Source organism: Sylvia atricapilla, chromosome 5, assembly GCF_009819655.1.
Source record: "Sylvia atricapilla isolate bSylAtr1 chromosome 5, bSylAtr1.pri, whole genome shotgun sequence".
Classification (NCBI taxonomy): Eukaryota; Metazoa; Chordata; class Aves; order Passeriformes; family Sylviidae; genus Sylvia; species Sylvia atricapilla.
The window spans coordinates 19,803,102-19,854,165 of NC_089144.1; the positions used below are offsets into that span (position 1 = coordinate 19,803,102).

Genomic DNA, 51,064 nt, shown 5'->3' on the forward strand with positions numbered 1-51,064 from the left:
GACCCTAGGATTCTACTCCCACACTGAAATGAGAGTTTAACCACAGACTTTAAATACAGTAGAATAGGACATGGGAAAAGAGTTTGTGCTCCTGCTGTCCCAAGAGCAAAGGCAGGTCATGGACTGTAAATCTTAATTTTTTTCAGCTCTGAAGCGGGCATCACACTTCCCTCTCTCACAAGGGTATATATGTTCAGGCTTGGTCCTCACAGCCCTTCATGCTGTCCCAGAGAGCTCCCAGGCCTCTATGCAATTATTGCAGTGAAGATTCATTTGTCCTCATCTCCAAGAGTGCCACAGAGCACTTGGACTCACAGGGATGACTCTAGTGATTGCACATTGCTCAGACAGCTCAGGAATGAGGCTGAGCAATTGCTCTGGGGTGCAATGGAAACAATTGCACAGCACCATTTCAGAGATGAGAAGGGAACAGAGCTGCTGGAACAGCACTGGCTGCACAAGGATTGAGAGAGAGAACCTTCCCCCACATCTTACTTGTCCTGCTATTGCTGACTGTGAACCTTCTCAGACAGCCTCAACTAAGGGCTAAAATGAAGGTCATGTCACTCACAATCCAGTTTAGGACAAAGACATTGCTTTGGCCAAATTTGCACTCTTCACCCACTGCAGGATTGCACTATACAGCCCCATAGCAAGAACAGAACTCCAAAATACCAGTACTCCTCAAAGCAGGGAGCAAGTTTCTAGCAGGGAAACTGTTTTAATCTATTTCCAGTCAAAACCTTACACAGTATAAGACTTACTCCAGCCCTTACCAGTGCAGAACTCCCCAGACAAGCAGAAGGAAACCAACTTTTGTGTTGTGAAACCAACTGCACTGAGAAATATAAATAATCTATTCAGAGCGCTGTGTGCCATGTGTTCCAAAAGCCTTTTGATGTGCCAGTAGAAGTAGGATTCTGACCCTTCATTAAGGAAGAAAAACAAAAAAGGACTTAATTTCCAGAAAAAGAGTTTAAAACTGCACAGCTGCAAGTGTAGCCAAGCGTGTCTAGTTCACTGAGGGGCATCCGAGACTTTGATTTGCATCTAAGACTTCAAACACTTTGAAGTCAGGAGAAAAACAACAAACCAAACCCCCAAAAAACTCCCGCCAAATATCTTCACATGCTCCAAGCTCAGCCTTTACATCTTAATCCATCCAAGTCAGAAAATCCAAATCCTTTAATTTTTACTCCTTAATAAGGGCTGTTTTCTTGGGAAAAAAATACAAGGGACAAAAGAAAATATCTTTCCCATCCATCATTAAAGGAGAGTTGTCTTGTAAGAAGCAAAGCCTGGCTATGGCTCCATTGGGGATACCAGCCCAGTGGATCCTTGGATCCCTGCTCCAAGGACTATTTCCCCCATGTGGACTCTGGATGGGTCTCTCCACAGCTGTGTCTCTGCTTCCAGCCTGGGAGTGGGGTGGTGCAGCTGCTCTGTGCTCACCCTCTCCCAGGACAGCTGCAAAGTGTTCTGCATTTTTGTGTTCATAGACAAATACAGTTTGCTAAGAGGAGAGCAAACAGGGCAAAGCCCTGCATTTCACACTTGGAGCAGAAAATGCCAGTCCTGGGCTGACCCAGGGTGTTTTCCAGCAGCAGTACTACCCCAGGTCCTTCGCTTACCCCCAAAACAGGGCTAGCTAATGGGGCTTGCAGGTTCAGTTTGAATCAGATCCTGCAGACATTCCAGTTGTTTATTTTAAACTAAGTAGAAGGAGAGTTGTTAGCTTCCAGTAAACACTCCCTTGTAAGGTGGTGACTGGGATCCATCTCTGAGCCTGCTCTGGAGCCCAGCAGAGGCTGATGCTGCAGCACCAGAGCTTTGCACTGAAGCAGCTCCTACACCTTAGCCACAGAAACCAAGCTCTGTGGCTCAAGCTCTTCATCTCTAGGTTTAGCAGAACAGCCCTCCTGCAGAAACAATCTTCCCCTGGTCAGGAAAGATTTCAACAGCTCCCCTTCCTCCCTTTCACAGCATTAGGGCTGTGTAGAACATTAAGCACATGAAGGTATTTAATCTGTGAAGCAATTTTAGGTCAAATATTTATTGGATTTCTTATAAAACAGTAAAAAGAATCAGATCCATTGGGACAATCTTCCCAATTCAAGACATTTAAATACAGATTGCAAACTAATTCTTTTGAGCATTGTGCATATAAAAGTGTCACAGTTCAGGTAGTACAGAATAGAGCCTTTTTTTTTTTTTCTTTTTCTGTTAAAAACCCAGACAATCTTTTTGTTTCAATCTCTAGCCCTGACCAAAAAAAAACCCAATAAACAAAAAACAGTCACACCCAGTTGTCCAGCCAGGGAAAATACATCCCTGTATCCCCAACCTCAACGTGCCTGCATGTGGGGGAGACAGGTAAAGCAGATACTGCTCAAGCCTGTACAGGATGCACAGACACCATCCACAAGACAACTGCAGGAGAGGTCTAAGATGAGGCAGGCAAAAGGATCTCTGTAGATCCACAAGGGTCACCCAGTATTCCCCACCCCTCCCTTCCTTGGCCAGCTCAAGGATCACAGTGCTGCTCTTTCCTCCACTTCCCTTGCCCCTCTGCTGTCAGATGACCACTTGATAGCTGGGCTGCTTCATCTTCTGGCTGGTTCCACGGAGTCCTGAAATATCCTGGTCGCTTTCAGACTGATCAAAATCCATGTCTGGGGAGAGCAATACCTAGGAAGGAGAACAGACAGATGCTGATGGAGTCAAAGGTCTCAGATCTTCTCAGTACTGCTTGCTGAACAAGCCAAGCATTCCCAGAGGGGTCTGCTGGAAGATCCAATCCTCTCTGGCAGGTGGGTAAGGCCTCAAGGTCATCTAGACCATCTCTGCCAAATGGATTTGGGCAGAGGCAGCACAACCATCTCTCTCCCAGCCCCCTTCCTTGGGAGCAGAATGGGCAGCTGAAGGCTCTGCTCCCCATGGGACAAGACTCACCCATGGATGTTCAGGCCTGGCTGAAGCCTCAGTGGAGATGTACAAAAACAAGGCTACATATTTCGTGAAGAGCTGTACCATGTGTAGACCTTTTCCCAGGCCCCAGCTGCTTGTTAACTCCACAGCTCAGCCAGAAGGGCAAGCAGAGCTACAGGCTCAGCTTCAGCCATGGCCAGCCAGCTCAGGAGTGGTGTCTTAGCCTGGCAGCACCTCACTTCTGCCTGGCACAGCAGCTCCTGGCGCAGTCTGAACTGTGGGAACCAAACCAGAGCAGTGATACCTCTCACTGGTGTTTGAGGTAAAAAAGTACCTTTTTTTTTTTTTTTTTTTTTTTCTGCAGGACCCAAAGGCTGCCCTTTGCCCCCAGGAACTCCTGCAATCTCAGTACATAACTCTACACCTGAGGCTACCATGGGCTGCTCTAAACTGGCTGCTATCAGCCTGGAGCATTTCCAAGGTGCAGATGGAGATACGTGTGGGCATCATCCAGCCACATCCTCTGGAAGAGGAAAAAGGTTGGATTTTATCCAGGATATGGCTGCACTCACTGCAGAAGAGCTGAAACCCAGTGCCAGCCAGCCAGCAGTGTGCATGGGTAATATTGACAGCTGGACAGATTAGAATCATTGAATCCTCAAGGTTGGGAAAGACTTCCTAGGCTGAGTCCAACCATTAGCCCAGCACTGCCAAGTTCATCTCTAATCCTGAATGTCCCTGAGCACCACACCTACATGTTTTTTGAACACTTCTAGGGATGGTGATTCCACCATTTCTCTGGGCAGCCTGTGCCAGTGCCTGACCACCCTTTCAGTAAAGAAATTTTTCCTAATATCCAATCTAAACCTTCTCTGGTGCAATTTGGGGCCATTCCCTCTTGTCCTGTTCTTGTTACCTGGGAGAAGAGACTGATCCCTACCTGGCTACAGCCTCCTTTCAGGGAGTTGTAGAAAGGAATAAGGTAACCCCTGAGCCTTCTTTTCTCCTGCATCCCCAGTTCCTCCTCATCAGAGCTGAGCTCCAGACCAGGCTGTAAGCTCAACCCTGTCCTACCCCCATCTTCTCAAACACCCACACTGGGGCAAGAGAAGCTGCAGGGTCACTATGAAGTCTCCCTGACTTCACAGTGTGCCTGACTCAGTAGCCTTTCAGCCCAAGGACCTAAGTCAAGGGATGGTTCATAGACTTTCATCCCAGTGCTCACACAGAACATTCCCAACAGTCCCACAGCCCAGAATCCCTTGGGCAAAAGCAGGAGCAGGGGAAATCACTCCTGTCTCTCCACACACAGTTGTGAATTCACGTGCCCTCCACTTGTCAGCACTCAGGCAGCACCACGGGGCCAGTCACCACAGCAACAAAATCACCAAACAGGAAAAACTGAACTCCAATGAGTCAGAGACTTCAAAGGAGCAGAAGAGCCACAGGGGAAGATTTCCTGCTCCCCACCCTCACACACACCCAGCCCCTCCATCCAGTGTTGTTCTCCTCACAGTTAGACACCAAAATGACAGCAGCAGACGGGATTAAGCTCTCTGGTTGTCCCCCTCATTGGTCTCAAGGAATTTTGGCTTTTTTTGGCTCAGGACACAAACTGGAAATTTTCCATCTCTCTCACGTGAAGATTTCCTCTGTTTAACACATTGATATTGTGATGCTGTTGAACCTGAAGAAATGTGTGGGTAATAATCACAGGCAGCTCACTGTGAACTCACTGAGCTCTGACAGGCTGTAACAGACTGGTTGTGGGGCCTGTTGAACTGAGGATTTGGGTGGGTTTCAGCTGAAAACTCAAATCCCTTTGCAGCCAAGCAGGGATGGTGCCACAGTGCTGTGCACGCAGACCCATCCAGGCTGCTATTTGCCCACCACACATTTCTAGGAAACAAACAAGAGTCCCCCAATAAACTTTCCACAATTCCCGAGGAAGCAGCACCGTGAGAGAGTACCTCATTGCCATGAGAGCCACAGGGCATATCCTCAGGTATCATTTTCAAGCCCAACTCCAATCTGGGAGTTTCCAGAACAGCTTGGACAAGGCTCTTCCCCTGCAGATGCATCGGGGTCAGGATCATAGCGGGTTGGTGACACACCTGGGAACGGGATGTGGTTTCCCAGTCCTGGGACAATGTGCTGCTGTATCACTCAGCAGTCCTCAAACACCTCACGCATTCCACAGCATGATTTGCCATGGGGCAGGAGGACTGTGAGGTGGGGCAGTTTCCTTCCAGAGGCACCTTCATTTATGCCCACCTTCATTTATCTTCCCTGTAAGGACCTGGCACCTGAATTCACCATGAGTTTGAGCTAATAATAAAAAAAAAAAAAAAAAAAAAAAAAAAAAAAAAAAAAAAATTGTTTCTCAGCTAAGCAACAGGCAAATCCAACCTGTTCTTGGACTTTCTGAGTGTTTCAGAAAAAGTACTTAAAAGTAAGCAGCTCTGTATCGGTGTCTATTAGCACCTTCATCTAATGAATGCCAAAATACAGAATTCGTTATGAAGGGAATTAGGACAGGTGCTAAACTCCATCCTGACCAAAGGCAGGCCCCCATGCTATATATTAACTTTCCTTCCAGCTTCAAAGTACCCTCTAATTTCACCTTAATTTTTCTCAAAAGTACCACTGTTACTGGACTTTTGCTTTAAGGGTTGTCTCTAAAAATGTAAGCCTTCAGGAAAGGAACAGAAACTCATCCACCTCCCTGGGGAAAAAAACAACAACTGAAAAAAGATCAAATAAAACATTATTAAAACTGACTTGTTTTCCTGAGTGGAGGAAACAAAGAAATCACTGATAAGATCTGAAGTTCATTGAGAGTTACAAGGGCAAGGGAAAAGAGCCTCGGGTCAAGGGCAGGACACATACAATGCAAAAATAAGAGCCTTGCAGATGAATTAATTTCCCCAGGCTGAAGAGCACTGGATGCAAACTGGCATTCAAGAGATCATTTCCTATCCCACAAGAAGGGAACAGAAATTACGCCATGAACATTTACAAGGCGGAGCAGGAGACTGAAACAACACAAAGCTGAAGACAGACATGGAAGGAAAGAAACGTGAAATTCTTCTAGCTGTAAGAGGGAGTTTGTCCCTTTCAGGGATTCAGTGTAAAAGATGAAGTAAGAACTCATCCTCTGGTTCACCAAAGGAGCTCTAAAGCCCACAAGAGGCTGCCCCTTCCTTGGCTGCAGCCACAGAGTCAGTAAATGATGCCAGAAGCAGGATTGCTATTGGGTTTCTTCTTGCTGCCCAGCTGCTCTACCAAGCCAACGTTTCCTGCTGCCCCTCCGAGAGTGGGCCTTTAACAGGTTAACTTCAGCCCACTCTTTCCCTTCTCCTTCCTATCTCCCTGCACCTTTTCCAAACACAAACTGCTGGTACATGTGAAAATAATGACACTCCATTGGAGAGATAGGCAGAGGGTTGAAATTCAAGCCGGCAGCGAGATGGGGAGCTGGTGGCGCCTGCAGTGAGACAACCCTGATGAGCCCTGATAAACCTGGGGGACACATTAGCTCTGCCCTACACCCCTCAGCCCCCCTTCCTCCTCCAATGGGCAGCAGGAAAACAAGAATTTCCCCCACTTGAACAGGTTATTAGCAGCAACAAGCCCAGCAAATGCTCATTTTCTGCTTTTGAGCCCAAATTCCAGTCAATCCAGCTGTAGGGCTCAGCCAGTCAACATGATCTTTAGTTCACAGCTTAAGAAGCTGACACCTGAAGCAGGAGCTTAAGGCTATTCCTCAAGGCCCAGTGCCAAGAAAGAGTTGGAAAACAGGTCACCCACTTCTGCATTTCTTCATAAGCTTCCTTCTCTGCCCAAAGTATTTGTCAGGCCAGAGGCACAGGAACGTGTCTGAGCATAAAGGAGGCAATCCCTGCAGACTGCTCTGAGGAGAAACCAGACCCCTTGAAAGCTCCACTGCAGTGATGGATCAAAGGGTTTCAGGATGAAGAGATGACCTGCACATTGTTGAATTTTTGCTGAAGTCTTCAGAAAAAAGCAGTCAGGTACTTGGAAGGCGAGAGAAACCTTTGACAGAAAGTGGCAGATTGTGGGAATTGCTTCCACTACTTGAAACTTCCTGTCTGTTGACCTGCCAGAAGAGGCTTTCTTAGCATCTGGAAATCAGCAGGTGCTGTTCCTTCAGATTATTCAAACCTGAGGGAGAGGTCACAAAACACTTGCACTGCTCCTGTGGAACCAGGCAGAGTTCATCACGGAGCTCCATCTCCATGGAGGAGCAGTACCTGTGACACCAGCTGTGAGCCCACATGCTGCAAGGTTTGGCTCCAAAAGCTGGGAAGGAGGTCCTGGTCTCAGACAGAGATGTCACCTCCTCAGCTCTGCTTCTGAGCTGGCGCAATCCTGACCTTGGGCCTTCAGGAACACACCCAGTGAGCAGGACAGGGCTAATTTACCACCAGTGACCTCACCAGAGCTGCTTATCCAGAGGCAGGGCCTGGAGGAGTGACTCTTGTCTCAACAGCTGCTCACATCTGTCTGCCCTCCCTGCCAGAGAGAGGATTCCTCTGACACTGCATGAGCGGTGGCCACTTCCCCACTGCACCCCTGGGACACAGAAGCCTTGGCTGCTGTGCAGACTGCCAAACACACACTGTTAGAACATTACTGTTAAAACATCACTGCCTCTGTGTGTGCTGCAATGGCACCACTGATGGGCCATCCCATCTATCAGCACAAGAGCTGAGTTACTCCTTATGAAAGAACTCTCAGAGAGCAAGAGCTATTTCTGTTCATCCCAAATGCCTCAGCAGAAGCTCCTGAAGGAGCCAGTCTGTGATTGCCAGAAATTATCTTATCTCAGTAAGTCTGGCCAGTGAGCTGCAGGGTATCAGCAGTTGTACACAGAACACACTGAAACCAGGCCTAGGTGCCAGGAGAAGAAAGGGAATTCCTCCCAGGGACCAAGGCTGTGGACACTGCTCAAAGGTCAGTAAGAAGCAGACACCACCTACCCAACAAACCACACGTGATTAAGGAGAACAAAGTCTGCTGGAATTGCAGCACTTCCTCCCCCAACATAACTTTAAACTGTTGGGCTCAGACTACACAGAACACAGCCTCCTCCAGCTAAGGGACAGTAATCTGGTTGAAAAAATACCAAATGCTGACAAAAATAGGATTCTCAGCTAAGTCTTGTCCTCTAAAAGGGATGTTAACAATTACAGAGAGGAAAGTAAGCTCTTCCCAGCCAAAATTAGTTACAATTAAATACAGCCAAGCTCAGAGTGACAGTTTTAGCCCGCACACATAGATCAGTGCAGAAGCCAGCTCATTCCCCCAAGATATTCAGTCATCATTAAGGGCCGTGTTTCAGCAACACTTCCTGGGCTGTGACACTGCTCATGGTTAGAGTGAATTTGACTTTGCAGGGTGATCACCCACACTCATGAAGCACCCCAGGTCCAGGCAATGTCATGTTCTGTTGCAGGGTTGTGGTAAAACACACACACCATCCCACAAGTTTGCAGCTTGGTCTTAAACACAAGTTTATATCCCTGGTCTTACCTGAGATTCCTCAGTCCTCCTGGCCCGAGGAGTTTCTATGGATCCATTGATGTCTAGGGTGTCCTTCTGCTTGTATTTCTTCATGATCAAGCTGTCCACAACCCAGAACATAATGGCCTTGGGGACAAAGAAGTTACATCAATAGATTGCAGAGACCAAGATACAGAGTCATTCGATCACAGATATTTCTTCTCCTCTTGGCTTCTCCAGACAACCAGACTTGATCAACCTCATATCTAAATCAGCCCTGCATCAGTTGTGTTCATGGGGATTGGATGAGTCAAATTCCTTAAGTCCCTTCTTACACAGGTCCTATTGTTTCCATAGTTGTTGAAGACCCAGATTAAATAAGACCACAATAGGCTGAGTTTCCACCAGAACATAACCACTGAACCTAGCTCCATCCAAAGTTCATCTGCCTGAATCAGTCCCTGGTCACTTCTCTGAGGACCAAATTTGCTTTCTAATGTGGAAATATGGCCTGGGATGGTGGAGAGAGGCAGATCAATCCAAGTTTGCCAGTGCTGCATCCATTGAAATGTGCATGGAATGAGCTGGAAGTGAGTTCAACTCCCTGCTTGTCCAGGGAGCATCTGAGTGTTAACACCTTGTTCCCACTTCCCACCTTAGCAGGAACTGAGCAGCAGCTCAAGGATTACCCAGAACCATGGGAACCAAGAAGGAGCTGAGCTTTCAAGAGGTTTTGTCAAACTAGTTTTGAGAAGAACAACAGTTCTGGGTAACCTTGAACACCTTGTAACACAATCTGACATCCAGCCAGATGACTGTATTGTCAAGGTCACAAGCCATCCTGTAAGACATTAAAGGGTTTTGAGCATCCCCATGCCCATAGCTTGCTGCTGAGATGAGCTCTCACCTAACATGACCCAGCTTTATTCCAAGAGGTGAAGAGTCCGCCCACAGCAGCTCAGAGAAAGGGACAGGAATTGGGAACTGAGACTGTGGCATGACAGGTTTGTGACAGACACATTTCTTTACACACCCCTCCACCCTGTCCCAGCCACTTCAAGGCTGCCCCCAGCCAGTCCCTGTGCACACTCCCATGAGGGTGTTCTGTAATTCCCAAACCAGCCCACTCAGCACTTGCAGAGGCACCACTTACATTGACTATGAAAGGCACAACAAACATCACCAGGACGAGCTCCAGCTGAGGGTTTGGGATGTAACCCAGGAGGATCTGCTGAAGCTGCAGAGAGGAAAACATGTAGAAGCATTATCTGAACAACTCTATTGAAAGACCTTCAATGGACATTGGCTGTCTTCTTACATGAGCAGCCAGACCTCTGCAGCCTGTGCTTCAACCCAGCTCTTAAAAGATTACACAGGATATTCCCTTAGCACAGCTGCCAAACACATGATTTTGTACAGAAATAAATGCTGTGAGTCTTTCACTGTAACTATCCATGACAACAACTGGTGGGACTTCCCTTGGCTCCCTGGAGCTCATTTGCAGAACAAGGACACCAGCCATGAACAGTAACCATGGAGAGGAATCCAGCAGCATCTCTGGGTCTGGATTTGTGCTGCTGAAGAAGTTCACACTCAGCTATGAGCACTATGGGCTACTGGGTTTGAAGGACAACCCTTGAAGAGATAAATGCTCCCAGACTCCTGGAGATAACTCCAGCAAGTTACACACAGTGCCTGGTACCTCAGAGCCTGGTGAAAATGGACTCCAAACCAGAGTTACCTCTGACTCTCAGGATTAGGTTTTTACACCCACCACACCTACCTGCCAGGAGCTTTGTGTCTAAAAGCCCCACAGGCTTTTATTTTTATTTATTTAAACCTCTCATCTACACAATTGACATTGCTGGCATACAGAAGCATCTGAGCAGGAAAAGACAACACACTACTAGAATAGCTCTTTCCAAATTAATTTCTAAGAATCCCCCTGGTTTAAGCATGGGATCACAAAACACCAACATGGACTGACTTGACAGAAAAATATAGAAATTCTCTGGCAAAACTGAAAGAGCTCAGCTGCCAGCCCAGCCCATTTTAGCCTTCCAAGAATGGGAAAGAAAATTAAAGCATCATCTTATTCCATTAGCTTTTGACCAGCAAGAGAATGCACCAAAAGCCAAACCATTATGAATGTTATGTTTCCCAAAATTTAAGTAATAGCTAATGATTACAGAGTGAAGTCACTAAGTGTGACGATTAAAGGCTTTCAATAATAGGAATGAATCAAGCAGAGCTGACAAAAAGAAATCACAACAGCTACAGCTAGAAAAATACTGCTTACCTTTGTCCAACCAGGGATAAGCAGGACAAGGCTAATCACAGTCTTCTCAAAAACCATTATCAGCAAGTAGAGGATACACTGGCCAATCCAGGCAGCAGCTTGTGGAGGGTCACCTGTATAAAAGAGAATATTAAATCTGGGACAGAGGACAGGAGGAGACAGCCTCACAGGAAAGTTGCTTCATGCTTGATACTGACCCTCCTCTCTACAAGGATCAGTCAGTACATACACACTCTTCTATAAAATAAAGTAGATGCAAATAAACCATTAATGATAAAATCTGTAATGTGCCCCCTGCCAAGCCTTACCCACATATTTACACAGTGGCCAGAAACAGTTTAAAAATTTCAAGTCACCTTTTTCACTACAAGCAGTGTAACTTCTCAGGCCTGAGCAGAATTATTTCATTGTGCTGATGAAGTGAAGGGCTGGTTATGTGATACTGTCTGAGCAAGAGACAGGGCTTCATCACCCCAGGTTTTAAAGCAATTCACTCAAAAATAATCAATGCTAATTAAATATGCATGTTTCCAACGGGGCACTCAGCAAGAAGTAAGGAAAAGCATATTTGTATTGTTAACAACAATAATGGTTCTGTATCTATTACATGTGCTTGCTTCAGCCCTTTGTGAGCACCCTGCCAGCTGGTTATCACCTCTCCTGGCTCACCAGAATATCTCAGGTCTGCAAAACTGAGCCACTGTATCTGGCTCAGGAAAGCCACAGCCATTTCCTCTAAACACTTAAAGACAAAGATAACCCCTGGCAACGCTTGTTCCCAGCATAATCTGGCCGGAATTTGGAATTCCACCCGTGCAAGGGAACCCGTGAAGTTGGCACTGACAGATGCCAATGCTCCATGTGGTCAGGTGGCAGCAGGCTGGGAGCTCTGCTTCACTTCTGTCCACTTTTCAGTACACTTCTGTCGAGATGTGGCAGTGAGGAGACAACACCAGCAGGTCTGCAAAGGCACATTTATCCACACTGACAAAAACCTCTGGCGACAAAATCCAGCAGCACATACTGGGATTTGCTAAGAGCTGGTGTCCAACCAAGCCCCAGCTCCATGGGGACTGGCATCCCAGTAAGTGCCAAACAGGTTTACAGGTACATTTTTCCTTATTCTGTCATTTGTTAGCAATGCACCAAAACATCTGCCTCGTTGCAAAGCTACAGCTAAGAAGTAGAGAGACCCTGGCAGTGTCCAAGATAGGATCACCTTGTGCCCCAAAATCTTAATTGCTCAAGCCATGACTGAGAAGAAAGTAAAGAAGAGGAGAGGGATGGACTGGGAGGCCGAGGGTGTAGCGATGAGGAAAGCAAAGAGAGAGAGCCAAACCAGCAGGAACCACATGGAGGGAGGGCAGGAAGAGGGAGCCAGGAAGGTTATGTGGAAGCACACCCAGCAGAGCCAGTGGAGGATTTCTGTGAGAGGAACCTCTGCTCCTTGGCAGGCAACAGCTTAATGGGTGGTCTGTGAGATGGGAGCAGTGTCAGAAGCAGCTGGCAGCTACAGGCTGGTGTCAGAGAGGCTCTGAGCCTCCTAAAAGCCTCTCCCAATAGATCAGAATGCCTGGCTGCCTTTGGCACACCGGGTGGGTCTAATGAACCTTTTTGCCCCATACCCCAAAGCAAACCAATTCTCCCAGAACCCCCCCACGTTATCCCCACCCATCAGAGCTCAGAGTACAAATAAAACAGGAAAACAAACACATCCGTTGTGTCCTTCCTGCATTTGAACTCTTTCCCTTATGCTCTGTGTTGTCAGCTGTGCTCTGTCCCCCATGGAGGGATAGGACTAGCAGCCACAGCACCCTTTGTTGATCTGCTCTCTGTGACAGCACTTCCCTGTGTCATTTCAGCTTGCCCCAAAAAACAGCAGCAAGTTTGAGATCTCTCCCAAATACCTGCCCCCTTGCAAGGACAGGTCACTACACCTGCCAGAGCTCCCTGAAGATGTATCAAGCCTGAAGGCTGACCTGAAACCTCCCAGAGTAGCTTAATAATAGTAAGAAAACTTCTCTGGACATGCTTTGTAAAAGAGAGGTTTTAATAATGATAAAAATAACAAACATTATCAAACAAAAGAAATATGAGTCGAACACAGTGCAGAGAAGACTCATACTGGGATAAACCAGTCCAGAAAAGCAGTTCTGTGCAGTCTTTCAAGTACTTGATGCTCCAGGTGGGCTTTTTGGCACCTTGCCCAACGAAACTGGCAACAGGTTTTGAGGTCCATTTCTAAAGCCCAACCAGTGCCTCTGTGCTGGCACCTGGCCAGAGAACTGGGCAAGAACATGGAATTTCTGGGTCCCTCACCTTATTAGAACAGCAAGGGTGAGTCTTAAACCTTTCCCTGTATTGAAACACCCACTAAGGAAGGGTGCATTACTACACACCACCATTCACCACCACAACAATGGCCTGTGGCCCTTTGTTCTGCATTCTGTGCCCTGGACAGCTGGAGGCAGGTTTTGGCTCACCAGGCTGACACACAAACCCTAGGAAACACAACCTGCTTCCTAACCCACCCTAGGCATGGATTTGCCTGGGTATGCAGGACTTAACTTCCATGCCCAGCAGGCAGATCAGAGGGCATTCCTACTGTTATCTTTCACTGCATCCTGATCTCCCAAACACATGAGGCTGCTCTGTATCAAAATGATTCAAGACAAAGGTGAAAACCAAACAGCAGTAAGGCCTTAAGGGCTGCAAAGGACTTAGAGACAGCAGCTCATTTCCACTTCACCAGGGAATGCAGCTGGCTGCTTCTCACCTCAGCAGGTGTGGAGTCATCCAAGGACCACTGATCCACCAGTGTCCACCATCCACTAACCCACCACCTAACACCAACAACTCACCTAACTCTGACTAGTAACAGGAACGTTCAAGTCAACATTTTCTGGCACCTCATTAGGGAAGCTTTTGGTGTGGTCCCTAGACAAGCCCATAAGACAGATTTGCCTCATCTCTTCCCACAGTAGGGAAAGGCTGGAAGACTGGGGCTGAGCTCATGGAAGTGTTGGTTTCCTACAGAAAACTGGTCAGAGGCAACCTCAGATCAGGCTGATGTCTTTGATGGCTCAATGTTGCCCAGAGGTGCCCTGCTCTGTGGATGGGAAAGGATTCTTCTTACAGGAAACATTTCTATACACAAATTTCAAAGAGTCCACAAGACATTCAGCCTCACCATGTTCCCAGCCAGCAAAGACTAATCTGCTGCCTGGAGGCTAAAAAAAAGATTAGAACAAAACTGATGTCCTCCTCTTTCCCACAAGGAAAGGAAAGCTCTGAACACAGCAGAGTGGGGAATTGGTCTGAATGATCTTTGCAACCTCCACATCACATGTGTTGGGTGATAATGTGTACCACACTCCCTCTGAAGCCTCCCAGTTTCTTGTCCCTGCTTCTAGCTGGGAGGGAACCCAAGACATGTCAGGTTTCCCACGTGGAGTCTCCCACAAACCTCTCCCTCCAGCTTAATGAACACCCTCTGCTAAACCTTCCTACAGCCATCCCCCATCCTCAGAGAAATTAACATCCTCCTTCACCCCAAAGGGTGCACACACTGAATTTTTTCCAGCAGCATTCCTGGTGCTCCCCACCACCAGCAAAACTTTCCTGGAGCAGCCCAAGGACCACTGGAGGCCGTGGCAACCTCACAGAAATGTGTCACCTATTCCACTTGTGCGTGGGAGCCAGAGCAGCCGTGCTTGAGGTATTTGAGCTGTTACCACACAACAGGATTAGTTTTAATCCAGGCTGCCTAATGCACCGAGCTGTCAGCACAGCCCACATGTTACTGCCAGACAGCTTTATTTACAGACTTTCTGGGGACTTGTGCACACAGAGCAGGTAGGAAAAAAGCTCAGCCATGGCCAGAGTGGGGGGTTCAGGGGGTTTGAGGAAAGGCAAGTATTTAAAAGCTCTGCAGTTGTACTGAGTGACAAGGTAGGGAAAGAAAAAGTCAATAAAAAATTTCTCAGGAGACACTCAAATGGTACTTCCAAAACCAAGGGATCTAATTATCAGTGCCAAGTACAGAGGAGGGTACATACACACTCTTCTATAAAATAAAGTAGATGCAAATAAATCTGAGCTGCAAATAGCAGTAAACTCTGAATTGTGTGAAATGCTCACATGGAGGGCAAACTCATGTTTTTAGAGATGGGAATGTGATGCATCAGAGCAGCCAGACAGGTCCAGTGGACACCCCAGACCCCCTCTGGCATCTTCTGCACCTGAACTAAAATGGTTGAATCACAGAATGGTGTGGGTTGGAAGGGACCCCATGGGCAGGGACATCTCCCACTAGATCAGGTTATTCAAAACCCATCCAACCTGGCCTTGAACACTTCCAGAGATGGGGCATTTCCAGCTCCTCTGGACAACCTGTCATATTGGTGAACTGGAGGAAAGTGAGTGCACAGTTGGAATCTGTCCCCAGTGTGCAGTGTCACTGCTCTGGATCTTTGGTCCTTGTCGATATTCAGACTGCAGGGAACAGTGCAGCTGTCATCCAGTTTCAGAAGGTCCAGAGGATGCACCTCTGCTCACAGCAAGGGACCCAACCACACATTCAGGCCCTGAGCAGGGAGCTCAACCCTCTTCTCACCTTTCCCCCTGGCCCTAGGGGTGGAAAAGCCCAGCAGGCTGAGCACAGGACAGCCCCTCAGGTTAGAGCTATTTCCAGCAGTATTTCCTCAAGCATTAACAGCCAGCTCCCTTGACTGCTCCAGGACGTGGGAATATTTGTTATGGAAATTTTGTACACCATCACCACGGGGCCAAAAGCAGCCTACACAGGTCCTCAGTTAAACTCAGCATCTGGCACAGAGCATATTCTCTTAGAACTAAATTTGACCAGCAGAGTTCAACAGGCCACTAAACAGACTTTGAAGGCTTCCAAGCAAGATGCCTTTCCATTTCCAGACACAGAACGACCACAAAGCATCAGGCTTAGATAGTCAGTGACCACAGCTACACAAGTCAGCATCCAGATGGGTGTCCAGAGGGACATTTTCCAGTGAGAACAATTTTTCTCTCCCTCATTTCTTAATGCTCCTCTAGAAAAATTTACTTGCACATTGCAGGAAAGCCCTCTCTCAACGGAAATTCATGGCATTTGCTTACTTAAAAGAAATAATGGGTATTTCTAAAGTAATCCTGGAGAATTATTAAACACAATTAAGATGTCAGGACACTGCAGCCATACAAAGGTGTTCTGCAGGGAGCTGTTCATTGCCATGGGGAGGGAGAGGAGAGCTGGACCAGTTTGGAGATGAGGCACAGGGCTCAGTCAGGCTTGATCTGCACACCCTGACTGGAGCCAGCACCTTTCCTGCTCAGTCTGTCCCAGCCCAGCAGCATCTGCAAGAACTCGGGTATCCATCTCCCACATCTTTTAAAGCTCAAACTCTGCTTTGTTCTGCTCCCTGTGATGGTTCCTTACAGGGACAGCTCCTATAACCATGACCTGCTACAGCACTGGTGCAGTTATGGAATTTCACAGAATCATCACAGGATGGTTTGGATTGGAACAGACCTTAGAAATATCACCTAGTTCCAAACCCCCTGCCATGGGAGATTCAGGGTCCCATCCAACCTGGCCTTCAGCACCTCCAGGGGTAGGAGTTTGTTAGCTCTGAGTAGGTGTAAGGCAGCCCTCATTCCCCAAAGCCCACCTGTGCCAGGAACACACGTCCCCAACCTTTGATCTTAGCAGCCAGTCACTTTGAGAAGCGACAGGAACTTCCAAAATGCAGTTTCCTGTGCTTAGAGGCAATTCAGAGAGTAATCAAGAGCTTTTGGGCAAAAGATGGAGGAACATAAGCAAACAGGAGCCTTTGGCTCCCCACTAGCTGTAAAACAGGTCATTCCTGGCTGCAGCAGTGTTTGGCCATGAGATCAGGCACAAGAGAGGCTGATCTCAGAACGCCTGTTACTGGGTTTTTGGAAATATGGAAGTAATTGATTTTTCTAAACAAAACTGGACAGCTGGATGCTTAAAATAGCAGCATAGATTGAAGTGCTTTCCCCCCACCCTTTATTTTACTTCTCCATTAATGCAGCTGCACAGGGGGAGCCAGCCAGGGATGCAGAGGCAGAAGAAGCAAGCACAGAGCAGGAGGAACTGCTGCAGCTCACACCAAAGGACAACTGCAGTGGTTTCCATCAGCTGCAGGGATGCTGGAAGGACACAGCTGTGAGAGATTTTGGGTTTTTTTTTTCCCCTCCAAATAGATGCAGGAAGATGGGTACTGGCTCTGCTGGACAAAAACACAACTGTTCTCTTCTGATGGCACTGACTGCTGTTTGCAACATGGATTTGGTGTTCCCCTGGTTTTCTCCTCTGCAGGACTTATGTTGCTTCCCTCAATTCTCCTGAGGAGCAAAAGTCTGGTAGAGCAATTAGCCCAGAAAATGAATCATATTCCTGGAGCCTGCATCAAACTGTACAAAGTTTACAAGTGTCTTCCCAACTGTTTTGGAAGTTACTTAACAGCAGAGATGAGGACAGGAGCGTTTTCCTTCCCCAGCCCTGCCACAGGATTGCCTTGGACATGTCCCTTGGCTCCCACCTGAATTTTCCACTGGGGTCACTCTGGCCAGAGACCTGCACCAAAAAACTGTACTTGATGGATGACATCTTTAACCCTCAATCCAAGAACCAAATTCAAGCAACAGCACAAACTTGTTTTTTACTAATGAAAGCAAGATTTTCTCAAAGGAGTGAGCTGTTCCTGTGGTCCAAGCCAGCCCTAATGAGGGGCCAGCTACAGCTCAACAGAAGTTCATCACTGCTTTGCCAAGACAATTTTCCTGCTTTTTGCCTCTGCTCAACTGCAGACGTGGCACACGAAGCTGAAGCTGTGTCCTAAGGTGGTTGGGCTTCCAGTCCTTGCTGCTCCAAAGTGGCAAAACTCCAGTTCCTGAACTAAGAATATCTGGGTTCACCTGCTGTCTCATCTGACTGACTTTAGGGATCTATTATAAAGGAGGAACTAGTAGGGAAAATACAAAAAGTAGTTCCTCCACCAAATTCCTGCTGTCAGGAGGCTGAAACTGCCCTGGAGATCAGCCTTTGAAGCCACTCTCAGGTCTGATGAGAGCCCGCCCTGCCACATCACATCACCTCACTCCCAGCCTGTAGCTGCTTCTGCTGCCTCACAAACCCAGCCAGGCCCTTCATCCTCTGCCATGACCCATCTGCACAGGGTGAATAAGTTCACAAGGCAGTGGGGTCTCCAAACTAATCCTGGCCGGGTCTAAGTTTCACCAGCTCAGACACCAGACCAGCTACTAAAACCACAAAGAAACAAGACTAACTTCAGAGGAGACTTAATGATTAGCACCTTAAAGGCAAGACTGCAATTTTTATGAATCAGATGTATCTTCTGAAATATGACTGCATTTATCTGTACATTAGATGTAATGTGAAATAGGGAAAAACTAATGCTTTGCCTTTCCTGCAGCTTCTCCAGCAAGGCTGGCTCTGCTCTTTCGGAAGGGAACTGCCACCCTCTAGTGGGGCTGGCTGAGAGTAGCTTTTTGGAAACGTTTTCTCCATCTCAAGGCAGGAATTTAGAGAGAAAGAGCCCACACTTGAGAACTCTAGTTTTGGGGTGACACTGTGCCTGGCTGATCCTTATTACAGCTCAAGGCAAATGCAAGAACAACTCCATATTCTGGATGGAGATGGTAGGGAAAAACCCACAGAAGAACCCCACAAAAACCCCCTTAATTTACCATCTGGATGTCCTGGGGTATATTCTACATCCCAGGAAATGCTCAGCTTTTCCTCACCACCCTGATACACTCCAGTGGTTCCAGTATTTAACTCACCCTCATGAGCTCCTTGAAGAAGGGATAACAGAAGGCAGCTGCTCCCATTTCAGCCCCAGACTGTGGTTCCTGCCATTTTCTTGTCCCCATTCCCAGCTGGGAGCACACCAAGCCCCTGTGGGCAGCGCAGGTGACACCTACCATACTCCCCAAAGACCAGGTATGTGTATTTCTTGTGCTGCACGATCCAGGAGACAACTTTCACACCCAGCCAGATCAGCAGCATCCCCAGCGTGGCATCCAGGATGAAATTAATAAGGTAGCTAGGGGAAAGGAAAATTCAGGTTTCAGCTGTGTTCTTAAGTCTTATTCAAAATCTTTAATTTCATAATGAAAATGAATTTAAACCCCCCAAGATTTTAAATGACCTTGCTTAACCATCCAAACTTGCTTCCTTTTTCCTTTATTCCATTTTCCTAAACTTTACCAGCAATTTCTTAGTTTAAAAGCTTGTTCAGAAGAGAAGAGACAGGCTCCACCAACTCTCTGGCACTGCTAATTTATTCATATAGCAATAAATACTTTTTTAAAGTCACCCCTCATAAAGGAGGCTTTCCATTTACAACTTTTTTTATTATTATTATTATTATTATTATTATAAAGAAGGAAATTTCAAGTTTCAGAGGAAAAGAACCAAACTGTTCCAGAATTTCACACAAGAAAATGGCAACTTTTTGGGCACCACAGCTGCTCTATAAACTCAGCAGCACAAAAGGCAAAAAGTCCATTTTTCCAAGCAGCTGCAAGAGGGTCCCAAAACCAGAGGGACAGACTGAGAGGAAGGTTTTGGGAGAGGTGATGGGCTCTGGCTCAGCAGCAAGAACCCTGAGACTCCAAACACCTCAAGTTCAGGTCCCACTGCAGATCCAGGAGCTGAACCCATTTCTGCCAGGAGATTTTGGCTCAGTGGATTTGAGCTCTGCAGCTCTGGATGTTGAAGTGTCACCAGGCAGAGTGCCAGAGGCAGGAGACCTGCAGGGACCTTGTGGGGATTGCAGGGTCCAAGCTCTAATCCAGGGCTTGGTATTTTAAAGAACTCCACAAAGGAAAAAAAAAAATCACATAGACTAATGTGGTTTTTATGCACTTTTCCATTATTGCAATATTTTGTGCCAGATTTCTACAGCATGAAGAAAATGCCAAGCATAAGGCTACAGCAGTGAGGATTTCCTTTTCCAGAACTCGATGCTGCCTCTGAACCAAGAAATTGGAAAAGAACAATCTGCTTTTGATATCCACTTTGAAAGCATAACATGAAGTTTTTCTACATCCAAAAGCTCAGGCTGGCTTTTTACAATTTCCAGCTGCTGAAATCAGAGCCTTCCATACAAACATGAGGCTCTGGTGGTTTCTACTGGGCAGGACACAGAGTATGAGCCTCAAAGCCCAGGGACAGGGCTGGAGGGTTTTAAGCTGCCTGGTTCAGGATGACAAGTCAGGCAGTGCAGAGAAACATAAAACACACATGAAAAATAAACAACACACCCAAAGGGCACAGCGTAAGCATGAAAGGGTTTATTTTGAAACACTTTCTGTTTAAAAGAACAACAATACATCATTTGAGAGGTTATGTGCAGCCCCAGCCAAACTTGTGTCTGCTTAAAGAAACATGTCAGAGTGTAGCACTTTAATACAAAAAAAAAAAAAAAAAAAAAAAAAAAAAAAAAAAAAAAAAGAGACGAGCCAGAAGTTTTTAAGGAGCATTTTGAAGCCTAAAGGAGTTTCTCAGAATAACATGGGGTTAATGCTGAAACTAAATTTTTTATTTGCAAAGTGGCTGAAATAAAGGTGGCACTCCTACATTAAGTTTGAAGTTTGGTTTAGAAATCCCCCCAAAAAAGACCAGCAAAGACACAACAGAGACCACAAAAACAAGCTCAGCGGGGTTTATCCCCATGCAGTGCTTCAAATGGATCCATTTCCACTGTTTATGACCCTTCCCAACACAATTCTCCCTTTGACAGATGCAGAGCACGAATGCAAGTGCCTGGTGTACTTACAGAGAACAAGGGTCCTCCTCAGTGAGATCAGACAGAAAAACATTGGCAAAGTGGATGAAGAGAGCACCTATTGCTTGCTTGGAGGTATCATAAAACCTGGAGGGAAAACCAAGATTTTCTGGAGGAGTTATGCAGGGAATTTTATTTCTAGGGAACACCAGCTGCTTTATGGAGGTTTCCGTGGGAAACAGCAGCATATTCCATTTAACAATTAAATGTCACACAGGATACACAGGGGGGCCTAGAAGACTGTTAATATAAGAGAAAAAAATATTATAAACACAGTCTTTTCAAGTTTCAAATGAAAAAATCTCACCATATCCTCCAGGGACGCCTCTCTGCCTTTGGTTCCTTAAATCGTTTTACTGCAAAGAGAATTAGAGAAGTTACATTACCCAGATGGAGCACTCCATGTATGCAGCCTGCACCCACCTTCACTGCAAAAGCAGCCAAAAATTCCTGCAAGACCTACAGCATTTGAAGCTTAAAACTGAGCAAAGCCAAAGGACCTCCCCAGGGTATGGTGGAATCACTGTCCCTGGAAGTGCCCAAAAGACAAAGATGTGCTCAGGGACATGGGTTAGGGGTGGGCTTGGCAGTGCTGGGTTAATGCTTGGAATTGCTGATCCTGGATGGCTTTTCCATGATTCTGTTCCCTGGCCTGGGGGGCAAACCAACCAGAGGCAATGCCTGTGCCCACGGGTGAGGATGGACAGCAGAGGTGTTTGGAGAGAGGTGCGTGTTTCTGGCACCCCTCAGCAACAGCATTCCTGTGCCATGGAAGTGACCTAGGGAAAGCTAAGGGAAAGTCATCACTACCTACCAGCCCTAAAATCCTTCCAGGCAACTTGAAATTACAGCAGTGACAGTGAAGGAACTCTTCATTCCCTAAGCTGCTCTGTTCTCTCCAGCTGAATTTGAGCACCCAGGCTGCCCTCAGAGGTCAGCCTGGGCTCCTTCCCCTGGGAAATGCCTTCCTCATCCAACATGGAAGGATGCAGGGACTTCCCTGACAGAAGCCTTGACGTTTCGAAAGTGCAGCTTTGTACTGCTTTTACTGGCAAGGTGACAGGGCAGTAGATGAAAAGATGATGGTGATAGGACAACAAGGAACTTGTTTCAACTAAAAAAAGACATATTTAGATTGGATACTGGGGAGAAATTCTTTGCTGTGAGGATGGGGAGGGACTGGAAGAGGTTGTGCAGAGAAGCTGTGGCTGCCTCATCCCTGGAAGTGTCCAAGGCAAGGTTGAACTGGGCTTGGAGCAACCTGGGACAGTGGAAGGTGTCCCTGCCCATGGCAGGGGGTGGAACAAGATACCCTGAAAGGTCCCTTTCAACCCAAACCATTCTCCAATCCTGTGATCTCCCCTAAACCCAGGATTTCAGTCAGGCCCAGGCAGGGTGTTGGTGTCAGTCTCAAACCCACAGAAAACCAGCACTGCAATGACCTGATCCATTATTGCCAGTAACGAGTAACAAGGCATCAGTCAAGTGACACCAGACATTGCTGCAGCAGTTTGTCCTACTCCTGTCCAGAAAACATCCCCTAGTTTCCCTCATCCATCTGAATCCCACCACGAGATATCCCTGCAGCACCAACTTCCATCAGCACAGACAAGATCTATCACCAGTGATGTCCTTCAAAGGCCAATTCTCATTTCACCTACCCACAAGCATCAGAGCCAGGGCCAACCAAGTGGCCAGAAGTGTTTAAACCACCCCTCAGCTCGTGGGGGCAAAGAGCACAATGCTGCAGAGAAGCTGTTGGAGGGGTCTTCAGGCCACCAGGCCACCCAGCTGACCACCAGCCCAACCACAGGAGCACCAGGGGGGATTTCCATTATTTTCTTAATGAGAAGTGACATGTTATGTATCCACAGACACTCAGGCTAGAAATACAGTAATTCAGTGTGATAAGATGACAAGTAAGAGGTAAGAAGTTAATGGTGTGGTGCCTTGTTGAACACAGCTTGTCATGCCTCATTAGATTTAAGAGAGTTATCTGAGACTGTGTAATTATCAGAGACAGTAAAACTGTTGTATTAAAGATAAAAGCTAGTATTATAGAGAAATAATTAACTGCTTAATAGGGCATTTACTGTGCAGAGCTGCAGCAGGCTGTCTCCAAATTAAACCAGAAATCCAGCCAAGATTACCAGAGCTTAAACAGGGAACAGAGTTGTTTGGTAGCTGTGACCCGGGGTTGGGAGGGGGTGTTAAATCCACACAGCAGCAGCAGCAGATCTTTGAAGACTCCAGGAGATGATGGAGCCCTCCACGAAGCAGCATTTCTGTGCTTAGTGAGCACAGCAGGGCTCTGGAGACTGAGCAGCAACTGCAAAACTTCTCTCTTTTTTTCCAAAAGACACAGAGAGCCAAGCCATGGCATGCACAGGCACAGGCCCAGCTAGATCACGTTGGAGAAAAGCTAAAATCTCCTCTGTTGTTCTCAAAATGTGTTTCCCTTCAATGCAGTCCACTCAGTTTTCCACCAGATGTAGGTGGGTTTGCTACCCTGGCTCAGACAGATCAGTCCAATCCTTAGTATTTACTTTAAGGAAAGTTATGCATGCACCACGGGAAAAAAACCAACTGATATTTGAGTTCTAGCACATACAACCAAATTAAACTCCATAAAAACACCTGAGACAAATTAAAAAATGTAGTTCCACACAGAGGTGCACAAGCTGGAAGAGAACCCTCATTCAACTAGATTGAAAATGAGACTGGAATGTACCTGGCCTATACCAGAAGGCATCAGGAATTTTTGTTCCCAACAGTGTTCCCAACCACAGTATTGAACACTTTAATGCTGCTTCCCTTCTCAGCTCTGTCCAGGTGCACAGAAAGCTGCTCTGTGCAAGGAAGCAATGCTATTGCACATCCTGGAAAGAAATTCTTCCCTGTGAGGGTGGGGAGGCCCTGCCACAGGTTGCCCAGAGAAGGAATGGATGCCTCATCTCTGGAAGCATTCAAGGCCAGGCTGGAAGGGGTTTGAAGCAACCTTGGGTCTACTGGAAGGTGTCTCTGCCCATGGCAGGAGGTGGAACTGGATGATCTCTGAGCTCCCAGCCATTCTGTGATAGATTTTGTAAGAGCCAGAAGAAGGGCACCCAGGTCTATCCCATCAAACATGAGCAGAGCACCACTGGGATGGTGCCTCTGCCCTCTTCAGGGTCTGCCCTCAAAAGCTCCCACCCTGCCCCTACTTGGCCCCAGCTGCTGCTGCTGAGAAAAAGCTGTGAAGCTGAACCAAAAAGGGAAGGAAGATGAGTGACAATTTGGGAGATCCCCTGCCCAGGGCTGAGAAAGGACAGGGCAGGAAACAAAATACTTCCCAGCCCTTCCTCTTCAGTCAAGGACAATAAAGATCACATATGCTTGAAATTCCCTCAGAACCACCAGGCTGGGTGGAAGCTGACGTCTGAGTGAGAACCTGTGAAATGCTAAAAGAAAAAAAAAAGAAAAAAAATTAAAAAAAAAAAAGAAAAAAAGAAAAAAAAAATTTGCTGGAATCTTTCAACGTAGATCTGGAAATAGTGAGAAAGCTAGAAGATAAAGGCAAAATGACAGCTGTCATCACACTTTTTCCAGGGTAACACAGACGTTAATACTCATTATGGTGTTCTCTTGATGCAGTAGAAATGGGAACAACTTCACCTGCCCCAGACAAAGACAAATGCTGTGAAGTTACCAGAGCTTACCACAGTCCATGTCCCACAGCCTACTTCTGCTTTTAGACAATTCTCTGATTATAATAATTGTTTAAGACAAGGACAGCAGCAACCACAGCCCTAATCCCTTTTCCTCACCCATGCTGGAACATCCTCCCTGCATCCCCCATTGACCCCACACTGCATTCAGGCAGATCTGCTGCAGATTTGTGCATCAGCACAGGTAAAACTCCCTAATTTAAGCATCAACCAGCTGCTGACCAGCAAAACTGGCTACCAAGTTAGGTTTCTACAAAATTAGAGGGGGAAACTTATTTCCCAAGGATATGGTCAGACATGCTTGGCTGAGAGCCAGACCACCTCCCTGACAAGTCTCACTGCAATCAACCACAGGATTCTGAAGCTGAGGTTTAGGAGGGAGGTGTTGACTGAACAGGCAGAACTTTTGGGATTTGATTTACAGGGATCCAAGCCCAACCCCACTGAGCTCAGCAGCAGGCCTGGGGGATGGATACTGAAAATTAACCCGACATAAGAAGCACTTTTAGATGCATTAATACACCTAAATTGTGAAAGGTGCACAAAAAAATAAAGTCTGAAATGTCCCAAACTGGTGATACTGCTACCTGCTTTTAAGAAGGGATCAAACAGACAGCCACAAACCCCATTTCCAGGGCCACATCCCACTAGCAAGAGGGTCGGGACTTTGTTTCTGGCCTGTGCCGAAGGGGACTCAGAGCTACTGTACCAGGAGGAAACAGAAGCTCTTCCCCTGGCCTGCCTCTGTGTTATTTTCAGCAGTACAGTCTCCAATAACACATTTCAACCTCTTTTGCAGGACACACCCTTTCCCAGGCTCTTTCCAAGCCCCAGGCAGGAAAGGAGCCAACATGCAGGATACAGAGCCAAAACCCTGGGGTCTGCACTATTCTTAGCCTGAGCATGCAGCCACTCAGACAGCTCGACCCCAGACACAATGGGAGGAAGCAGCAGCCACTGTTTGCAGAGAGCAGCCAACGTGCTGCTGGCCAGAAAAGTGTGAAACTTGTATCCCCCATCACTTCAGGGAGCAGCAAAAGTCCTGGTTTTCCTCCTCAAAACAGCTGTCAGTGGTTTGAAGACACGGACTGCTGCTGACTTCCATCCTCAGGTCTGCACTAGGTGAATTTAGCCATTCCTCCCAAAGAGCCTTGTACCAGTGCTGAGAGAATGAAAACTGGCAGAAGAAGGGACAGAAACTGAGACTGTGCTCATGGAATCACAGGATGGTTTGACTGGAAGGGTCTTTAAAGATATCTCATTCCAAATCCCTTCCACCAGGGCAGGTTGTTCAGGAGCCTCAGCTGGAATACTCATCCTTCTGGAGTCTCCACCTGCCCCAATGAAGGCCACACAGCACCCTGGCATGGTTCTTAGTTTTGAAACCTACCCTTTGTGTCTTATTTTTACATAGATTTTTAAAGCTGTAGTATTTTAGCCAGATGACCACCAACCAAAGCTGTGAGATAACAAGCATCAGTCATGCTTTGCACATTGAGAACAGAACATATTTTTTGCTGACACAGCAGGTCCTACAGGACACCTGGACTGAGGCTGGGCTCCAACTCAAAAACAGAGCATCCTGGAGGAGGCGGTTGTGACTCCCTCCATATAAGGTGTTATGCATGACATGATATAATTTGTCTTTAATGTGATATATATGGTATAAAGCCATCATATGGTATAAAGTCATTCATGCTTAAGAATTAAAAAAGTTTCCAGGAATTGTGCCACTCCTGCCAGTAATGGGGGAAGAGATCTATTTGCAATAGAAAGAAGGGTGGCACCAAGAGGAGATGAGACTCCTCTGGAGATAAGCCTGACAACGACCCAGTGATCAGCAGCTGATATGTGTCTTATCTACATCGTCAGGGGCATGCATCCCAATACCAGGTCCTCCTAAATCAAATCAAATCAAACCCTCATCCCTTTCTGGAAACTCTTTCAGCAGACTGGCAGCGAGGAACAGAAGTTGCATGAATATGCAAGAAGAACAAGAGGGACAAAGAAAATGAGGCAACTCTTGTCCAGCCGGAAAAACTGTATAAAACTGGGCCCTGCAAAGGCAGAAATTGTGAAGGGAGGAGGGTTTGGTGTGATAGAGGCCGAATCTGGGGTTCACCCAGTACTGACCTTGGGCTCGGTGCTGATCTTTGCTTGTGGCTTTCTCAGACTTTCACATTTCAATTTTTCAATAAATTTCTTTATTAATAAAATTGGCTGATCATTTATTACATAAAGCATCACTACACTGCAAGCCACTCCCTTGGAAAATGGAGTTTAGACAAGAAAAGATAAAAATAAGACCATAAAATCCAAGATCATTAAGAGAACACCACCTGAAAAATGAAGTGATGCACAAGCAGTTATCACAGAAACATAGATGGTTTGGGTTGGAAGGGATCTTAACAATCATCTACTTTCCACTCCATTTAAGCATTCAAGACTGCATTTTACCCAAACTCAACTTGTATCATTAAAGTCTCTCTGCCATACAGTTTTCTTACAAATACTGTTTAAAAAAAACAAAACCAGCTGTAAATTTAACAGGCTCCTTTAAAGCTTTGCATGCTTCACCTCATAATCACAAAAGACTCATTTCCCTGTACAGTTTCTTGTTGCGTTTAGTCACCCCTAACATCAGCTGCTCACATGTTGCAGAACCAACTCAGACAGGTGCAAGGTGCTCAGCTGCCCGTGGATCACAGGTAACTTCTGCTGCATCTCTGCTCTGCCAGCTCCTTTCTCACCCTGCCCAACCCTTTGTTCTCTCAGAAACCAGGACCCTCTCAGTGAGCTCGAGGGGTGACGGCCAAGGAGAGGTCAGAGCAATCAACAGCTGCAATTCCAAAGCTTTGTGGAAAGCTGTGTGCAGCTTAATGAAGCACACCGAGTGCTGCACAGACCTTCCAGCCCACAAAGTGCAACATGTGCTCCCGAGCTCGTCCCGTTTTCAGATGTACTGAAGCAGAAGGGAAACGTGCTGAGAGTCCTGCCATGTGCAGCTCGTTGCTTAACCCACAAACCTACATGTAAATCAGCAAGGACCCAAGCTGCACACTGCCAGAGACAGTTAACTTCTCAGGCTTTGTTTTTCTCTAGAGGGAAAAGCATTTACAGGGGTGAAGTTGGAATTTAAATGTCCTCGTGTGTGAACAATTAAAATCACACACTGTTATGCACTTGAGTGATGGCAAGGTCAGCAGAGGCTGTCTTGGGCATGGTAAGCCTGCAGGGGTTTTGTGTCCTGGGCAGATGTATTTCAGGACAGAATGGAGTCTGGACATATCAAGTGCCCTAACATTTATTTCTTCTTTTTCTTGACATGGACTCCCACTCCCACCCAACCCGATGAGGTATTTTCAGTGTAAGGTCAAAACACAAACCAGAAAGAACTCAGGATACGTCTGAAGCACAGAAACAGCACTTCACTGCAAACTACGTACAGCAACCCCCTGAACTTAGCACTGGGGCAGAATCAGAGAGTTGGAATGGTCCTTTGATGGTCATCTCCTTCCAACCCCCTGCCATGGACAGGGACACCTTCCACTAGACCAGGTTGGTCAGAGACTCATCCAACCTGACACTGAATGTTTCTACGGATAGGGCATTTATCATCTTGCTGGGCAACCTGTTTCAGTAGTCTCATTTTTAAAAAAATTCTTCCTGTATTTAGTCTAAATCTATCCTCTTTCAGTTTAAAACCAGTGCCCCTTTTCCTACCACTACAGGGCCCAGTAAAAGTCACAAAAGCTGGGTTAAGTTTGATTTATCTGGTGGAGATGAGTGCAACAGCTTCCATGAGTCCCTCTCAACATGAGGATGCTCTCTCCCATTTCACCATCCAGGAGAAAATCGACACTGAAAACTCAGCTAGAAAATCCATAGGGATCAAGAAAACACAAACCACAGATCAAGGGGATACTTCTGATGTTCTTTAACAACTGTTTTCTAACACAGAGAAACTTTCTTTTACAGGAAGTCTGCTGAGTTCCTACTCTGTGGCTCTGCCTCAGGACAAGCTACTTGGACCAGTGCCTAAAACACCATCCCAGGTGCTGACAGAGCATCTCCAGCACCAAGTCCTGCCTGGGGGTCAGCACCAGGATCCCTACTGCAAACAACTCTGCCTTCTTAAGACTAAGCTCAAGGCAAGATGTGCTGAAAGATTGTGTCCAGCAGTGACATACAAGACTTGAGAAGGACGCTGCTGTCACATGAGGCAGGATCAAGACATTTTCAGAAGTAAAGCTAAAAACCAGATTTCCCACTGGGTTGTGTGAGTTCAGTCCAGTCCAGCTCTCCTTGCCTGGCAGTGTGAATGTTTTCCAAGAGAAAAATCTATTTTCATACCAACATCACAAGTGCTACTACACCTCATTCAGCAGCTCAGAGGGCTGCCAAGACAGTTTCAGAAAAAGAAAAAGCTGGAAGAGAAACAAATGTTCGTGCGTGTCCTCAAGGCTGTTTGTGGTAGAGTAGAAAATGAGCATACCAGCCCCAGGGAAAACTTTTAACATTCACAATGAAGACAAAAATTCTTCAACTCCCCAAACTGTTTCTCTTGCACTCTAGTTAATTCACAAAGAAGGCTATGGAAGTAATTTGTACAAAAGATCTTCCCTCATTTCGAAGAGTTTTGCTGTCCCTTGGACAACTTTTGCTGTCTAGAACCTCTTCCTCAAAAAAAAAAAAAAAAAAAATTTTAAAAAAAAATCAATGAATAGCAGTGCAATAAATTATTACCAAATAAGAAATTTATTGAAAAACTGAAATATAAAAGTCTGAGAAAGCCACAAGCAAAGATCAGCACTGAGCTCAGAGTCAGTACTGGGTGAACCTTGGATCCAGCTTCTATCACACTGAACCCATTTCCATTCAAACTGGACTTTCGCAGGGTCCAGTTTTAGTTTTTTGCTGGACAGGGGTTGCCTCACTTTCTTTGTTTCTCTTGTTCTTCTTGCATATTCATGTAGCCTCTTTTCCTCGCTGCCAGTCTGTTTACAAGTTTTCCGGGAAGGGAGGAGAGCTTGACTCGATTTAGGAGGACCTGGTATTGGGATGCATGCCCTTGACGATGTAGATAAGACACATATCAGCTGCTGATCATCGGGTCGTTGTCAGGCTTATCTCCAGAGGAGTCTCATCTCCTCTTGGTGCCACCCTTCTTTCTATTGCAAATAGATCTCTTCCCCTGTTACTGGCAGGGGCAGCACGATTCCTGGACACTTTTAATTCTTAAGCATGAATGACTTTATACAATATATTACATTAAGTATGAATTATTTCATACCATATATCACAGCAGCAACTGCAGGGGCTCAGCCCTCAAAAGCACACCTGAAACTTGCAGCTGAGATAACTACAAGGAACTTTCTTCACTCAGCTGAGTGATGCTCAAGGAAAAGCCTTACAAACTGCTTCAGATGGGATTGCACAATTATCCCCACTCCTCAGGGCGATGACCTCCCCAAGGGAACGTTCCTGCACAGGAATCCAGATTGCCACAGGCACACAGCTGCTGCTGGGCTCCACTGCCTCTGCTTACAAGTGTTCGTGTCTCAATTCTAGGACTGTCCTTACAGCCCAAGTGCCTCCAAAGCCACCCCAGGCAGGTGGAAAGGGTGACACCTCTTTGCCATTTGACTCCCAAATGGGACAAAGCTGCAACCAGAACAAGCCCTGGTCATACTGGGGTTAGGCTTGACTACAACCCTGGAGACTTTGCTGGAAAAGCAAGAGAGTGTTTGTAGGCTGAAATGAACTGCCATCACTGTTGCTCAAGGGAGTTGACAGAATAACAAAACCCTACTAAACAGCTGTCCTGACTCCCTGCCGAGGCTGGGCATCATTTACTTCTGAGTCTTGTTTTCAGCAGAGAAAAGACCCATTTCACAAAACCCACTGGAATGGGGAGCAACCACCCCCTCATCCCACTCCGTCACTCAAGAATAATTTCCTCTTCCATTAACTTTTCCTATCACAGTGGCAGGAGAGAATCTTTCCACAACCCCAAGAAACAGAAATCAAATTACACAAATTGCTCTGATAAAAACAAACTTATCCTCCCTGCAATGGCCATGCTTGGACTCACATTCTGGAGGGTTACTCTGAGCACATCCCACGCACACACACACCTGCAAAACTTTGCAGAATGCCACATTATTGTTAGTCTGAGTTCCTGTCTTGGTTTAGATAGACAGATATCTGCCAGGGAAGATTGGAATTTCCCTTGGAATGTAAGCCCCCCTCCTCCTTTTCCAAATTATTATAAATTTGAAATTAAAAGGCTGCCAGGCAAAGATTTTGGGAATAGGTATAGCAGTCCTTTACTACGGCTATTAAAAATGCAAATGTTGTAGTGCAGAAGAATAAGCAAGAAAGCAAACAAATAAGAAATCCTAGAAAATCCTGACAGAGTCAGAAATACAACCTGATACCCTGTTGGTGAGAGTGTTGGAAACAGTCCAAAAGTAAGCCCTCCTGGAGTGGCAGATGTGGTCCTGCTGGAAGCAGAGATGGTCCTTGTGGACCCAAGGGTCCAGAGCTGGGTCCAGTCTTCCTTTGGGAGTCCCAAGGGAACACTGGGTGTCTGGTGACACCTGTGGCTCCTTTTTATCTAGGTGGAAATGGTTTGGCTCCTCCTCCCTGGGTAGAGCACCTTACAATAGTATGCTGTAATGTGTCATGTCATTGGTGAGCTTTAGTGACCCATTAACAGAAGATATTCCCATGGGGGTAGTGGAAAAATGAACAGAGATAAGCCCACAGAACACTGACCCATCTGAGCAGAGATAAGCAACACTGCTCCACCCAGTTTTTAACAGCTGGCTTCTTATCAGAGAAAGAAGAGACAAAGAAAAAATCTCCCCAACCGGGTTTCAGCCACCTCTTTGCTTAAGTACTCTTAAATTTCCAACACTTGGTCTCCTGGGTAACTTATGGGGAAAAAAATCTTTAGAGTGAAAAAGGGACAAACCTAACCTCCAGCAGTTTCGCTACATGTTTTCAAGAGCTCTGAACAGGATCTGCACAATTTGGAAATCTTATCTATCCAAATCCAGGCGTTCCTATAGCTGAGCTGGTACCTTAAAGCAGAAGGAATAGAACAGGCATTGGTTTGGGTATGGACAGGAATCCTGTAACATGGTTTTGGATTGGAAGGGACCTTGAAGAACATCCAGTTTTAAACCTCTGCCACGGGCAGGGGCACCTTCCACTAGATGAGGTTGCTCCAAGTCGCATCCAACCTGACCTTGGAAACTTCCAGGGATCCAGGGGCATCCACAGCTTCTCTGAGCAACCTATTCCAGGGCCTCACCACCCTCATGGACCTTGTTTCCACTTATTAACCCATGGCCTGCAACATCCCAGCAAAGCAGAAATCACAGTAACAAAACCAACAGAAACACACACCAAAGAATGTCACAGGGGTGAAAGAAAGAAGTGTCAAAGGGCTGACTCCAACAACAGCAACATCCTAAATTCTACATGATGTAGTTACCCAATTGGGACTGCCTGGCTGGATGCAAGGAAGACACGTCTTTGTCTTTGGTTAAAGTTCCCAGGAAGTTTTTTGTCTCAGCTCCAGAGGCTTCCATAGCTCCCAGACACTGGAAGGCTGCCAGCTGAATGTGCCCACAGAAACAACTCAAAAGCTGCAAGTTGCTGCCCAACATGAAACTGTGGGTGAGCCCATCACAACACAACCAGCCCCTCCAGTCTACAAGGAAGCCTCCAGCTGGAAGTGCGTGCCTGGAGCACAGATAAGGACCAGCTGGGGTGGATTAGGGACCACCAGCCCAGCTGCAGCCAGAGGAGGTGCTGTGGTTGCCATCCCAGGGCTGTAAACACATCTGCCCTCGGGGTCCCAGCCAGTAGTTCCTCCACAGCTGAGTCACAACAAAACCACACAGGATCAGCTTTCAGTTTCTTTTCATTAACCAAGAGGCTGTTAATGTTCACAGAAATATCAGCCCTTGCACCAGCAGTTAGCCCTTGGCTGATTTTCTATCACGGGTTATGTAGCCTCACCCACAGAAGTATTCCAACATGATTTACTGAAGTCCTTGCTTTTATGGGACACCCCATGGAGTTTATGGGACAATTAACCCACACCCATACATCAGTAGGGGGAACAGGAACAGAAAACGAAATTACCACTATTTTTACTGTATTTGGTGAAATACAAGCAGTGGCACGTTGCAATTGGGCTGCTCCAGCTGGAAGAAGGTATCAGTTATCGCTGGAGGAACTTGTTGCAGTTTTCCCTGGCAGCTCGGCGTTAACCGCAGCGCTGGAGCCTTTGAAAGTGGTTTTCAAAAGGCAGAGGGGGGCAAGAGAACCTCAAAATCTGCAGCTACTTAGCCAGAAAATTTGGAAGTTTCGGTTCACTGTCACCACAAGCTTTTAAACAAGGAAAACAGATCGAGTTCTGGCATGTTGATTTAACTTGTGCTAAACCACTTAACCCTGAAGAGCAGCAACACACACATTGCTCTAAGCAAAACACAGCTGCAGCACAGAACAGTAAATTTTCACGACTTTTTCAGCCTTAGTGTTCCCCACCTTTTTCACAGGATCGCAGAACCACTGAGGTTGGAAAAGACCTCTAATATCATCAAGCCCAACCATTAACCCGGCACTGCCAAATCCTCCACTAAACCACGTCCCTAAGTGCCACATCCGTACGTCTTTTAAATCCCTCTCGGGACAGCGACTCCACCACTGCCCTGAGCAGCCTGTTCCAGTGCCTTCCCCTTCCGGGGAAGAAGCTTTCCCAAATATCCACTCTGAATTTTCTGCAGTGTAACCTGAGGCCGTGCTCTCTGGAGCTGGAAATCGCACCTCGGGGTGATTTTTCTCACTCCTCAACTGGTTTCTCCCACCACCACCCCTTGCCAGTAACCAGCAAAACACGTTCTCTCTGTAACCTCCTTCCCCGGCCGCTCCAAGCCTTAAAACTTCACTCAGCTGAAGCGAAAAATCAAACAAAACAGTATCACAGAGCAATTAAATCACCCTCACCACGCAGCGCCGTGTCGGACACCCGCCCCGTTTCTGCCAGCTCCTCCCCAGCAACTCGCGGGCTTACACCAATAGTTGGTTTTTTCTTTTTTTTTTTTTTTTTTACCCTTCATTAAAATTTTCTAAGCGACTGAGCAATGGCTCACACACACACCCAAGCGCAGCCGATTTTAACAGATTACAGCCGCGCGGAGCTTCATTACCATCAGATTAGGGCTGGGACGGGAGTTTTTTAAGAAGGAGCATCTGGCGCTGCAACCGCCGGGCTCAGGAGCATCCCCGGCGCGTCCCTTCCTCCCAAATCCAGCCGAGACTTAGCGCAAAACTCGCCGTGATTTTTTTAAGTGAACGGGCGGCTCCAAGGTGCCGCCGGTCCCCCCCGGTCCCCCCGCGGGCAGGGGGTGCCCCGAGCTCCCCGGTACTCACGCATGAGGGTGCTGAAGGCGCAGAGAGCCAGCAGCGCCTGCAGCAGCACCCCGAAGCGCCCCAGCAGCGCTCCGCTGCCGCAGCCGTGCGCCGGGCGGGGGGCGGCCATGGAGCTGCGGGATGCCCCGGGATCGGCACGGTGCGGAGCGGGGCGAGGAGGCTCGGGAACGGGAACGGGGATGGGACAGCCCCGGCCCCGACGCGCACAAAGGCGGCCCCGAGCCGCCCCCGCCCCCCGGCCCGCCCCGCCGGCAGCAGCACCCGGGGCGGGGCGGGACCGAGGGACGGGGATGGGGACAGGGGACAAGGATGGGGACAGCGACGGGGCTGTGGAAGACGTTGGAGACGAGAATACAAAGGGGACAGAGAGACAGAGGGATAGGGATTAGAATGGAAATGGAGTTGAGTTGGGGAAGGGAATGAAGATCAGGACAGGGATGGGGAAGGGGACAAGGATGGGGACAGAGGGGGAGATTGGGATATGGAAGAAGTTGGAGATGAGGATACAAAGGAGACAGAGAGAAAGAGGAATGGGGATGAAATGGAGATGGGAATGAGAATGGAAATGCAGTTGAGTTGGGGATGGGGATGAGGATCAGGACAGGGATGAGAATCAGGGCAGGATGGGGAGGGGGACAAGGATGGAGGTGGAGATTGGGATGTGGAAGACGTTGGAGATGAGGATGCAAAAGGGACAGAGAGAGATGGAGACAGACAAGCATGGGGATGGAGATAGGATGGGAATGAGAATGGAAATGGAGTTGAGTTGGGGATGAGGGTGGGAACAGGGACAAAGAGATGAGAATGTGGAAAGGGTTGGAGATGGGTATGCAGTGGACATAGACATTGAGACAGCCATGGGAATGGGTATGGAGATGGGGGACGGGGATGGAAATGGGAACAGAGATGGAGTTGGAGACGGGGATGAGTGTAGTGATAGGGAAGGGGACAAGGGTGGGGATGTGGGAGAGATTGGAGATGGGGATGCAACAGGAACAGACAGAGAGAGGCATGGGGATGTGGAAGGGGTGGGAGGTGGGGAGGCCATGGGAACAAAGATGGAAATGGGTGGGGATGAGGATGGGAATAGAGATGGAGATGACAATGTGCATGTAGATGAGGTTAGAGATGGAATGGAGATGGGGATGGGGAAGGAGATGAAGAGGGAAATCAGGATGGAAATTTAGGCAGAGACAGTGATGGGGACAGGAGTTATGGGTGAGGTAAGAGAGACAGAGATAGAGGTGAGGATGATTATGGAGATGAGGATGTGAGGTCCTGGAGGAAACTGGGGTGCTGGATTGGGGAAATAGTGCTGAGGTTTGGAGAGCTGGGGGTAGTCCTGGTGGGATTTTAGGTCTGCTGATGTGGTCGAGTTCTCAAACTGCAGTCTCAAATCTCCCTTTTTTGCTCCTCTGTGTAATGCTGCTGCCACCCCCCTGTACAGCCTCCTTCTCAAAAGGCAGGTTTCCTTTTCTTTCCTCTTCTCTCTCTTTTCAATACATTTGAGGCCATCTTTAGGGAGCTCTGGGGTCACATAGTGGAATTTCTCTCCCTGATTTTGCAGGGTAGGAGCTTGAGTTTAGTTACAACACCAGAGAGGCCGCAAAACTTATCTTGTCATATGACTCTGAGGGATGGCCTTAGAAACAGCAGTAAATGTTATGAGAAAAGAAAATCATGGGAGCTGGCCTGCTTCCCAAATAGGTCCAGTTGACAACGTAGTAGAGAATTGTGTTGTTCCTGGGCTTGGGAATCCCCTGTTCCAGAGGAGGTCATTAGTGCCAGGCAGTTTAGGCTGGAGCCTTGTCCCTCCCCATCTCAGTCAGCACATCACTGAAATAACAAAAATAATCCCTTTCTTTTTTTTTTCTTCCTCAAGGATAAATTGAATTTTGGGTAGATAGCTGCTCACTTAACTCACTGACTTTAATCATGGTTTAATCACGGCTTCAGCCAGGAAGGTGGAAGTTTCATCTCACTAACTCATTTTCAGCTGATTTTGTATGTGCAATTGTTAGTTTCATAAAAAGGTTCATTCCCCTGAGCTGGTAAATCTGATTGTGCTTTGCAGTCAGTTGCCTTTATATTAAATTCTAAATCAAATATTAAAGTTGATACTTTTATATAAGCCAGTTGAACACACTGTGTGTGGAAGCATCTATTAAGCAAGTACACATTTTAACAGAGATTTCTTCAGGCTCTAATTTATTTTTTTTCTCAGATTTCCTAGGCTGCTGCTAAAAAGGCATTTTCAAGAATGGCTGGATGGTAATTTTTCCCCTGAGAAGTGCCTTGGACTCTGTTTGCCCAGGTACAGCACAACGATTGGAGAAAACAAAGGAGGGGAAAATTGAAACAAGAGCTGTATTTTTTAGCCAAAAAATTAATTTTCTGTGAATAACCTGCAAATTATCTGTGTTGTAGCGGGGTCTTTCTCAAGGGAGTTTTACAAAAGCTCCCTCGGAGCCAGTGCTGCCTCCCTGCCTTTCTTCAAGCCCAATTAATGGTGAGTCCTCCCATTTGCTTTATCAGCAGGACAAAGTTGTCTGAGGCCTTATTTCCAGGTGCTGATAGTTTTACAGGAGAGCAGAGTGCCTCCCGTGTATGAAAACACTCAGGCTACAGGAGGGCGATAAACAGAGCCTTGGTTTCACCCCTCCTGGTAGAAATCCTTCAGTGGCTCCTGATGCTCCACACTCCTCCGTGAAAACACAGATTTGTTTTATCAAAAGCACCACTTGCACTTCCAAATATTTGTATTTTCTGAACCATGCAAAAAGTCTTGAAGTTTTGTCGGTATCCCAAGTGGAGTCCAGGAGCTTTGGTTATTAAATCCTAAGCCTAGAATTTTAGCAATTAAGATGCCTCTGGCTCCCTGCTTTTTAGTTTTTTTTTTTTTGGTTTTTTTTTTTGTTTTGTTTTGTTTTGTTTTGTTTTTGTTTTTTGGTTTTTTTTTTTTTTTTTTTTCTTTTCCTTAAGGTTTTTTCTCTCTGAGGTGACTTTGGAGCTTCTTTCAGTATCTGAAGGGGCTCCAAGAGAGCTGGAGGAGGATTTTGGACAAGGGTGTGGAGTGACAGGATAAGAGGGAATGGCTTCCCCCTTATCAGATATTGGGAAGAAATTCTTCCCTGTGACGGTGCTGAGGCCCTGGCACAGGGTGCCCAGAGAAGCTGTGGCTGTCTGATCCCTGGAAGTGTCCAAGGCCAGGCTGGACAGGGCTTGGAGCACCCTGGGATAGTGGAAGGTGTCCCTGCCCATGGCAGGGAGGTGGAATGAGATTATCTTCAAGGTCCCATCCAACCCAAACCATTTTATGTTTCTAACATTTGAAAAACACCCAGCAAAAGAAAAAGCAGCTCAAGTAAGCACTTATGCAAGAAGTAGAATTTAATAAAGGAATCATTAAAGGGAAAAAAACCCCAAACAAACTAAGAAAAAGGGAATAAAATATTAGGCCATGTGTTAAGCATGAAATCAGAAACACCAAAGTGATTTCAAGTGAGGAGGAATGTAAAAACTAACCCAGGCTATTTATGAAAGTACAAGGAAAAAGTGAAGGCTGGAGGAAATCTGTGAACTCTCTATAAGAGCAGTATTCTACTCTATGATAGAATGGAGAACCAAATAATAGAAACCACAGAATACACCTTGATTTTCTCATCCTTACAAAAAGGATTAACTTAAAACAACAAGAGTAGTGATAATACAAGACAAGAAGAGGTTAAAGATGAGAATAATTGAGACTGATGGATTCAGGGGCCTGAAGACACCTAAGGAAAAGTAGCTGTGAAGTTGGCAGGGCAAAGTCTGGCTCCTCAGGTGTTATCACAGAAAGGTAAATGCTGTGCCTGGCTGTGAGGAGGGGAATGAGGGTGTGAGGAACCAGACACCCACCAGCTTTATTCCAGTAGCCAGGAGGACACTGTTAAAAATCATCAAATAATCCATTTATAAGTGCCTAGCAGATAGTAAGGTAATACAAAACAGCCAGTGTGGATTTGACTAGTATAAATCATGTCAAGGGAGATTTACTTCTGCCCTGAGTGGATGACTGGGTGTATCTTGACTTGGGGAAGGTTTGTGTGGCTGCCCCAGTAAAAACCAAGGGACTCAATGAGCTCTGCAGGAGCACCACCTCTAGACAAACCCCCAGCAGCTGCTCCAAAAGCTGTTTGCTGCTGCACCAGGAGCAGTGTGAAGGCTCCAGGTGGGCATCTGAAGCTGGGTGAGGTAAATGAAACCCTTAGGAGAGGGTTAAGGATGTCAAACTAGAAGAGTCTGCAACCCTTCATGAGGTTAGGGTGAAAATTAGGAATTGTTATGTTAAACTGAAGGGATGGTTCCAGAGGCAACAGAAGGAAATGCAATGAGTGGTAGGGAAGGAAGGAGGCAGAAAGTGGCTGGAAAGACCATCAGGAGATGTAAATGTCCTGTAGACAAAATGTGAGTGGGTAACAAAAAAGATGTTGCAATGAGGCACGTTCTGTTATGGGAGGTGATCTGGAGAGTTTTGTAGAAAAATTGGGCAGTTGCTATGTTCAGCCCAGTTTTGCCATCACACAAAGATGTGCTGGAGTCTGGAGAAAGCAAAGAAGAATAGCAAGCATTTGAGAAAATAAAAAACAGAAAGGAAATGGGATATTTTCTCCTCCAGGAAAAAAAAAAAAAAACAAAAAAACCAGCAGAAATAGGTGTCATTGGAGGAACAGGCTTTGTGGCAAAACTATTCCAGTACCACTATAAAAAGTTAATAAAGTTATTTGACTGTTTCTGCCTCAAAAAGATAAGTCAGTTTTTTGCTCCCAAAAAAAAAAATCAAGAAAAAGAAAGAAAGAAAAAAAAAGTGTTTTGCAGCACTGAGAAAATTGTCCAGCCCATATCTGACACTCAGCACAGGTACCAGCTCACACTCAGCTGCCTGTGCTATGCCTGGGCCTGGGTTCAAAACAGACCTGAGAGGAGCACAAGGCTTTTCAAGGCTTCCTCACTCCAAGGGCACTGAACTGTGAAAAGCTGCTGGCTTGGGATCCAGAGGGATAATTTTTTTTTTAGGTCTGCTCCTTTTTGTAACATTGCCATGGCCTTGGGTGCCCTTAGTGCAGTGCTGGATGAAAAATCCAACCCCTGTTGTGCACAAGTTACTCTTGGGTGGGATCCACCTAACCTGACTTCAGATGTCTCCTGTTGAGAGATCTCCTGCCTCCTTTCATAGCCAGTGGAGAGGAATAACCTCTTTCAGGACATCTTCCTTTGACCATCCTGGTCAGGTGAATTAAATCTGCTCCAGCTCCAGGCAGTTCAGCAATGGCCTCATGTCAAACAAAAGTCACAAAAGCATGAATGTCCATTTTTTAATAGCAACACAACATTGATTTCTTCAACTCAGGTGTTTTGTATCCCCAGAGTCCCCAGCTTGATGGTGGGGATGAGGAAAAGGCAGTGGCAGGTCTGCAGACATTGTGGTAAATTGGAGGGGGATGCATGAAGCTGCCCTTTCCAGGATGATGCTCGTGTAAATTATTCATCTGGTTTTATTTATCACGTGGTGAAGAAATTACTTCAGAAAACAAGGTCTCTTGAGAAAACTTCCTTTAGCTGATACTTGGAACAGACTTTATTCATGCTGTCAGCAGCAATGAGCCCTGCTGATTAAATAGCAGCTAGACCTTATTCTTGCTGAATTACCCATTTTACAAGGCTTGACACATTTGACAATCAGTTCCAGGTTATATTCATAAGCAAGAGGCCAACACCAATTTTTGTATCAGCCAGGACTTTGTATTGCAGGATACTCCAAGGAGTAATTGTCAAGGTAATTCTTTTCTATTTTCAGTAAGTGCTTTAGCTGTGTTGTTATGAGCTGTTCAGTGTCTTGCTCAGAATGAATGGGAATAATTTCCCACTTTACAGGGCCTGTGGCATTTTTGGCTGGCTGTGCTTGGCTTGGAGCTGAGACTCCCCAGCCTTGCTCACCCTGGCTGTGTAAGCCAGAGGGGCAGTGGACAGTGGCCTTCAGGTCTGTGCCCAACTATGACAGGCAGAGAGAGGAAAGTTTCAGCTTCCCTTTGGCCCTCCCCTCATCCAGAACCGCTCAGCTCTGCAAACCAGCCCCTGAGCACAGCCCTGTCCTCTGCATGGCCATCCCTGCCCCCAGGATAAAGTGGGAGGTCCTAAGAAACCCTCACAGGTCCCACCAACACTGGGGGATGATGTCCCTGCCTCAAGTGTGGCTCTACTGAGGTCACATATGACATTCCTACAGAGGTGAGCCCTTGGCAGGGGTTTGGACAAGATGATCTTTAAGGTCACTTCCAAACCAAACCATTCTGTGGTTCTGAGATGATCGTTTACAAAGTAAAAAATGGCTCATCTCTCTCTCTCTCTCTCTACAAGGCCTTTTAAGGATAAACTGTCCGATTAAGAAATGACACCTAAAGTACTTTTACTTTTAATCCAGTACCAAACCACCCGTGGCCCAGATTGCCGATTTTTCTATCCAATTACAAAATCCCACCCAGACCCATGAAGAAGAAGGTGAAAGAAGGACTCAGCCTCTGTCCTAAAACCTCCATCTTGCTTTATGTGTATTACTATATTCTAAACCCTTAAATGCTAAATTTTCCACCCTGTGGTATCTCACACTTTTATCCAAACTCCACACCCATAATCCCAGTGCTATCACTCAATTTTGGAAGCCTTTTCCAAGGCCTCAGGTCCAATGCAGTGTTTTCTTGGGAGTCAGTGTCTGTTAGAAAGTCTAAAATTCTCAGTGCCCAGGATTCCCACAGATCCTTGGGTTTGTGACTATTTGGACAAGGATAGAACTGCTGGAAAGGCTCAACGTTTGCTTTTTTCGAACAATTTCCTTCTTGAAAATGAAACTTGTGTTGTTCTTATGTAAGAGTGGCCAGATACAAGTTCCTTCAAGCTTAAGATAAATTTGAATTTATGGCCATTGAGACCTGGGCAAAATTCCCTGGATTGAACTGGAACAGAGTGGATTTAGGCTGGCATCAGGACACGTTTTCCAGGAGTAAGGCTAGTTAAGAGGTGCAATAAGTTATTGAGGGCAGAGGGAGAAACTATGCCACTGGAGGATTTTAAGAATATCCATCTTTTTAGGGTCAGAGAATCATGTAGGTTGAAAAAAACCTCTAAGATCAAGTCCAGCTATTAACTGAGACCAACCAATAGTGTTCTCTCAGGGACAGATGGGTAATTCCTGCTTAGGTGGGAGAATTGATGAGCTGATCTCCTAAATTCTCCATGAACTGCATTACTTGGCTGCCCTGCTTCCTTTTGCCAGCCTGTATCTCCAGCCTCGTGTTGCAGTTGTTTATTGGACAGACAGGAAGTGTCCTAATCCTGTGCTTTTGGAGATCTCACCCCTTTCAACATCTTTCCAGTTCAGGGGGATCAGACTCCTCCTCAGGATAAAAAAAAAAAAAAAAAAAAAAAAAAAAAAAAAAAAAAAAAAAAAAAGAGAGAGAAAATGTAAAGAGAAAAAAAAATCCAATCAAATAAGGTTTTGTTGCTTACAGCTCTTCTGTCTCTCTGGCAGACATGAGATTGCCTCAGGAAAGAGGATGCTTTTTTCTCTGCACAGTCGTGGGTTTGGATGAATCCTTTCAGGTCTTTAGCTGGATGTGGGAATCTAACATCTTGGCTAACTATTTATGCAAAAAGATCAGTTAGGAAATGGAGGCCTACCCTATTGGAGAAATGTTAAATATTCACAACATTCGTGTAGCATGAACCAGAGAGGACCTTGATTATTTTCCCCTGAGTCCTCTCACTCATTGAGAGCCTTGAAATAAAATGCTAATTTGCCAAGACCTGGCGAACATTCCCTGCTCCCAAGCCTTTCTCCATTAGCACTTGAAAACCACAGGTTCCTTCACTAGCCATCCTTGATGTTTTATAAATGTTATAGCTGAGGCATCAGCTTTTAATGCATTTTTTACAGCTGCAGCAGAGATATTATTTCCATTCAGGCTGCAAAGAGTCATCCTAGAAGGGACCTCAGTTACCTCTCCTGAGGTGTTCCCAAAACAGCACATGCTACCTAACCTTAAGCTAATAACCTGCTCAAGGACTCCATTTCACATTTACTGTGCAATCTCAGCTGCAGAGCTACAGGTCAGGAGCCTGATGGATCCTTGCAGGTACAAAAAAGACTTTCTGAGGAGAGCTCAACCCTGGCTAAATTTCACATGGGTGAATTTCCATGAGAAAAAACATCCAGCTGTGGAAGAAAAGGGGTGCTAATAGTATTTGGATTAGAAATTGTGCAACAAGTATTGCAACAAACAAACCTTCTCAAGGTTCAGGAAGAAGATTGTCTTCAGCCTAGAAACCTCAGTCAAATCAGCCCCTGTGCTACCTACAGTGTTTCTTCCCAGGGACTGCTAAATAAACCCCATCAACTGCCTTAAAACTGTTGTGTTTTTACTCATCTATTTGGTCTCTGATGAGAAACATGCACACACAAGCCCATAATGGTTCTATTGGATATTAAATGGGAGGAGGAATTAGAGCAAGGAGATGTGTGTTACTTTCCTTAGCATCCTCAGGATCCTGCCCAGGAAATCAGTCCATTTGAGTCCCACCCCAGTTCATTATCCAACATGCAAACATTGGGTGTGAACAGCAGGAGGCACAGAGAACTGCTCAGCTAAACCAGTTCTTCCTGAAGACCTGCTGAATTCTTGATTTTAGGTTTAATCTCTTCTTAGTGACTTCATCTAGTTGAGCAAGAACAAAAGTCACAAAGAAAACACCAAGGAGAGGACTGCTCATTTCTCCTGTGATGGGTAGCCTCAGACCTGGTGCTGTTCACTAAAACATTTTGTTCTAAAGGTATGCATTTAATTTAAAATAATAACTTTGCTATTGTTATTTTTCTTTCACGATGATATCCAGTGGTTTTCCAAAGCAGTAAGCACAGTGGTGAGGTTGCAGCCCTGTGTTTTATGAACTCAAGGGAAATTTTTTCCCTGATTCCAGCTGGCATTAGATCAGATGTGTAAATTTCAGCCTTTGATGAGATCTGACACAAAACAATCTCAGTTGAAAGAATCCATTTACTGGAGCTGTGTTTTCACATTTTAGCTCTCAAACACTGGACACATGCCACAGTGTAACACTCCTTTTCAAGCAGAACCATTGCAGCATAAACCTGTTCATGTACTGAGCTCAGAGCCTCCTCCAGCACTGGAGGGGAGGCTGCAACTGCAGTGAGTTGGGTCTGTTGCTTTGGAGGTCTTTGGGATGTAGCCCTGCAGCCAAAACTGGCTTTCTAGGCTTCCTCAAATCGTGCCTCCTCACCCCATGCCTGAATTTAGCTTCTGTGAGGATCCTAAAAGTTCTTTACAGAGAAGTCCCAGTGCTCACATGAGCAGAGCTCGCAAACAAAGCTTTCTCTGGCTCCAGAACCCAGCAGTGTGTGGATGCAACACTGCACAAAATGCCTGGCAGCTGCATCCCTGAGAAGCTGCATCCCAGAGGGGTCATATTTTTGCTGCATTTCCATCTTTTGCAGGAGAAGAGAAAAAGCATTTGAAGGAGCAAGACAGCAGCTGCTAAATGTGATCCTACAATTCCATCCCACGCTGCAGCCCTGCTGCTGTTTTCCATAACTGCATGGGCAAGACACACCTTTTTAATCTGAATGATTCTATGAGTAAAGCACAGCTACAAGTTCTTTTTATAACAAAAAGGGTTAGAAATTTGGTTTGCAGGGTGATTTACAAACCCTCAGTCACTGTGTGTGTCTGAGGCCATATCTGCTCTATAAAAGTTTTTCTGGACAGTGTTGCACCAGTGAAGGGGTGGAGTTTTACAATCACCTTCCTCTAGTACATGGGATTGAAAAAAGGCTTTTAACTAGCGTAAATTTTACTTATTGCACCAGAATAGGAACTCTGCAGGTTTAAAAGCTGATTTTTTTCAAAGAGACTTTTGCCTAGTGACTCACATGAGTTCTGAAGTGTTCTTAACTTTTGGCACAGCTCAAAGTGGGGGTCCCAAGCCTGAGATTTTTCCTCCTTGCCTGGGAGGAATAGGCCTGTACCATTCAATTAGAAATTATTTTTAATCCAATGCTTACTTCAAACTCAACCCAAACAGTGTTTCTATTTTCTTCTAGTGTATTTTTTTCTATTTTCAGCCTTGTCCCAATGAAGAGCTGCTGTTTTAACAGGCAATCCCTTAGCTTGATGCTGATATAGGCCATATGTTCTTTTTCTCCCCATCTCTTCACTTCTGGATGTTACAGCTGAAATACAAACCCCTGAATGCCCAGGGATTTCCAAAGGCCAGAAGACATCTGCTTGCCATCACAGATGTTTGCAAGTTAACACATGGATGAAATAATATTAGTCAGTGAGATTCAGAACTGATTCAGATTTCCACAATTAGGCATAAATGGTGCTTTGATGATGAATTAAACAGGGATGAAAAAATTGAAATATAAGAAACAGTGAGACAACAGTTGCCAAATGGATTTCTACTCTTCAGACTGGAGTGAAGACACCCAAATCAGCTTGGTTACAGGAATGAGTCTTGCCATAGCAGGAAGAAATGCCTGTGTGGACTCATTTTGCTTTGTTTTCAACAGGGAATGTACTACAGCAGCTTTGTGGTTTCTGGACAAGTGTGTCAAGACCAGGCTGGATGGGGCTCTGAGCAGCCTGGGGTGAGACACTGAAATGTTTAGGGTTGATGGTTCCAATATTTGCCCTTTTGTGCTTTGCTGGTGCCAGGTTTGCACCCCAGAGGGGGAGGAAGAGGGTGTGTGGTATCATTTCACTCTTATTTGCCCCAGAAGTTCTATTAAGAAGAACCTGAGTTTCCCTCACCTCTTGAAGCAGGTTGTAACCTTAGTCTAGTGGAAAACCTCCCTGCCCATGGCAGGGGGTCAGAACTGGATGTTCTTTAAGGTCCCTTCCAACCCAAAGCACTCTGTGAGTCCAGGGAGGCAAGTGTGAATTTGGAACCCCTACCCAACCAAAGGGGTGAATTGGGAAGCGGTGGCTTAGGCTTTGTATTATGCATATAAAAGGGAAATGTGGCAGCACAGATGAGTCCCACAGGGAGATCTGGGTGGGTGTCCCAATTCCTGGGGGAGGCAGCACAGCCACATTCAAGAAAAATGCAAAGTGAGTTTGTCTCTCCAATAAAGCTGGAATTTTCACTCTCCATAAATATCTGCTGTTCAATTGCCGTGTCTATACTGATCTCCACAAGAAAACATCCCACTTTTTTTCAGTGGGATCCTATTGGCTGAGGCAAAAATAATTCCAGAAATCATTTATTTCTTCAGAAAGTGTGGGAGTGCTTGTCCCTGCTGTTGTCAGTTCCCATCCATCCCTTCTATCAGGCAGTATCAACACACTCTCTTCCAGCGAGGACTGCTCAACGGCACACAATAAAATTGATTCATTACTCATTTTCTCCTTATTATCTTTCAATTGCTCCAGCTCTTGATACCACTTAAGGTGGACATTAGCTCTTCGTAACCAGTGTGTGAATGCTCTTTCTCCAAGGTTTCATTACATATATTTTCATTTAGTTTCATTACATCATGTGTCTTTCTTATGAACTTCTTATAATGCCTTATACACATTTGTTTACGCTCTGCCATGGTGAGGAGTGAGAAAGCAAATAGATTTCTTGGAAAAACTGGCCCCAGGTGCTCTGTGGGTGTAAATGAGAAGTATTTAGTGCTAGAGAGTGGTTTTATTTACAGGAGTTGGCTCTTGAGCTCTCCAGAATGAAAAAGGCCAAAATCACTATGAATGAAACTCAGCTTTTGTGCTTGTTTTTGGCATGAAAGCAAAACTGATTGAACTCCAGGAGGAGCATGACTTTCTGCTTATAATTAGCCTTGAAATGGAGATGGGAGCTGAAAGCTTTGTTTTGGGATAGGGAGGAGGGTGATTTAAACTTCCGTCTGCTTTGGGAAGGATTACAGTGACAGTGAATTTAATACAGTTTTGCAGGCTCTGATTCGTACTCTGGAAGGAAAAATCTTCACAGTTTCCACACTCACACAGGGTTTAATTCAAAGAAGTTGGAAACACTGTAGCTCCAGTGGAGAAAACCTCGTAAGTATCTGCAAAATTTTGTCATACAAGTAATTATCCTATGGGGAATCTCTGCTCCCTACTGGAATCTGTGGGACAAGAGTTTCTTCTTGGCTTTGGGTTGGAAGCCAAAGCCAAGACTCTGTGGGAGTGTTCTCACCCAAAAGGTCCAGGCCAAGGTGTCTCACAGCCTGCTTTGGGCCTGGAAACCAGTTTTCCTTTATTGAGACAGATCATAGTTATTACTCAAACGTGGAAGTTTGAAAGTCTAAGCATAGATAAAATATTTGCTATTTACCCTGGAGGGAGATGAATTTCTTTTCCAGGTCCTTGCAGTGATTTCTCCCCCCAGTTACAAAGGGGATTAATACTTCAGCTGCACTTATCTCAATATCTCCTAGCTCAGACAGATGAATACACCCTTCAACATTTCATGGGATCAGATTTCTTTTTAATTAAAGCAGCCCTTTGTTTCACTGTGGCTCTAAAAGTCTTATTTATCATTAAATCCTTTAGAAGTCTCTTAGGAAAATAATTTCCTGCTCCCTGTTTTACTGAGCCTTTGGATCTCCTATCTCTTGTCACCTGTAACAAAGTGCTGTAGGAAGGAGCCGTGCTGTATTGCTTTCATGTTCTCCATCAGCTCTGATATGGATGGTTGTTATAAAGCTTCATACATAATATATGCCATGTCTTAAAGCAGCCCTGTAAACGACTGTACAGCTGTAAAGGTTTCTTAACTCAACCAGCCTCGAGCTACCAGCTATAAAAAGGCAGTTAAGCAGATTAGCATTAAAACTACCTGGTGAGATGAAAAATGGGGAGGCAGAACGGCCTAATGGTGGATCTTTGGACTGTGACCAGTCACGTGGGGAAGTCACCTCTCTGTGCCTCCAACCTTGCACTAATAGTTTTTGGGATATTTCTCTGTAATTGCGTGGTTTGCCCCCACAAGGGCCACCTCTCTGAGCACACACAGGGAGGATTTTCCAAGCAGTCCAAAGGAAATGTTGACCTTCTCCTACTGGATCTGAGTTTTCCTGGTCTCCTTTGAAAGTGTTGCCTTTGCTATGAAAATCCCTTTGAATGACTATGCATGCTGAGTTTTCTGCCTTTTTTCTATGGCAAAGCTGGGGAAAAGCTTTTGGAGCTTGTTCTGCCAGAAAGTGCTGTCCCATTCCTGTCCAAAAAGCTTCTACTGGCCCCAGGTTTTGAAAAGCTGAGCTGAAAATCAAAAGCATTTTAAAGCTTGTTATGCGGAAAATCAAAGTCCTTTCCTACTTCAAGACCTGTTGTCACCCAGCAGAGGAGGAACAGGAATTCTGTGCCCTGTGCTGTCACGTTGATCAGATCTGGATCAGTCTCCATGGACATTTCTCACTGCTCTCATCCTACACTGGGCTGGGCACAAGTCATTCCATAGGAATAAAGGAACATAAAAGTCACAGAATGGTTTGGGTTGGAAGGGATCTCAAAGATCATCTCATTCCAACCCCCTACCAAGGGCAGGAATGCTTTTCCCTAGACCACGTTGCTAAAAGCCCTATCCAACCTGGCCTTGAACACTTCCAGAGACAGAGCATGGAAATATCCCCCAAATACTGACATTTCCACAGGGAGAAAAAAAAACCAGTTCCATCTTTCAGAATGCAGCCTTGGGTACATCCATTGAGGTTTTCCAAATGCGTGACAGGGACACTGCACTGGCCAGTTTAAGCAAGTATTTTCACACGAACTTTCATCCTTGATTTTGCTTTTCAAACAGAAATCATTCTCCCTGGACCTGTCTTGTTGGCATCTCTTCCAAAGTCTCCTTTTGCCTTTTCCTCTGCTTTTCACTCTTTGTTTACACTAATAGCTAATGAGCTGCCTTTGTGCATCTTAGATAAATAGGATATTTTATAGACAGTAATGTAATCAATTAATCGACTGCAATGATTTGTTTACCTAAACAGTACTTTAAATCCAATGCTTGTCAGCAAGCATTTCCTCTTGACAGGACTGTGCAACATCCTTTTGTTTGTAAGGAGGCAATTTAAAGAACATTCAGATTAGGACTAAGAAGATTTGTCAGGGTAAAGCCTTCCCTCATTTTACACAATGAAATTGTAGGTGTGAGCAAGAAAGCAGCAGTTGTTTGTGCTGAGCAAACAAAAATGCGGGGTTTTCTGTGTAAAGAGTTGTGTTTCTTCAGATAAAAAAATTTTTTTTCAGAGTACTAAAACCTATTCTTTTCTCAACAACATGCCAGGAATCTTTTACATTTATACCTCACATTTATAATGAGAGGTGATATAAAAGCAAGGAAGGAGAAAAGTTTTAGCTGTTGGAAGCGCACCTTCCGCAGTGAAGATCCTGAAAATCCTGTCCAATGCAAGTGAAATGTTACCTGAATCTACCCTGCCAGTACTGTTTGCTGTAAGGGCAGATCTCCAGCCTCCAGGACAAGCCTTGTCCATCCAGGCTGGCCTCTTCCCAAGGCCACTGGCCATGTCCGCCTTGGTCTCTTCTGGAATTAATGAAGCATCTCTCTATCCCCAAGAAAAGAGGCGATTTACAGCAAAAGCAGACTGAAAATGCAGCCCATGAGGGTGGCACTGATGTGGCACATCCCTCCCTTGGGATCCTGGCAGAATCTCCTAAGGGTTGTTACTGGGATGGTGTTGGAAAGCTGTGCAGGACTGAGGGAGGTAAATTCATCCTCAGTCACCCTGTGTACAAAGGCAAATCCTTCAAGTGACCCCTGAAGGCACTCAGGTGTCACCTCACAGGCAATGACTTGGTTCAATCCAAAAGAAAACCTTGAAGACAATTAATGTTTATGGTGTGTGACAGGAGCAAGCTGGGAAAGTAGTTTTTTTCACATTATAGCTGAACACACAGAAAAATAGGGCTGGCATGAATGTCAGAAGTTAGGAGATGTCACGAGATGCCTGGTGGAAAAGACTCCTGTCCAGACTGCAAATCCTGGCCTCCAGCGGTGCCAGTTTTTAAAACCAAAAGGGAATCAGCAATTAGGTTGAATTGCACAAAATCTCTGTCTCATTAAATGTCACCAGCTCTCGCTGAGCACACCCCATGCCGTGCTTTAGGGCTGCAGATCAGTTCCACCACATAAATCAGAGTGGTTGACTCAGATGACACAGTTAATGCCTGAGGGCACCTTCTTCTCCTGGCGCTGTGGGCTCTGTGTGAGGGTGTCTGCACACAGCCAAAATCCAGGTTTTTTTCTCCCATGATCCTTCCTGTATGTGAATGATGAAACAGTGCAGCCTTTATTGTGCACCCTGGGATCCAGCAAAACCCAAGTCACTTTTAACTGATGGGATACTCAGGAAAGAGTCCTGGGTTTGGCAGCTGAAGCTGTATCTCATCCCCTTAACCAGAATTTCTGAGCAGCCAGGATGGATGCTGAGGATTTTCATCCTCTCTACGTGTGGCAGCAGCTAGAATTTTTTTCCAGGCTTGAATTTTTTGGGGGGTTTGGCTGCAAGTTTGTGACAGACGTAGGAGCCGAGTCTCTCTGCAGGATTTCAGAGCGGTGTGAATTTCAAACAGAGCAGATGCTGCTCTAGCACCAAATCTTCCCAAGGCTCCTACAAGCCTGGGGGTGCCTGAAGGTAACCAGACATGTCCTGGGCAGGCTTATTGAGAGTCTAAAAGTGGAGAAAAAGGTATCAATGTCATAATAAAAGTAAGGACTTTGAGGAACTGACTTGATCATGGAGTCACATCCAAAGCTGCTTGCAGTTTTCTGAGTTCCTTAAAAATCTCCCTACATTCTTAAAACCTCTTATTTGCAATAAAAATACAAGAGGAGTTAAAATTATTAAATATTTTTATGGATCTGACTTTTAATTTGCCTACATTTCAGTCTCCCATCTGTACAGTGCTTCCTTTCTAAAGACAATGTACAGGATACTTAAAAGATACAGAATATGGCATTTTTCAGCAGTGAATTCTTCAAGGAGTTTGTAAAACCAGGGCATTATTCTTTTTTTTTGTTTTAGGGATGGGCAAACTGAGGCACAGAGGCTGCCACTTGTCAGGGGTCATCCAGTCTGGGTGATGGTGACCTGCAGGCAGGACATGAACTACCAAGGGGGCATGAAATGAAATCAGAAAATTCACTTCATGAAAAAAAACCCCTCTGTTTCCTTCTTTACTTATAAACCCACAGCCATGTCTTGCTCAGCAGAGTTCTGGTAAGAAAAGTATTTATGCACCCTCCCTCCTGATCCCTGCACTGAGATACTTAGTCCTGAGCTCATTATGACCTTAAATATGTTACCTATTACCTTTAATGGCATACCGTAGACGCCTCCACTCATATGCATCCTTATTAAATGTGCTTAGCAACCTGGCAATGAAGAAGTAGAAGTGTCAGCCTCTTCAAATTAAAATAAAAAATCAATTATGCTCTTAGGGGCAGATGGAGATTAAGCTAAATACAATGTACAGTTACTCTGTTGTGGAAGCAGGGGCCTTTATGTGCAATTAGTGGCATTTTGTTCTTAATCTTCCTCCTTAATACAGAAGGAGCCATTAAAAGAGCAAAAGCCATCCACAAGCCTTTTTCATAGTCAGCTTCAGAGAGACACTTCTAAATGCATCATTTTCATCTTAGTACTGTAAAAAACCATCCCTCGAAGTACTGATATGACCTTTAAATAGTTTGCTGTGAGTTTGGCGGTGGTGCTGAGTAGGGGCTGGAAGGAGGGAGGGGAAGGTCAAATGGGTAATTGCAAGATTAGGTTTTGTTGCACGGTGAGATGTTTGCCAGAGACATTTTGGGCACAAATTCTGTTGTGGGTGGGCTTTTGGGCTGTTGTGGGAATGTGCGTGGGCATTTCTGCCCACAGCTGACCAGCTCCTAAATCCTGTGAGCTTCCAAAACCATGGGAATTCCTGAGCTGGGTTTTGAGCCCACCATGCAAACAGGGCCCTGAGAGAGCCAGACCAACTCAGTATTTTGCAGACCGTGATACAGAATTCACTCCACGTGAAGCAGTGATGAGAAATGCAGATGTGATGCATAATTTACACTTTAATAAAATGTGAGATCATGGTCATCCTTGTCAGTCAAAGATTTCAGTCTTGTTCTGCCACTATGGATATTCCTGTATGAAACAGGAGGGAAATAGAGAATTTACTTGTTTGACACCACAGAGCTTGGCATAAACAGCCTTGTTAAGTGAAAGTTGTAAC

At 45.8% G+C, this 51,064-nt stretch overlaps 1 protein-coding gene across 1 annotated transcript; it reads right to left on the reverse strand.

Annotated features, from left to right (window-relative positions):
- Window positions 1–2,020: 2,020 nt before the first annotated feature.
- On the reverse strand, window positions 2,021–33,938 carry LOC136361135 (store-operated calcium entry regulator STIMATE-like). The gene is made up of 8 exons (XM_066318854.1): window positions 33,768–33,938; window positions 20,915–20,963; window positions 20,599–20,694; window positions 18,740–18,861; window positions 10,754–10,866; window positions 9,608–9,691; window positions 8,485–8,601; window positions 2,021–2,688 (listed from the first exon to the last, which is right to left on the reverse strand). Exons 1-8 carry the CDS (start codon window positions 33,874–33,876, stop codon window positions 2,575–2,577), a joined length of 804 nt encoding a protein of 267 aa, XP_066174951.1. The 5' UTR covers window positions 33,877–33,938; the 3' UTR covers window positions 2,021–2,574.
- Window positions 33,939–51,064: the final 17,126 nt, after the last annotated feature.

Coding starts and splice junctions, on each gene's coding strand:
- LOC136361135 (XM_066318854.1), bottom strand. CDS start 33,876: ATGGCCGCCCCCCGCCCGGCGCACGGCTGCGGCAGCGGAGCGCTGCTG. Junction 20,964..33,767: donor CGCCTTCAGCACCCTCATGC/GTGAGTACCGGG, acceptor TTCTCTTTGCAG/TAAAACGATTTAAGGAACCA. Junction 18,862..20,598: donor GAGGAGGACCCTTGTTCTCT/GTAAGTACACCA, acceptor CCTTTCCCCTAG/CTACCTTATTAATTTCATCC.